At 34.4% G+C, this 60,948-nt stretch overlaps 6 protein-coding genes and 1 pseudogene across 11 annotated transcripts in view; 4 read left to right on the forward strand and 3 right to left on the reverse strand.

The window, feature by feature from the left end:
- The window catches only part of LOC120345861 (uncharacterized), a 3,867-nt pseudogene extending 986 nt beyond the window's left edge, over nt 1-2,881 (reverse strand). Inside the window, exons 1-4 of the transcript XR_013477648.1 lie at nt 2,410-2,881; nt 1,934-2,097; nt 1,114-1,278; nt 8-108 (exon numbers count right to left, since the gene is read on the reverse strand). The product of XR_013477648.1 is annotated as an uncharacterized LOC120345861 (transcript). The remainder of the gene's footprint in view (nt 1-7; nt 109-1,113; nt 1,279-1,933; nt 2,098-2,409) is intronic.
- Nucleotides 2,882-5,455: 2,574 nt separating this feature from the next.
- On the forward strand, nt 5,456-8,986 carry LOC120346707 (adiponectin receptor protein 1-like). The gene is made up of 8 exons (XM_039416513.2): nt 5,456-5,536; nt 5,771-5,931; nt 6,271-6,457; nt 6,726-6,813; nt 7,157-7,256; nt 7,609-7,737; nt 8,144-8,205; nt 8,538-8,986. The coding sequence occupies exons 1-8, from the start codon at nt 5,481-5,483 to the stop codon at nt 8,655-8,657; spliced, it is 903 nt and encodes a 300-aa protein (XP_039272447.1). The 5' UTR covers nt 5,456-5,480; the 3' UTR covers nt 8,658-8,986.
- Nucleotides 8,987-16,726: 7,740 nt separating this feature from the next.
- On the reverse strand, nt 16,727-19,410 carry LOC120346021 (transmembrane reductase CYB561D2-like). Of its 2 annotated transcripts, none has more exons than XM_039415654.2 (2): nt 19,081-19,410; nt 16,727-18,532 (listed from the first exon to the last, which is right to left on the reverse strand). In XM_039415654.2, exons 1-2 carry the CDS (start codon nt 19,364-19,366, stop codon nt 17,988-17,990), a joined length of 831 nt encoding a protein of 276 aa, XP_039271588.2. In that variant the 5' UTR covers nt 19,367-19,410; the 3' UTR covers nt 16,727-17,987. The 2 variants fall into 2 exon arrangements, with proteins under 2 accessions (XP_039271588.2, XP_077971506.1); XM_078115380.1 differs by lacking the exon at nt 19,081-19,410 and adding an exon at nt 18,874-19,014.
- Nucleotides 19,411-22,203: 2,793 nt separating this feature from the next.
- LOC120345832 (uncharacterized) lies at nt 22,204-25,016 on the forward strand. The gene is made up of 5 exons (XM_039415392.2): nt 22,204-22,389; nt 22,971-23,105; nt 23,498-23,591; nt 23,951-24,150; nt 24,556-25,016. Exons 1-5 carry the CDS (start codon nt 22,279-22,281, stop codon nt 24,703-24,705), a joined length of 690 nt encoding a protein of 229 aa, XP_039271326.2. The 5' UTR covers nt 22,204-22,278; the 3' UTR covers nt 24,706-25,016.
- Nucleotides 25,017-26,289: 1,273 nt separating this feature from the next.
- Nucleotides 26,290-29,057, forward strand: LOC120346578 (uncharacterized). Its single transcript, XM_039416341.2, has 5 exons — nt 26,290-26,686; nt 26,990-27,124; nt 27,212-27,305; nt 28,281-28,486; nt 28,783-29,057. The coding sequence occupies exons 1-5, from the start codon at nt 26,300-26,302 to the stop codon at nt 28,933-28,935; spliced, it is 975 nt and encodes a 324-aa protein (XP_039272275.2). The 5' UTR covers nt 26,290-26,299; the 3' UTR covers nt 28,936-29,057.
- A 4,674-nt stretch (nt 29,058-33,731) lies between these two features.
- Nucleotides 33,732-38,254, forward strand: LOC120346143 (peptidyl-prolyl cis-trans isomerase B-like). Its single transcript, XM_078115309.1, has 6 exons — nt 33,732-33,974; nt 34,370-34,483; nt 35,096-35,189; nt 35,468-35,554; nt 35,904-36,001; nt 37,916-38,254. Exons 1-6 carry the CDS (start codon nt 33,846-33,848, stop codon nt 38,042-38,044), a joined length of 651 nt encoding a protein of 216 aa, XP_077971435.1. The 5' UTR covers nt 33,732-33,845; the 3' UTR covers nt 38,045-38,254.
- A 1,802-nt stretch (nt 38,255-40,056) lies between these two features.
- LOC120346349 (coiled-coil domain-containing protein 87-like) lies at nt 40,057-57,776 on the reverse strand. Of its 4 annotated transcripts, none has more exons than XM_078115477.1 (26): nt 57,420-57,776; nt 56,629-56,811; nt 55,856-55,966; nt 55,113-55,252; nt 54,616-54,742; nt 53,772-53,906; nt 53,207-53,373; nt 52,669-52,747; nt 52,067-52,196; nt 51,336-51,501; nt 50,704-50,848; nt 49,890-50,019; nt 48,285-48,415; nt 47,684-47,815; nt 46,977-47,207; nt 46,314-46,411; nt 45,832-45,947; nt 45,342-45,456; nt 43,489-44,270; nt 43,000-43,101; nt 42,522-42,657; nt 42,174-42,234; nt 41,714-41,845; nt 41,422-41,536; nt 40,739-40,916; nt 40,057-40,310 (listed from the first exon to the last, which is right to left on the reverse strand). In XM_078115477.1, exons 1-26 carry the CDS (start codon nt 57,567-57,569, stop codon nt 40,127-40,129), a joined length of 4,176 nt encoding a protein of 1,391 aa, XP_077971603.1. In that variant the 5' UTR covers nt 57,570-57,776; the 3' UTR covers nt 40,057-40,126. The 4 variants fall into 4 exon arrangements, with proteins under 4 accessions (XP_077971603.1, XP_039271994.2, XP_077971605.1 ...); XM_039416060.2 differs by having other exon boundaries at nt 42,522-42,660; XM_078115479.1 differs by lacking the exons at nt 42,522-42,657; nt 43,000-43,101; nt 43,489-44,270 and having other exon boundaries at nt 45,348-45,456.
- Nucleotides 57,777-60,948: the final 3,172 nt, after the last annotated feature.

A 60,948-nucleotide genomic window follows, 5' to 3' on the forward strand; every position in this document is an offset into this window, starting at 1 on the left:
AACTTACCAAATTTCGTCCTTCTTCCCCGTCAGTTCTCTTTTTCTTAACGGCTAACGGCTGTGTCGCCATAATGTCAATTTTATCTCTGTATTCGTACGCTGCGGCCACTATGGAAAATAAAAATATAACAGTTCTAACAGAGAATGATTTGTACAGTTAAACGCAAAGAAAATTCTTCAGCAATATTAACATTGGGATCGAAATATTATTTTTTCTAGAATAAATAGTGGTGTTGATGGCGTGATATGCATATACGGCGAACTGTAGGCATATGCAGTCAATTCACCTGTCCATACACATATATAATATAATATATATATACATTTATAAGCAATGTCATATCTGTATTCGGCTAACTAATAATACATATGTATATATATAGCCATTCAGGTGATATATATATATATAATAGAGATGTACCGGTATCGCTTTTTTCGCGGACACCGATACTGTCGAAAAAGTGACGATACCAATAGGCAGATATTTCATTTTGCCGATGCTTCGATAATATATCATTTTCATCAACGTATATATATATATATATATATAATGTTCTTGACCGCACGTGACGGACGGTATAAAAATTTGGAGGAACATTCATTTCCTGACAGGAGAACGCGCAACCTCAGATCCGTATTCGTGATTCAATGTATAAGTGGTGTTTCACTACATAAGGGGTGAGCAAAGTTTTATTTTTCGAATGCAGCATTCAGGAAATCTTCATAAAAAGGGTTGCATGTGACGTCACAGTTGCTATTCCCATCTTCTGAATGATACTAGTGTCGAATTTCATGGCGGCAAATAATGTTGAACCGGAGATGAAAATAACATTGACATTATATTAACAGTTCATAGTTTAAATAAAGTTAAAATTACATGTATTATATATTACGTTACCGACCTCAGTGCCTGACTATAACAGTTAAATAATTGTTTAGATAGATATTGATTGTAAAAAGTAAATACCGTGTGCTTTCCCATTCCAGTCTACCATCTTAAACAGTTAAATCATTTTTGAGAGACACGAACACAAAAATCATATCTTTGAGCATTAGCTAGGCGTTGAAGGGATAAAAATTATTTATAGATTATTCAGAGTCACAAGAACTCACTTGTAAACTGCGTAATAAATGCTTTTGATCCCGACGACACTGCCATCCCCGGAATTGCTCTCGCTGCTAATGTTGATGATTGCACTTCGATGAAATCTCTGGACAAGTCTCGGAAGAAATTGTTGACACAATAACACGCAACCGAACGTATTTACAACAAGACACCTGGAAATATATTGGCAAACCTATTAAGTCCTGTTATTTGCATTCTTCACATGTTGTAGCTACAAAACGGTAAAACCTAAATAAAAGCGAACACTGACAAATTATCAAAATATAATAATTCTGCGCATCTTAAAAAATGGTGGGATATTATTAAATACTATACATACCACATTCGAAAAGTCATAAAAGGTATTTTTTTCGGTTTTGATACCTCATGATTGGTTAATAGCAATGCAAACTTATGAAGCCTTCGGCACGTAGTATTAGTATTTAGTACCAGTCGATTACACATACAGCAATTACCGTTTAATTACTGAACCACACAACCATTCTCTCCCTAATATATTAATATATCATCTATGATGTTATTATTATTCAACATTCCAGTCAGAAAGAATATACACCATGGAAATGTCATTACCACCTTCCACGTTATGTGCTGGTGATATATTGTAAGTACGAGGTCACAATCTACAAAACGACTAATGTTTGCTATGCTGGCGGTTATTATAGAAGCTTTTACGAAGCTATCAAAATAATATAATAAAACAATTTTTGTTTAAAATAGTAAAATTGTAGCGCTCTCCGGCGTGTTTTTAGAAAAAAATAAAATAAAATTGGAGCCCAATTTAACTCGTCGGCGTCTTTAACTCACTCTCTTATTTTTTCTGCTGACATTTGATGAAATTTTTCTGACAATCCGGCGCATCCGACCGCATTGACAACGATAGAAACATCTAAATCTTCAACTTGTCGCAATATGTCGTTGTAAAAGGGTAGAGAAAATGCTTTGCGGAAATCAGCCACAATTGTTCGGACCTATAAATATAGATACAATGTCGGATGTTGCTCATTTTATTAGACTTATGTAGATTAATTCAGAAACTTATAACTAATTCTGAAAACGTTTAGGATTTGTGCTTTTAATAGGCGTTCCAAGCCAAGGAAACAATTTATATTAGTGTCGATGGCTACCGGTATATATATTTTTTAGCAAATTCCCAATGTATATATATATATATCTAACAATATTTAATATTTTTATTCTCAGAATTATATTTTATGATGCATATATCGATCTATGGTATTGTTGTACTAAAATGAGAGAGCGGGTATATGTTTTTACTTCACCTTCACCATATGTTTCAACACTATTAAATCTCTCAGTCTGTGCATTTTTTCAATGTCTCTACCAACAAGAACAATATGAAAACCCCGTTTTGCGAGTTGCAGTGCAAATCCACTCCCTGTGGTGGACGTTGGTGCGGTAATTAGGGCCCATGTGTGTTGTCCATATCTCAGACCATGATCATAGCTTTCTCGTACAAAAAATTTTCGTAGAAATCCAACCAGTTTCAACGCTAAAATTGTAATTGCGATTGCTCCAACTGTGGATACAATCGAACTCAGTATAGTTTCAGCTTTGCTCATTATCACCCTTCAAATAAGAATAACGCAGTCTGTTGAGAAAAGAGGTAGGTTTTGAATTCATTTCCTATAGTGTTTTATTGAAAATAACATAATATAACATATATTCATTGAATAACAGAATCAATCGATGAAATAAAGAGAATTTGAGAGGTTTTGAATGACAATCACCGGATCCTTTAAATCACTAGATCGAATTCGAACAAGAATAAGATTGATTACTTTTTTCAAGAACTTCAGTCGTGTTAGATTCATTGCCTCTAAGGTCTATTTAAGCTATATCCCTGATCACGCTGACTGTTCTATCTTCTTGGTTAGCCCGCATATATTGGCGAGTGATGCACCACTACAATTGTTACCGTAATTCTTTCGGTACCTCTTGGAACTTCAATGGTTGCCGGTGCCTTTATTTCAAAACAAATATCGTTGATATTTAATTCAATAGTCTTGCTGCACACTTACACAAATATATTTCTGTAACGTTTCATCTGACCGATGTATCTTTGACTTATGAAATTGCAAATGACTTTGCTTTGAAATCACTTAGCATTCACCGTACTTAGAAAAAATGACATACGCTATGATAAAATTCTAAACCCATATTTTAAGCCTAGCTTGAAGTTGCCCGTTTGAATTATTCTATATGCTTGACTGGTACGACGACTCAAAAGGCATCAGCGAAAAGGCTGTTTAGAAAGCGAAGTATCTCTATTCCTACAAAGTTTCTAGGTAAATTTTATTTTTTCCAAAACCTATCATCATTTGTTGTACCTTGACTGAATACTCAGCATACAACTACGAAACTACGACCTCATACATAAAATGCTCTGAAAAGAAGTGAATATCGCAAACTGTAAACCCTCATTGTCAATATTTACATTACTCCATATTATATTGTCACCGCACCGCGTAACTCGATCGTAAATTCATATGATCGGGAAATGTGTAGTAAAACTGATAGCGCTATCGCGAGTTAATCATTCAGGATTAAGTTCGACTTTCGGTAAACTTCACCATTGACAAAATAAGTAATTCGATGTTATATGTATATCATAATTAATAATAATATTTATATTAAGATTTGCATTGAGGGGCTTATTTCATGTTTATAAGCAAATCCCTTCTTTGGTCTCATAACAACGGAGTATCACATGTCTGTAAAATGTGTGTTTAATTAATCTTATAGTTACAAGTATACTTCACTGTTCACGCTGAATGCATAAACTAGGTTTTAATGTATGTAACGCTATGTATATATGAAGGTTACTTTACTATGCCGCGTAACAATTTAGTGAATTTGCTTTTTAAAGCCAGCTAAAACGATGAGTTATCGGATAATATATACATCGGAATATCGTTTCGTCAACGTAATCCGTAAAATTTTCAAGTTTTTCCTATTCAGCAAAAACCCATGTTCATTTCGTACATATGTTGTTTGTTTTATTAGAACAATCATTGTTCCAGAAACATATACTGGTATATCAAGTTACTGTTAATATGTACATCTAGCATAAAGGATGTATAGTGTAGTCCATTTTATGCCACCCATACAATATTTTTGACTGCGATTTGGGTAATGTTCTATAACCACCACCACCTTAACTTCATTAGTATCAAACATTTTTAAAAATTTGAGTCGAAGATTTCGACAGCTCGAGAAGTAACTATACGCGTCCATTATATGTATATATAAGTATACCAATGAATATTTCAGTCTCTGGCCTCAAAGACATGAGCCAATGCACTGATATAATCACGACCACAGCATGTTCAAATGAAGTAGTTCGATTGCTTTAGTGTTTGTAAAAACATGCAGATCACAGATAGGGATAAACAAAGGGCTAACGATATGTTTGTTACTGACTCCTTAAGATTTCACAAGTGCATGTTTGCCTGCTCCTCTTTGACACTGCAACCCATACGGTAACTTGTATTTTCGAACTCAGTACTCTGGTCTGAATACAAAGATTTACATGAAATATGAATACGTTTTAATAAAAAACAGTTCTATGGAAGAGTTGGCTTCACTGCCATTTAAACTGTTGATAGCAATAAAGAAAAGACTGTTTCGATTTAAAAGTGCGACTTTCAAAATAAATTGATTTAACATAACTTCATATTGATATCTTGCAAGGATTACGTTAACAGGAAGATTTCAGATCGTCAATCTATGAGAAAAAATTCATAGTGCTCGATTAGAATGAATGATACCCGATGCAACCGTAATTTTGAAACAATTTCATTAAAGCAGTATTTCATAAATCAGCAGTTTGTCATCAACGCGGCCTGTTCAAGCCGCCCATCTGAGTTTCCGGTAACAAAATCATCATTGACGCTATTTCCCTGGATGTATGCGTAATTTTGTATTTAGTGTGAGGTAGATTGGCTACAATTCAGTTGACCATATGAGGTATGTTTTGAAAATGGCGTTGATTTGCTCGTGCTGAATTCTGATGAACTTGGTCATATCGGTATTCGATATCGGTATCGGTGTGTCAGTACCTTTTATCCAGGTATTCAGCTATTAACTTTTTGCATAGTTAGAGAAGGTTTTCGTTAAAAGTATACATGTTATATGTCACTAACAGAATCACCTAACAAGGGGAAATAGATGGACTGGGTTCCAAGAGTTGTAACTCGACAGGAATCTATAACAAGAATGATTATTGGTTGTTTCTACACAGAACTCCGATCATATTTTTTTTATCTAGAACACAGATGTGTATTTTACTATTTTATGTTTTTCATTGATAAAAATTGCTTTTGTCGTCATCATGACTGCAGACGAGAGAAATGTAACAACTAGTTACAGTGTGAATCTTCAGAAAAGGTACAAACCCAAAATCTTAAATATCAAACAAAGCAATTTGTCCTACAGCATTGTATAGAGAGTCTGATATCATGTTAGTTATTTTAAGACATTTGTTTTGCAATCTGTTAAGCTTCGTTTAAAGCATTTTGTTTCTGTACAGGAACTCGATTAACTGTAAAATTAAATATACAATAAAATAGGAATTCCTTACACAATTTCTTGCAAACCATTTTAATACTCTTTTGTTTTAAGAAAATATGAGCGTCAAAATCTCAAATACTATCCGAAATGGTTTCCAATAAACAATCACTTTCTGATACACCAGAGGCAACCGACTCCATCTATATGGGGATGTTTGAAATCCACCTGTGAAAGAAACTCGGAAATGGCCTGTGTTTGGTCACATTTAGTAGGTTAGAAAAAAAAATGTGATTAACTTCTTGCCGCTAAATGTATGTACAAGCGACCATCACACTGCATGTAAATTTTACCGGAGAAGCTATTTAGATGCTCTGAATTAATATGACTAGAAAGAAATGAGCAAAATCCTTCCAACTAGGTATATATATCATTTCCTTATAATGGTCGTGCAGAATTGTACTCGACTTTTGTATATAGATTTTGCTCGCTAATATTTGAAAATGAAAAGAGGAATTTCAAGCGACTACTACAGGAATGGGTCTACTTTACATTTTGTATGTCATTTTGAATGGCATGGCTAACATAATTTTGTTTTGAATGATGTTTTGCAGCTTTTGTGATAACTGCAACAGCGTTCCACTGTTTTCTAAAACTTCCCGAGGAGTATTTTCTGCACGAATTGGAAGAGAAGTTCGTCATTAGTTTTTCTTTCATTGGAACGTGTACTTGCTGTCTTCTTTCTACATTGTTTCACACTTTTTATCATCATTCCGAACCTGCTTTTGAATGGTCTCTGAAGTGAGTAGTTTTTGGTTATTTGAAAAATTGAGCCGTAATTGAACTGAAAATAAGAGAATAATGCTTAAATATATTGACATAGAGGTCCAATGACTACACAGTACTGGTAGCCTATATGCGACTTACACCAAAATTTGTTATCGATAATTTTCTTAACCCAAATCAAAGTTTTGATAAACAGTATAATTTAAAAGTGAACTGAATAATTAACTTTACTGATATTTTATAGCATTGTAAGACTGGTGCTTTACACGCATTTATAATACAGGATTGACCTTTGTGGGATTGTTGCTGGAGTCAAAGGTCCATGGATTGCTTGGTTATATTATTCTTTCTACTGCGAACCGCTGTTCAGGGTTAGTATTTTTTTAAACGTGAGATTCATACATAACTTAGGTATTTAAATGATATTTATTATACTGATTAGCAGATGTACAAGTAAAATGGTCCACAGATGAAATACCTGAAACGTTCCATCTATGCCCCTAACGTGCCATCAGTAGAGTAGAGTTCATAACGAGTGGTAATAATTTCATGTACATCCGCAATATTGCAATTGTCTTCACAGCATATATATTGTGCACAGCTCCATTGGCCAATGTAAATGTTATGAACGACTGGTACCTTTTTTTCTTCAAATTGTTCTTAAAATACTGTATTTCTGTAAACGAAAAATACGCATGTTCCCTTTTTATTCAGGATTTCTACATGGTCATTGTGTTATTAAATGCGGTATGTGGCGTTTGGTTCGTCACACGAAGTCATTTGTTAAGAGAAGGAAAAACTAAAGACAGGTTAAGTGAGTTTTGGCGTTCAAATAATTTGAAAAGTAAATCTAAGTCTGGTTCAAATTATTTCTAACAGCAAACCACGCATTTGTGTTTTTGAATTGCTTTCCTTTTTCCGAATTAAAGATTCTGAATTTACAAAATTGAATGATTATAAATTAAAATCAATTCTGAAGTCCTAGATCGAATCATCTAAGAATATGCTTTAATAAAAGTACAGTTCATCATAAAATATTATTTCCAAGACTAGACATTGGAAAAATCGTATATATTATGAGGTTTAACGAAATCAATATTATGTTTCGAAAAGCATTAAAAAGTCTCTGTATACGCAGGCATGTTATATATATATATGTTTTGCAGGAGTTCTTATCTCCGTGTTTTCTCTTTGTCTACCTGGATATTTAAGAATATTTTATCGAGATGGACTGTTATCGGCAATGAATAGTGGACATGGGTGGGCCCTTCTTGGGTTCTGTTTCGCGGGAATCGGTGTGTATGACAAAAATCCTTTATAACTAATATAATTACTTTTTGTCTGGTCGTGTATCTATCTGATATGATTGATTTAAATTGTATCAAACATTATTTTAGGAAATTTCTGTCACAGTACTATTCATACGGCGCTAGTAGCTGATAAGAAATTTTAACACTTTTAGAAAATTCGGAGCGTTATTTAGCAAAGTGCTATGATTACGAAAAAAAACAATCATTCACAAAAGAGAAAAACATAAGTGTTGGATGGTCATTGTGATAATATCAGTGTCACCGTCACAAATGATCTGCATGACGTAAAGACGTTCATAGCATGAATCAGTATATAACATTAATATCATAATTATATTTGAGTGAGCCGATGAATTGTATTTCATGATTCCATTTGCTTCTTCCTCTTCAGGAATTTATGTATTTGCCACGAAGATTCCAGAAAGTTGGTATTCTGAAAAGTATGACAATGTGGTAAGTCAGAATTGTTTTATCGCCCAAAAATTGAGAAAAATACGAATCAGAGTTTTGGGCTTGATAAACAAAAAATGCTAAAACAATTGCCTCTAGACCTAGAGTGCCTCTTCACTGAAATTCTTTCCATGGCGTTACGCTGCGATTTTAAGATACGTTTTTGATTTCAACTTTTTGTTCCTGTGGGCTAAAACTTTTGTTAAAAAGTCAAAACTTGTGTCATGAATGACTTCAATTTTAAGAAATTAGTGAGAATACTGGATTTAACAAATATTGTGGCCTGTTGGTTATGTTTGTAGTTCTCGCAGAAACATAACTTATTTTACTTACAGATCAACAGTCACGTAATATTCCACATTGCCGCGACAATGTGTATGTGGTCGGTGACAATGATGCTTTGGTCATTACGAGAGCAAAGGCTAATTATTGGAGACACTTGTCCCAGATCATAATGGTGCGATAAAAGAAATATAAAGACTGGCCATATAGAAATTAATATACTTGTAAAATTCACCTAGTTTGGTATCGCTTCTCCGTATTATTTAATGTAAATATTTTATTCATTTCAATTGCATAAGTCTACAACGAAGGTCTAACAATTCATTATTGATAATTTAATATTATACCTGATCTTCTGCTGATTACGTATGCGTTGTAAGTTGTAATTAACGTGATTTCTATGAATTCTATAAAGCAAAATGTTTGTGGTTTGTCAACGCAGTTCAGCACAACTAATTGTTGCAAATTTGTCAGATTGAAATTTTATTTCAGATTTCATATATTAAAAGAGACACGTTTTTCGCGAATAATAGTTTTTTACTCCAGCTGTCTACTTGTTTCCCGGTGTAAAATGAAGTTTTTTCGTTTTCATTATGAACTATGAACTACAAATCTATTTATATTTATGCGTTTGAGCTGAAGGAGAAGCTGTACAATGCGTATGCTTAGGTATAGAAGTATTTTTATTGAAGGATTCTGTACTATATATTTTTACATAAAGGATTCGCTGAGCAAAGGCGCAGAGTTTGGACGGGATCAATAGTATCGCAAAAAACAACGTTGTTGGTTGTTCAACAATGTCATATAAGTGTGTCGTCATGAAGGGCGTCAAAGTTACAAACAGTTGATTTAAGGCCCATTCAGAAGTTTACAATCTATGTTAATTAAGTATTAACATATAGAATCTTGTTCGTTTTATACATTTTTTTCGTTACTTTGTCCAATATTGTTGATTTAAGATGAAAAAAAGTTAATGAATGAAAAAACTTTTTCCCATGCGCGCTAAATTATCAAGAAAAAATTCGCTGAACTCTTACACGAAAAAAAACCTTGCTTCAAATAAACTCTTGTGATCGTTAATGTGTACTTCATGCTTTTGGAAGCTCGCGAAATTGAAGAAAGTAGTGTCTACCTCCATTGTTATGTAACAGTTACGTAACAATTGAGGTATTCCCTATACTTAACAGAAAGTAAACGACATAGAAATGTAAAATGAATCAAATGATTCATATACACAGCACTTAAAATCAGGAACAATTAAACATTTATAATAAATGCAATATGTAAAATATTCAATCATATATATATCAGTTATGTTAAACACAGTTCTGATCATTTTCGGGGCGCACATAGCAAATCGCCACGGTGCACTTATTTTTATAAACATCAAAGTGAATCAGCGATTTCATTTTTTCTATCCACTGATATACGCTGTGAATCGTAGGGTTTGTATGAATTGGTTGGGACGGATTCGGCCCGCGGAGTGAAATAATCCGTCCCGTGACGCTTCACTGAATGTGAACTGCTGTTTTGACGATTAGGTATGTTTTTTACGTAACAGAATTTACTGTGAGACACGTGTAGACTGAATTATATTATAACTCAACAAGTATTTAATTCACAATTACTCGTTTTATTATCCTATGATTTAATTACAGTTAGACAAATAGTAACAAAACGCAGAAAAGTTTGAGGCTAAGTGCAAAAGGTTTAATGGCGGAGAAAATATTCAAATGGAATTTTTTGGATGCAATGCAATGAGAAGATATAACTATATTCTATTCGAGAGATGTGTCACCGCTGGATTTTTATGAAAAGTATCTTCTTGAAGGAAATCTCTATCCAAATTTGACAAACCAGGCGAATCAAATTTACATCGATTTTTGGAAGTTCATATGCCTGTTAACAAATATTTTCAAAAATGAACATTAAAAAAGAACAAGCTGAGAACACGAATTTCCATTTAAAAGGGTTTTAATCTTGGCTTTTCACTAGTGTCCTATTTAGAAAATGTATCCCATTTAGTCGAAAATGTATCACGCGTGTTGCAACAAATACAGCCACCTTAAATGTCATTTGTAAATTCTTTTCTATAAGTAAGAAGACTAAGTCGAGTACACGAGTTGTCGCCGTTTTCGCGCGCTGCTTAAAATTTAAACCCTTGATTTGTGTGAAAAAATTGTGATTTATCGGCCATCCGTTCGGTTTTTATTTTATTTTTTAAATATGTGCGGTCCGCCAAGCCTTGCAACCCTTAATTTTGACCCGCGAGCGACAAAAGGTACCAACCCCTGCTGTAGATAATAGGTGTAGTAAAATCAAAAATCATCTAGTTCTAGATGAACCGAAATAGATGATATCATTTTACATGGTATGATTTTTATTTCATGACATAAAATCTCGTAGCTCCGGGTGAGAGCGTGTGTTGTCTTCATTACAATTATAGCGACACCCAGGTTCGATTTTCGTCGACCGTTGATTGTTCGAGTGACGCGTTTTGATTTCGAATAAAGACGGTTATACTATGGTACGTTATGTGTTTTTTTGATAAGAATTTGAATAAATACTTGTTATGGACACCGCGATGATACAATTTAAAATAGGCTAGTGTGGAAAAAAAAAAAGTATGTGACAAACAGGGCAAATGTGATACAAGCAGGGCGAGTGTGGGACAAGTCGGACAAATGTGAGATATGCGGTACAATTGCGGTACAAGCATGACGAGTGTGATGAAAGTAGGACAAGTTTAGGACAAGCAGGTCAGGTGTGAGACAATCAGGATATCAGTGAGTCATTAACAAGTATTTATTCAAATTTTAATTAGGAATGCACCATAGACTAACTGAATTTAGGCTGTTCGTCAAAAACCTTGTAAGTACTAAACCAAAATAATTAATTGGATGAAAATAATCAAATTGCACAAATCATTATTATGGTTTGCAAAAAAGAAAAGCCTACGACACACGGTATTCCCAGTCGGTCACCCATGCAAGTCCGAGCCTGAGGTCGCCTAATCTTCTAGATCAGACGAGATCGGTGCAATCAACATGGCTTGGTCCTATTTATTATCAAGGAGCAGCGTCCAAAAGTAGAGACTGACGAAGCGTAAATTTGTAAACAAAGTTCATTCAAAAGAAATTCTCGAATAAATCTCAAAGTGGAAATATTAGATAAGTTATCCACCTTTGGTATATTTTCGTTGGGTTTTAAGAACAATGTAAGTTCTAGGAGGCGAACAAACATCTGCCTGTGTTATAACTTCACTGTTTGTATTTTACTGCTCCTGCGTATGCATTTATTATCATAATGCTCACAAATTTGATAAAATTTATGCTATGAAAACTATATAAATAGGGTAAATCCCGGGGAAGCCTCCCAACTATTCTCCATTCAGATAATTAAGTTTTTTTTTTCTGGTCAGCAATTACAAGAATTGAGGCTTCTAAATATCTCACGTTCTATTATGCGAGATTTTAGTAAAGAGGCATTCCTCATAACATTCATCGCATCCAAGGCAATAGCCGGACTTACGACACAAATGCACCTCATTGCGATCTACACTGAACGCTAATTCTTTGATTCCCACAAGCATTGCACCATTTCGTTTCAATTGTCGTTATAAATGACTCGTTTTATTGCTAGCATCTTATGATGTGACTTCTAATTACTTTTGTTGTGTTGTTAAAGCTAATATTGGCAAAACAAAGCAGCTGGCTGTTAAGGCGAATTACTGCGTTTGACTATTTTCATTGTGAATATAATAGGCATAGTCTATATTTCTATAATCACAGCATTGTATGGAATGTCAAAATTCATATACAGGTATGTATAATCGGCAAGAGTATTGTTGTAAATAGAGAATAAGCTGGCACTAGATATAATAATGAGTTACAAATACATTTCATTAACAAACTTATGGATATAACATGAGAGCAACGCTCAAATATATGGACACGTGGACTAGAGCGAAGCAGGGTTTACCTTTGACGTTACCGGTACCGTACCCTCAAAAAGTTCCGGGTTTTCAGTCGCAAGAATTTTCACAGTCAGCCGTCACGCTTGGCGGATTAAAAACCGTGTTCCCGTAATTAAAAATTAATACAGCGCAATATTGGATGAAATATTAGATCTTATAAGATTCATAGAAAATTCAGGAATAAATGAAAGTAATAGCCTTCTGGCAAAAAATCCAATCTTGAACCACTGAAAATTCCAAAGCAATTGGTCCAGTATTCGAAGAGAAAAGCGATTTTTTAATGATAATAATGACGGAAGAAAATAACTACAACAAAATTTTGAAACGATCGTTATGGCCACTAAACGTGTCCAATAAATGGATGGTTAGGGGAACAAATACAACGGCGACGGTTCAAACGAAGGTACCTTGAGTCATTGGGAGCTTGACCCTGTGTATAATCCTTCAAATATATATATATATATATATATATAATGTGATTGAGTCAACTCACCGCATTTCACGTAGGGTCGTTGGCTGATAATATTTTTAGTATCAATCCAGTCGATTTATTAGTATTGTGTTACTAATTATTAGTATTTAGATATGATACGAAAATAGCTTGCCAGGCGTTATTGCTGACAGAAAACAGACGGAGTTACCGTTGCTACTATAGGCAGGGTTACCATATTTTTGTAACAAAGACAACGACCTCTTAGCTGTGATTTTGTGAGTTCACATTTTCCAATTTTACTACATAGGCTTACATTTCTACATTTAATTTATTGCCCATATTGTTATCGAAATTTCATGCGCATATTCTCTGTCCAAATATCAGGTTCAGTTCAAAAAATAAAAGGGAATTAACGTTAACGATACCGGTACAAATAATTCGAACTTAGACTAATTGAATAAAAATAACATTATCTCTTTCCACAAAATATCAAGTATATTTATGAGTAGGGATGTAAGTTTCGAATATTTTTTTTTTCGAATCGAATACCGAATATTTTTTTTCGAATCGAATATTTCCGAATCGATTCTGATTAATACAACATCACTTTTTCTTCGACTTTATTCAACACACACAAGGTTATTTTTCAGTAAATACGCATATCATGCAAAAATGGCTCTAATGTTTAATTGAGGTGAACAATAAACCAGCAATCATTCACTGCTGCATCAAACTTCGGTTGCAGTGCAAGAAGTTCAACTCATTTACGTGTGTGCCACTGAGTCTGGTTCTCAATCTGGAAACTGTCAGACCAGCAGAAGAGAAGGCTCTCTCTGCTGGTGCTGATGTACACGGTATAGCCAAGTACCGAATGGCCATTTTGTGTAAGGATGGAGAATCAGTTTTTCGGGCATGCCACCACAATAATGGGTCTAGCTGCTCTGTATTTCTGTCCAATTTCTCTTTTAAATACTGTGAAATATCCTCTGAGACTTTAGATGCATTTTCCTCCGATTCAGAGGAGCTTGACTGTTCAATGCCTATCGAAAATAGTCCTTGGAGAGGGTTTTGTTCCACGTTTGGAGCAGTAACCACAGAAGGTTCAACATGTATTTCATCTTGTATTTCTGGCATTGAGGCTTCAGTGGCTTCCATTTCTAGAGAAACTCTGACCTTGAAACACAAAAAAAAATATTAGATGGGTTGTACAAGTCTATAAATGATATGAAAAGGATAATGTTAGTTGAACCACTTATAAAACTCACATAATGAACAACAGAATCCTCCCAACACACGGAAAAGAAAAAACTACAGTTGTAAATTAGGAACATCACAGCCTATGCGTTTGAAAGAGTAGTTTTGACCTGACTTTACAAATGTAAATAATACGGTGGTATACCAGATTGTAAGTGAATATTAACTGGACCCTGAAAGAACGATCAAAAACTTTCCCTTTATGACAGGGATGGAGCCACGTTGCTTTTTGGAACAAGTTGACCTCTTCTTGACTGGGTGTTTCCAGTATGGAACGAAATCGAAGTTTAAGAGAATTTATGAGAGTGTTGCAAAATTCATTCGTAACAGCTGATAGTGTCCCACCCTCATTTCTCCTTTCCTCACAATGGCCCAACAGCCCTTTTGCGAGAGGAATCAAAGAAGAAACTGTTACATAGTCACCTTCAAGGTGGTCAGAGGCAGACTGTACCGTGTTCAAGTGTTTTCCCCGCCAATAACATTGTTGTGACGTGTTTGACGAGTGCTGGTTTAAAATGCTAAACAGAATGTTCATCACTCAGCGTGACAAGCTTATTTCACTTATTGGAAAAAGATTAGACGTACCTGTGTCGCTGAGGCTTATTCCTTCTGCACCATTGAGCGCACAGTATTTAGCAATCCCTTTTCAAAATTTATGGTAATACACATTGTGACAGTCTTTTACGTCATGCTCATCCACGCATTTATAGACATAGGCAAGGAGGCACAAATCACTATTTACAGGAATTCCTTCTAGTCAGAGAATTTCAAAAACGAAATATCATTTTTACCGCAAATATTCGAGAGTACAAATTCACATGGGTGGTAATATATACGAGTATAGGTGTAATTTGTATACAATTGTTAAATAAATGAGTGCAAAATCATACTATATCTGATGTATGTGGATGAAAAGCAGGCTCGACCATGGGACATATTTTTCTGTCACATCACATGGCAATTTATGACCGTCCCATTCAATCCTATTGGATTCTCATTGTAATACAGTTCAATGAAGATTTGGTTTTGGTCTCTACTACACAGAAGTACATGTACAAAGATACTTACAAAACTACAAATATTATTGACCTTGTTAACTTCAAAATTTAGAAGTACACCAAAATTTAGAAGTACCACGAACCTACCCAAAAATTTCTACGTGGTCGGACATAAGCTTTCCCATCCTGAAAACAACGCTAAACGGTCTTTGGGCCACAAAATTAATTTCAGAGTGACTTGATAGACAAGTATGCGCCTCCAATCACGAAAAATTTCTAGGCCCGACCAAAATATAAAATTCCAAGAATATGTGGATTGTGGACACCATTGCAGACCTACATGCCAAGTTTCGTCAGAATCGGCCCGCATTTTCAACCGCGGCGCGTAGATTCGCACGCAGTGCTCACCTTTTCTTCCTGCGGCTCTCATTATCCTTCAAAAATTGATCATTTATTGAAAATTAATCAATGACTTTGAGTGCAACTTTTGATTATGATGTGATGCTTTTCCGACAACGTTCTGCCTCCGTTGCAGTTCAGTTTTTACAGAGATTTTTTTAATTCTTTTCAGTTCGGTTAAAAATTCTAGATTATAAGATCGAAATTCCCCTGCACACTTTCTGCTCCCCACCCAACTCTTCCCTCCCACACTCTTACCTCCCCTCACCTTCAACACTCTCCCCCTCTCTCCCATTTTTTCACGCCGAACTGAAGCTCAATGTAGACGAGAAAGTGGGTAGAAGAAGGAAAGGTGTGAGAGAGAAAATTCGCGTCTGAAGTTAGAGTTCTAAATACTTTGCTTCACGAATTTTTATCAAAAGATCGGTCGGTCGTTGGAAGGTAACGCTATGTCGTGTCACATAAATTTTAAGGTCGTCAGGGTTAGGGTTAAGACAGTCGCTCACTTGATTACGTCGCTATTACGAAGTCGCCATTATGACAGTCGCTATTTGGAACCCAAGCCCAACAAGGTAGGAGATTGTGGAACGGTATTTTGCTACATAGCCTTATTGCCCATCCCTCGGAGTAAAAACAATCCTATAAAACTGGGGGGCGCGGGAGCTCACAAGATGCCTATTTGAAATTCCATGCAACCCTCATTTTTGTTGCTTTGTGACAATGTAATTTGTCTATAAGCATGCACAATAACTTTTTTCACAATGTCACATTAACGCGTCAGTTGTGAATTAAATAACTTAATTGTCATTATGTCTTTCGAAGACCTTCAGTTTAGTTGCAACAATGAAAATTGATACTGCAAATGCTGCGATAGACTAGTCGAAAATTATCTCTCATTACCTGTAAGCGGCACGCGGTTTAGCGTTCTCAATAAAAATGATAGTTTTGATGATGTGAGCCAGTTTGTAAAGGAAATGGATTTTTGCATAGCTCAGTGGTGATAGGATTTACATATTTATCCGGGGGAGCGGAAAGCCGATAATACGACTTAATCATATTGCGAACCACGGCCTCTCGCCCAGTTACCATTCCATGTTGGGTATGGGTAGTAAACAATTGATTTTACGTATGTTATGTAGAAGTTTCAGCCGAAAATACATTGAAGCGCAAAAAAAGCATACGTTTATTGTGTTTAGTTTTATTCCAGTTTGTCTTTACCAGATATTGCAAAATGAACGAAAAAACGAGAATGTATGATGACGATTATCGTAAGTAAGGCTTCGTCATAAGACAGTGAATAAGAACAAGTCGTGCTCTGATGCATTTTATGCCTGAAAGATCCGAGCAATTACGCTACGAGAAGAACTCGCTTACAGTGCCATCTTTAAACAAAGCAATCTGCCCATCACAAAAACATTTGGCTTTTTTTCAAATCAAATAAGGGGAAGTTTTTAAAGTTTTCCAAAAAGGGGCGTGGCTCAGAAAGTTTAAGAACAACTGCTATAAAACCTTGATAAACTTTTATTTGCATCATTTTAATGGCAAAGGTCGGTATTCAATAAAGTCAGCTGAAAGTTAACCAAATGGACTACAAGTGAAATAATTTACGACTCCAAAACTCTTGTCAGTTCAGTATTGAAATTCAACAGAAACAATGGGTATTCAAATTCATTTACCAGTATATTTAAACTGCAGCATTCAAATCATCTACCAATATATTAAACTATCCCTAAAATCAAACATTTGAAAGCCAGGTATCGAAATCTTCAAGTGAAACAAATAAAGGTTTGGAAACAAAGGTAATGAATATTTTACCACAAAGTTGAATTTAAAAGTTTAATATTTTGCCACATTGTATTCACATCATAAAAATTTAAATACATGAATATACTAAAAATTTGTTTATCAAATCAATCACAAACACCTGGCCCATGTGTCCAGTTTCATTTTTTCATAGAATCTTTATGTAAAGAATTTAGCCATGAATTTGTTGAATATCACACTAAAACTTTAGAAAGGAGAGCCCTGAAACATGTGTGGAAAAGAATGTGTTCCATTTGGATGATAGAATGCAATATTTACACCATAGCGAATGAGCATTTCACATTTTCCAACAAGTCTATGCTTATTTTCAGAATCAAAACTCAATGGGGAACATTGATATTTACATTAAGCCATTGCACATGCTCTTAATTGTGATATGCGATTGGTTGAATGGTAGCATATGATATCATTTGTACATTATAGAGTTTATAATTACAACAATTATCAATAACGAAGTTCAAACCATAAGTTGGGAATATTTGAAGATGTCATTAATTAAAATTCATTTGAATTTAGTTCAAATAAGCTAAAAATATGAAACAAAACAATGGCACATGATACAAGTTTCTGTTTCTGCAATATCTACTTTTGATTAAAAACAAATTAAAAGTATAAAAAATCAAATGGCAGGCTTCCTGGTTTTAGGTAAATATGCAGTTGTAACCTGATTCATAATCACAAGTGTGAGCCAACCAACACAAAACATGCTGAGATACCAAGTAAACCCAGATACATTGCCAGTGAACCAATTTGAAAATAATCCAAGTGCAATAGTGCAGCATGCGAGAGTGAAACCCAGTAGACCAAATGTGGCATGGTATGTCTTCAGTTGCACAAGTTTCCAATTCTTAACTAAACTTGGATAAAGTAAAAATATACCACATGATGCCTGCACAACAATGTATATAACGGTGATTAATCCAAATATTCCATGCCATGATGTAAAATGTGATTTAGAACGTTCGTATTTGTTGTAAAATATAACAACAAATCCAATCAATGCACACAGTACACAGCTGCACTGAAGAATCCAATGAACAGTGACTTTTGTTTTTCTTGATGCACGAAAAAGCAAGCTACTTTCTGGAGAGAAAACCAATATGGCTTCCACCATTAAAGTTGTAAAAGCGATTGTCATCAAGGTAGGATGCCACGAAAACAAGCCTGTAAGGTTTCAGAAATATACTTATTAATCATTGTACGCATAAATATAACATGGGGATTGGTATCATCAGGCTTGGCGAATACAACTGATAACTGTGAGAGTAGCCTATAGACTTGAAAACATGAAATGATTATTTTCAAGTAGACTATGCAATTTTATTACCACAAGGACAGTCAGAAATGGAACACCATACTTGATTTGTGAATGACACGTTATATCAATATAGAACTTTATATAACAAATTTTGAAAATTGAATACATATATCATCATATTTCCAGAAATAACCTAAAACATAAATGTTGCCACTGCCAGATAACCACTACTGCACTATAAACTTACTTGCAAGACCTTCTATCATATATTTCGTTACATATGATCACATTGCTGATTATGAAAAAACTGATATTTATTACCGTACCTACTATCTTACATTGCCGTACGCCATAACATCCTATAACTGTATAACGGTACAATCACTGAATCATCTTTGACCATAAAATACAAAATGACAAGACTGCGATAACAGTCCACTGTTACGGTACTTACTTGATCCTGGGCTGGCCAGATATATTATAAATGCTGGGAAAGCAATTGCAATCAAATGAGCAACCATTGCACTTATAATTCGTAAGGTCCTTAAAACTTTTTCGCTTTTGCTTCTTTGATTAGTCTTCTTTGACGCATTTGCACCACGAATAAGTGGTTGGTTCATTGATGAAAAATCGGACTTTTTAATAGATAACATAAAAGTTGTCCACAGTGTTCCAAGTCTGTCACTCCGGTTAACACTGTAAAATAAACTCCAGAATAACAGAAAAGTAAATGCTAACATCGCCCACTAGAGCTAACCATATATATAGCCATACAACCCGCCAGGTGGTTCCGAGGGAATTCGCAACCTCAATCGCGACTGAATTTTATTGTGCACATGAGTTCTCAACAAAGCATGCCCTCCCTCAATACGGTATTAAATGCCAATGTGGAAATGGTTGAGAGGGTTGTTCTTCCGTGACAACGTGAGTTTTTGGACACGTTTAGTGGACGTAACGATCGTTTTGTTGTCATGTTGTTCTTGTTCTTGTTGGACACGTTTAGAGGACATAACGATCGTTTTGTTGTTATGTTGTTCTTGTTCTTGTTGTTGTTTGACACTTTTTGGACACCTAGTGGAAATATTAAAAAAGCGCTTTTCTCTTTGATCGCTAGACCACTTGCTTTGAAATTTTTAGTGGTAAAGATGAAATTTTTCTCCAGAAGGCTACTTTTATTTATTTCAAATATTTCTGTTAGCTCTGTGAGATTTGTTTTTGTTTGCCATGACGTCACCGAACGTTCTGCGGACATCGGACGCCATTTTGTTTCCTACTGTACTGCTTCGCTTGGTGTGAATATATTTGTAGACTGTGATCTTACGGTACGGTAAACCGTATACTGTACTGCGAACAGACGTGTCCATATATTTGGGCGTAGCTCTCTTGTTTCTTTCTAATGATGGTTTATTGAAAGCAAGTCATTCAAAACATTTAATTAAGTATGGGAGAAAAACAGGTACTACAATTAAGTTAGTATGAAACAAATAGATCCAACCTAGATACCGGTGTTCCAATATTATTATTTATTTATGGCAATTTTCAAGATTTTGTTTTGAGATCAACATCATTTGTGAATATTATTTTATTTACGCTTGCATGTTGCATTCAAGTTTTATTCATAAAATATGTGGCATATATAAAAATGCGGATCACTTCCAAATATTGATATATAAACACTATTCGAAAACACTTGTTTTTATGCGTCATAGAATCTACAATCTCTACGCAAATTTGAACCACACTTTGAACGCATTTATAATATCTCTGAATGTTAAGATTCCTATTTCACTATTCATTCACGAGAATGGTACCGTAATGAGATAAATAAATTCTCTGACTAACTTGAAGTTTTGTATGAATGATTTTGATGTTAAACGCGATAAAGGATACGCCAAGCGTTATCGGCACCAAACTGTAATCTACTGCCTCGCTAATTCAGGATGATGTTATTAATGAATACGCGGAACAATATCGCCGTCTTAGATATTCACGAGGACTGGCAAATGTTTTTTTATTAGTGGATGTAAGTCGGTGAGAGATTGAACCACTTCTATAGCCTATTGCGTGAATCAGATCGCGGTAAAACGTTCTTTATTTCTCAATATATTATGCTCGATTTTTATCAGTTTTTTTTGCAATATAATAGCATACTGTATTTTTTTCCGAATAGAAAAATATTCAATAAAGAAGCAGTATATCGGTAAATATATGTCAAAAATGCCTGTATGAATGACAATGCAGCAGTACGATTTGACAATTAAATATGCTCGCCAAGCCACACAAAAGATTCCGCAGCCAAATAACAAAAGTAAAGAACTAAATAATGCATCAGAAGACAAAGAGTGGTGGTGCGTAATACGTTTTTACATCCTGTGGGCCTACCTGCCATCATAACTGGTCTAAATCTAAACTAAGACGTACATAGCCTTTTTACGATCACGTGCCACTTAACCACCCTATATTCTAAACACGTACCTATTCTTCCGGAGAACGATTAACTTAATAACGAGAATATCTGTCAGATACCGAAGACTTATCGATCGAAAGTTAGGGGATCTCCTACGTTACGCAACTCTATCAATTAGATTAGGCAATCAAGCATATTGACTAGTTGTGGCAACAATATACGTTTCACGCAGTCATCACGAATTGCCATCAAAGCATCCTTTCTGTCACATGACGAATGATATGGATATTAAGCTTGTGTTGTATACTTTTGTAGCTTTGTATATTGGATTATCAGAAACCGCTTCCACGAAAAACATCAGAATCAACGCGACATTTGCGGTAGGTCTTTAATTTTTTATTTATAAAAAATTTATTTATTAAAATCGATAAGTAATAACAGAATCAAATTTTATTCGGGACATGATATATATATATAAATCCACATCCAAATTGCGTCTGATCACGCCGTTTTTTCCCCGCGATTGGCAATGCTTTCCAGTAAGCAAATGCCATTGCTTGGATTTAATAGTCCTCATTTAACAAAAAAGCGTTTCTCTAAAATGAGCATCACTGAACCTTAAGATGAAAAAAACTTAGTAGGCTATATTGCGACATCGGCCGTTCGACCGAAAATTGAACGCTTCGAGAGTTTCAACTTACGACTAAGAAATTGTGCCGTTCGCGCATCAGCCTGGATTAACAAGGCATCGAAAAAGACGAAAAGTTTCGTCACCCCCGGCCCAAAACAAAATTGGTTGATGAGAAGCAAACGAAGACTTGAAAACGAGATTATTTTACGGCGGAAGAGCTGTGGTTTACAAAAATGACTTGGTCTATTAACCCGTGATGTGGCAATTCGTGACTTAGGATCTTACCGACGAAGTATTTTACTGTGTACGTTCGTAAATATTTGAATAAATTAGTCTTGATGAAATTTACTCCCCCAAAGAATCTCTTTTACTCGTTAATGTGTTATTACCACTGAATTTTTCTCTTTGTTTTTTTTAGCTGTTTTTTGCGAATCAAATACGAATGCTAGTTTTAACTGTGTTGAAGTGTTTGGTTTGCATTATTGTAACAACAATTCGTATGTTACGCAACTCTATCAATTAGATAGGGTAACCACGCATAATGACTAGTTGTGGCAACAATATACGTTTCACGCAGTCATCACGAATTGCTATCAAAGCATCCTTTCTGTCACATGACGAATGATATGGAGATTAAGCTTGTGTTGTATACTTTTGTAGCTTTGTATATTGGATTATCAGAAACCGCTTCCACGAAAAACATCAGAATCAACGCGACATCTGCGGTAGGTTTTTAATTTTTCATTTATAATTGACTTCTTCCAATGTGAGTTGATTAAAGCGTGGAACGGCTGGTAGTTCCAATCAAAAATGTTTCCGACGCATTTTTCCGAATTGAATTAATTGAAATCATCGTGTCAACAACCAATTCCTGTATATACTCTACACAGACACGACGTTAAATGATAAAATACTTTGTTTAACAAATAGCAGTCGTTTATAGTGGGATATGCTTTTGAGTCGGTTCATTCCACTGTTTGCTTGTGAATTAGTACATATGGACCCAACATTTGTAGTTTATATATAAGAACGAGAGAGATGTCTGGTTCAGGGGTTTACCTGAAGATGTCATTTGAACCAATGTTTACGTGTCAGATTTAAATCATTAATAATCCCCGGTTTGAGGTATGATTCACCATCATAATTCGAGCCATCAAGTTTGTGGAGCTGATCACAACGATGCCGGATGCATCCTTCAGATCAAATTCAGGTCGTCGAATGAATAGAATACTGATTCATATACTTTGATAGCCATGGCTTTGTGCTGTGATTACTGAATGAGATTTAAAAACTATTTATATTATAGGTGTTTTTTGACATTACAAAACCAACAAAATCTAGTAATTATACACAAAATGAAACAGTGAAAATCGTTATCGGACTCTTTGATGAAGAAGTGCCTAAAACAACAAAAAACTTTCGCACATTATGCACTGGGGAGGTTAGTACACACAATAAATTGGTATACTCCTAACCCATTTGCCTAAATTGTAATGTGTATAAATTACAACAACTTGTGTTCATTTCGATATTCAAAAAAGACGAAGCTGCAAACTGTAAATTTTTGTTCATTTCTCATACTATTTTATTTCCACTATATCTACCGAGCGTTTCAATGGATACGCAGAGAGGCAGACGAATATAAATTAGCATTTATTTTTTAAATATATAAGAAATACATAATTGTAACATTTATTAGAATATAGTACCTAGATTTTGATTATTGTCACTGACTCATCGTTGGTGCCAACTGCCAAAAGCATTGTCAAGGTAATTTATTTTATCTGATTTTCTTCCCTCGTCCTAGATTCTCATTACATTTTTTATTTTTAGCTCGGTATAGGTTACAAGGGATCAACGTTTCACAGGGTTATCGATGGATTTATGATACAAGGAGGAGATTATGAATTCGGAGATGGAACTGGAGGTAATACACAGGATAACCGGGAACAAAGAACGTATCCTCCCCTTTTTTCGAGTTTAAAGTAACAATGGTTCATGCAAAAGTTGCATTATATTTCGTGATAATAGTGGGCTTTTTGGCCATGTACATCATTTGCGAAGCTTTCAACAAAAAAATCTTGAGAGCGATAATTTTTCGTTTGCAGTAACACTATGTCTAAAATTAAAAGAATAATGGATGGAAAGTGTATGACATATTTCCGCATACAGCATCGAGTGTGGTGATCATATTCAATATTACAAGTTAAATCTTCTATTCATAAAACGTAATATTCCCTTCTTTATATGGCTTTACCTTATTTTTCGTGATTGTTTTAACTTCAGGTAAAAGTATTTACAAGGAGCTTGGAGATTTTGGATTTTTTGACGACGAAAATTTTAAAATTGACCACTCCGCTCCTGAGTTCGTAAGTATGGCCAACGCCGGTCCAAACACGAATGGTGCTCAATTTTTCATTCTTCTCGAACCTGCGCTTTGGCTCGACAATCGACATGTTGTTTTCGGTAAAGTACTGGAAGGAGAGGTAAGACCTTCTTTAAACATTGAAGTTAGAATCTATGGTGGGCAAATATTGTACAAGTTGGCCAAATGCTCGTGATTTTACGTGATGAAGCATACGACAGATTCTTAACACAAATGAAGAGTTGGCTCACATGAATTACAGTATATACTGAAATATACATCGATGATAAAATATAGTATAAAACATAACTGTATTCAAAATCTGATGTTTCAAATAAATTCCACCTTGCAAGTTTCAACTAAATAATTCATTTGTTTTTGCTTTATTTGAGTTATCAAATATTCAACCCATAAGATCATACGCTGTAATGCGAGTCATTAATCATTTCAAAACTTCGTATATTTTTATCCCTAAAAATTATTCATTTATTTATATACATAAAATTGACATATTGATATGTTTCAGAAATACGTTAAAGAAATCGGCAAGATTCCGGTGGGCAAAGAAGACAGGCCTAAATATCCCATTGTAATATCAAAATGTGGAACGTACGACTTGAAGAGGCCAATACCCATTGATGGATCTAGTACAACTTTTGTACATGGCGAACTTTGAGTTCAATCGCAAAGACAATAATAAATGTGAATATTGACGTATACATTACGTGTGCCAATCACTGAATAAATAGTTAGAGCATTTAATGCGGTTGTGTGTAGAAATATTAGTCTTACGGGCGATTGACTCGTGACCATTTTGTGGCCTATACTACAAGAATTTATTATATTTGAAAATGGTTTCGTCAAATTTATAAATATGTCTTGCAAGATCGTGTAAAATCTTGTTATTATTTTGTTCGCTTTATCATTTAGTATGTTATGGTATATTGCAAAAACACGAGTTATTGACGCTTCGAGCTTATAAATTCATTATTTATTCTTCTTCGTCGTGTTTCGCCATGGAAAAGGAGCAAGTGCGAGATGTATCAAAGGGTGCATATCAGTCTGAAAATTTAAAATCCGGGGGCGGGAGGGAGGTGTTAATAGCAGTAGTGTTATTCATCGTATTTGCGCGAACATGTTCCTTTGATGTCGTGATAAACAGCAACCCCCGTCTTGTTGTTTTTGTCTTATTAGACGTTAGAAGAACCAAAGCTGGTTATCGAGCATCGACACCCAAGATTCTAATATATACATATATTACTAATATCGCTTTTCGAACCTTGCTTTGCTTTAGTATGAGACTTCAAGATACGCATTCACTTGCGCAGCAGTTGAATATTGGGCCGAGGATTACATATACGGAGTAACGGAGAGCCATCCATCTTTTGCTTTTGGCTAAAGATGTACCAGAACAATATGCAAAAATCATACGCCAGAAAAATGACATTTCTGGCTAATATGGGATTGAGCGTGTTGGCATGCTTTCATGTTGTCACAATATGTGTATATTAATTCTGTAGGCTGTTTATTCATAAGTTTAGAAAGAAAAAATTTCTGTTGATGCGACATTTATCTAATACTCGTATTCTGTGACGGGCCACCCTGGCCGAATGAAAATATATGGTCGCAAATATGGTGTATTTATATAACCGCAAATTGGTGCATTTCACAGATAATCCAATGAAGTTGAAAATAATCCAATAAAGTTGGTCTACTGAATTTTTCCATTGAGAGTTTCCGACCACCGCACTCGGGTTGTCTGTGAGCTCTCATATATATACAGTTTGCGTAACTTGGAAAAAAATAATTTTTGCTGCCAAAATTTTTTAATTAAACGGTTGAATTCACCATCACCTGAATGCTTCTGGTATTTTTGTGATTTTACGATGTAATGATTCCTACACTTCCGAGTGTGCATCGCCTTGGCAAGAAAAAAAAAATTCTCATGCTTGAATTCATTCTTTTAAAAATGCATTACAAACGAATTGTGACACGTATCCAAAAACTCAAATATTACTTGATTTTAAAAATTCGCTCGCTCTCTGAAGAGGTTATTATTGCAACAATGTATTGATGCTTTGCATTGTCAACTGGTACGTAGTGAGTTGAATAGTCGACGTCGTTGGGTTTGAGTAAACTACTTGGCGAGTCCCCAAAGATGACACGTTATAATGACACGTCATCGAAACACATTATTTCGAATTCAGAAGATAATTTCAAGGCTATCTTCACTCAGTACTGACCTACAACCATAGAAGAAGTCGGATAAAATGAAGTGGTATTTTTTAGTCGTATTTTTGTTTGTTGTATCAATATGTTTGGTGTCTGGAGCAGATAAGCCTAAAGATGATCATCATAAGGACGACCATGAACATCATAAAGATGACCACGAACATCATAAAGATGACCACGAACATCATACAGATGACCACGAACATCATAAGGATGATCACGAACATCACGACGACCACCATGATGAACATCATGACGATAAGCATAATGCTGAACAAAAAGATGGTCACGGTAAAAACGACGATAAAGAATCTAAATCTCTTACAGAAGAAGAACTGGATGAGCATGAGAAAAATAAAGGAAAGGAAAAGGACATGTCAGAAGAAATTCAAACAGAGAATGTTACATATAAAGCCACTTCGGCGGTAAATTTATTCATTTTAATGCATTTTTATGTAATGTAAATCCCAGATCTGTAGATTTTATCGAAAGCGTTAAATAAATTTCAAATTGTTCCGATTCGCTAAAAAATCTGTTTTAATACGTTGTCATTAAGCGCAAGGTCATACAAATTGAACAACCCGATTTTGACAGGTACATCGAAACGTTTTTTTTTTTCGAAAACAAAAAAATGTTTCAAAAAACACGATCGGATTGAAAATCTATGCTAAGGGTAAGAATACAATTCAATGCGAAAATAATTGGGTTGTTTCTTTTCATACTGGTAGGTGTATATGGACATATTGAAACCGGTAGAACACGAAGAAGGTCATAAAAATGAAACAGTAAGACTTATAATTGGATTGTTTGATCAAGATGTTCCCAAGACAGTACAGAATTTCCGAGATCTCTGCACTGGTGCGGTAAGCAGAATTTTTACTCACTTTTAATTTGAAACCAACAGTTTGCTTTAAAATCAGTTGAGATTAAATAAAAATTTATTTCCACAGAAAGGATTTGGATACAAGGATACCCCAATTCATTGTATATACGCATCATTCTTCATACAGGGTGGAGATTGGGAATTTAAGAATGGAACCGGAGGTTATTTTCAATTTGGTCCCGACATTTATTTCTTTTATTATATTTTATTTATTCGTTTCAAAGTTAGTACCATTTGATAAGAATGATCTTGTCAATATGGGGTTTGAGAATTGAAATACGCAGAACCAAATAGATATATGAAAATGTTAAAACATGTTTTGAATTGTTTCACTTTTGCGTTGTTGGATTTTTTTTCAGTATTTTGTTGTAGTTTGAGTATTGTATATATAAATGCACATTTCGCGTGCGAGTTATCACAAATTTCTAATGGATGGATTGTTACCGTGAATAATTTGCACAGAGATAGAACAGATCGTTTTATTCAAACTTTATCGCACTAATGATGTCTCGTGATCAATGAGTAGAGCGTACAGGTGCAAATCGTGTGATGTTGATTTAGGCAACACCTGTGCTGTTGTTACTATCTGAGAGCTTTAGCCATTAATAACTGTCTTCCCACTAAACATAACCAGTAAAACTCTCAATCATTTGAGTGTGTTAATACAAAATACCATTTTCATAGCTAGCAGTCGTCGCGTTTTTTGGAACCTGATAACTGTCAGTCATTTTACATGGCACAGGTTTGTTAACACCTAACCCGAATATGCTCTAACTAAACAGTAAAATAATATTAAAACAATTTAACAAATTGGCGTATTGAAAACTTTTTGCGAATATTTTTTTTTTCTGATAACTTATTTTATTTCATATTGAACCCATCATTTCATTATTTTCTTACTGATGTTCAATATTTTGTCTAAAAAAGTTATCACAAGAAAATATCTTGAATAATGATGTACAAACCACTCCTGCCTAAGAATTACAGAGAAACTCCTTCGCTTAAGTGTGCTGAACTAAATATCAAATTTGATCAGATAGTGTAGAATTTCAAACTAACCATTTCATTTAATAATAACTATGTAACATAAAAAAAATATTTCAAACTTTCTAAGTTTGGCATCTATATGTTTAAAGGAAGAAGTACTTTTAAAAATGAAACAACAGGACAATACTCTTACTTCGAAGCTGAAAACTATAAAATTGAACACAGTGATGCGGGATTTGTGACAACAGCTCCCAGGAAGGAAAACGAACACGGGTCGCAGTTCATCATTACTTGCGAAGAATCCAACTGGATGAATGAACATCACGTCGTGTTTGGAAAAGTGCTTGAGGGACAGGTCGCATATTTTTTTCTACTTTAATAAAAAAGATAAACATGCGCACTCGTAAAATGCAGTAACTGATATTTCAAATACAAATTTTAACAAAAATAAACAAATTTATTCTTGATGTTTCCGAATTTGTACACTGATTAATTTCTGCTTGTACAAACATTTAATATAGTTCGACTGATAAAAAATCAGTTTACTTCCTATTTTGGGGTTCAGGATTATACTTGATTTTGCTAAAACATATTTTTTAAAAACTCCAAAATATTTTGGTCTTGTTTAAAGAAAACTGTTTATTTTTTTAGAAACACATTAACGAGATCTCTTTCATTCACACCGAAGATAATAAGCATGCACCAAAATATCCTGTGATAATTACCGAATGCGGGATTCATAATCTGAAGGAACCCGTACTGGTGACATCGACTAGAACTACCCATTCACATTCTGAGTTATAAAATTTTTCTACGTTACGCAACAATGTGTGTGATGATGAATTGCTCTTGTTTTCAAGAAACTTGTGACATTTTTCTAATGTGTACTGAAGGATGTGGCAAATTTTCATCTTTAGAAAATATAGTAAAATGAAACAAAATTTTTATATGTGTAAGATAATAGTCAAATAGCGAAATGACGAGCTAAAAATATTCATGTTGCTTCGTAAAAGATAATGACTCGAAGAAATATCGGGCTAAGTTTCACATAAACGAGCATGCCAGTCAAGCTAGTAAATAGTCTATGATTTTACAGAGTCCAGTGAATAAGGTCTCAGATTCAGTTGAGAACACTCTCATTCCAAGATAGCCTGTCTCAAACCTCTGTCTCAACCGTGCTTGAGGTTGACCATGCGATACAATCGGGTTGAAAACCTTGTTGATACGCGTATCGACTCGACTAACTATGCCAAGTGTCAGACCAACACAATTCATATTTTCGACTCACTTCAACCTTAACTGGGTTGTGTGGTGTCCTAACTTTAAACTAGTTCATCCATTTATTTATCTGAAGCGAGTAGAACGCCGTGGAGACAGATTAACTTCTCGATTAACATCACGGCAGGGCACATCATAGTAATCGGTGAACGCTCATAACTGTTAAGTTAATGCCCAAATCCCAGTCAATACTGTGTTCACATGAAAAAAAAACTAGCCTGAATTTAAAAATGATTCTATAATAAGCTCTCCTTTTAAAATAAGACCTAGTATATGTATATATTATTTTTTTGAATGAAATTAAAATAATAAGACCCCGTGTTATTTTTGGGGGAACCCGGTATATAGGGTAAGTGAATATGAGGTTGAAATATGATTTTGAGGAGATGAGTTCAGCAACCATTTGGTACACCATTATCCTCCATGGAATTCGAACCTGCACTACACTTTTTTGAAATAAAAATGCGTTATTTATAAGTCAAAGAATATCGGCTTCCACATTTTGTATAAATATTCGAAAATCTCGTAATTCTCTGCTTTATATTTTTTTTTTGATAAATGAAAATAAAAGACATTCCCCCTAAAATAAGTCTTAGTTGAAATAAGACCCTGTCTTATTTTTGAGGGAACACGGTATGTTCTACAAGGTTGGAGTATAGGGGTATCTTCGCGTTCGCAGTCCCGTGTTATTGAATTGACACACGTTACAGAAGTGCAACTCAGATATGAACTCCTCAGAAGTCAATAAGCACGCAATATGTTGCAATGCCAAATGTTCATATGTATTTATTGTGAAGTTACACGGTCGAATTGAATCCAAATAACAGATATATTAAAATATTCACTTGAGCATTAATACAGTTATACCAGAGTGGTTCAAACCAAGGCCCGTGGACACATTTCTTGCGGCCCGGAGAATAACTTTGGAGTATTTTAAAACTATTCCAAATGGGAATAGCTCTTTTCCTAACCCCGACGTCGTGATTGATGTCTGTTAAAATCCCAGAATTTCAATGTTGTATCCATAAACATTAAGACGGTGCCAATATGGGAACAACGACTTGTGATCAGTACAAAGAGAATGAATTGTCTTGTGCAGAGTGCAGACAGGATCAAATCGATGAGATGAGTTGCGCTTTTTATTGTGACGACCCTTGTTTTATCTGTTAGATGCTGTCATGTGATATTATTGCCTTATTTGGTATTGGCGACACTGGGGGCGCTGTGACACTGTCGGTCCTGTTCTTTTGGTTGTAATTATTTCAGCGTCGTATTTTTGGTTGTTATCAGGGAATTAGCTATCAGCACTGTTCAAAGTGTTTTTATTGTGTATATTCTTCTGTTTTCTTGCATTGTGCTGCCTGGTACTTGTCGCTTTGTTGTATGCTTGTCGTTTTGTTTGGAGTATTTGGTTGTGTTGAGATTGTTAATTAATAAATAAAACAAAATATTATAGATTCAGGTGAATATTGAGAGGAAACTTGACGTCATATTGGAAGATATTCTGAACTTGGATTATTATTTCATAGACTGCCGGTACGCTACATTATCTAAACTTCATACCATAAGCTCTCGTCAAGTAACTCTTTATTTGGAGAGACCCTTTGTACCTGTATTTAGTAAACTCCTTTATTTTCAAGCGTTGGCCATGTGACAGCAGTGACGAACCGCGGAGTTGACTCAGCACCGCGCTATTCAGTTTTTTTTTAGCTGCACACGTAGTCTCAACTTAGACGGACTTGTTTGTTTTTCGACGATAGCACCACCCTGTCTTCTCACGCTACAAGTAATAAAATTAGTCAAATATAACCATTCATCATATAATGAGTGTTAAAAAAGGTGACCGAGATAAATTGGGAGGAAACGTATCTTTTTACCCAAAACAACATTTAAACCACAGTGCCTGGTGTGTTTTCGAGCAGGCCTAATATCTGTTACGAAAAAATAAAATTTTCAGGCCACATAACAAAACCAAACACCAGAAAAGATATCGAAGATACCACGGTATTTCTCGAAGAGTAATTTTTAAAATAGCTAAAGGTGTGTTTTTACACCGATGAATTGAATATATAGAAATTGTATTACTGTTATGTTTATAATTAATATCTCAGTCTATGGTTCTCTTCACACAACACATTATTGTCACTTATAGAACTTTTAATTTCCCTGTGATCTTATATTTTATCGTCTGTAAGCACAAAAGAAGATTCAGAACAGATTGAAAGCGTAAATTAATATACTAAATAATAATATATTTGGTATGGAATTCTTATTTTTTCCTTTTCTCTATTTAAAATTTATTTAAATAACTTTCAAATCCCGATTAGAAATTTATCCCTAATCAGATATATATCATTTTTTTTACATAGTGTATATATATATATTTTCATATGTGTATCCTGAGAGTGTAATATTACAGAACCTGTGTTATTAATTTATTTACTTATGTGCTTGCTTTGGGTGGTAACCGACTCAGATGACTGTTAATGGTCGTACCTTTACCACCCAGTCATCTACCAAAACCTATTTTTTTTTTCATTTTGCTATCATATATATATTGTACGTGTTTTCTGGTTTGACGAAACAATAAATTCTCTCTCTCTCTCTTTATATATCCCCCATATAAAACTGATTGGAACGGTAAACTCTCATTCTTAAATATTTTTAAAGTGAGTAAACTCGCGATGTTTTGATCACTCTGGGGGTTTTCTCCGACTGCGGCCCGCGAGACATCCTCAAAAGTTTTTGCAGCCCTCCAACCTCGTAATCTTGGACAAACCTGGGTAATACGATTGAATCCCAGTAGTAAGATTCACAAGAACATAAAAAATCCCATATTTCAACGCTCGGGTAAAATCCGGAAACAGACGTCATCAAATAGGTCGATACAAAAAAAACGCTATGCACAAAGAAAGCTAGTGCTTGTAGCTGTCCCAATAAATCATTATCAGTGAAATAGCAAAAATGACTTATTTTCATTGAATTCAACATGAGGAAACACGCTAAAACCACTAGTAATTCTGCATAACAAAGTAGTTCGCTGCATGCTATCTGCAGAATCACAGCACGTTCCAAACTCACTTTTATACAAGCGGTGTGGAGTATTACAACTGAAAGATATCTATCCTTCTGAAATTGCCAATTTATGTATCGCTTCGAAAATCATATGCTACCCCCGATATTTCATAACTTTTTTCTAAAATTTCAACCATCTATATAGCCATGCCACAAGGAGGGTTACAAAAAGGACTTATTTTATGCCTCGATGCTCATTCCCGTTAACGAAAAAATCGCTCAAAACAGAAAACATTCTGATTTGGGAAAAAATTTCCGTCTAATATTAAAGAAAACTCACTTGCAACATTCAGTAAGCGATTAAAAATCCATATACTTGATGGTTATGGTTAGACGAAAAAAAGACTAGGTTTATTTTCTTACGTATTCAAGTTATATTATTATTGTATTGCTGCTTTGTTCATGCTTTATAATTTTTGCCTAAATCCTAATTAACTTTAATAATAATTAAAAACAGCCCTCTAGCATTTGAAATATAAAAAGAATTTCCCCCACCCCCTGTAAACAATTGCTTAACGTATTTGTTTTTAATGTTCACCTTATTCATTGTTCATCCAATAATAACAGTGACTTCGGGTGTCGCTGCTCGATAATCATTTTTGGTTCCCCGCGACTTCCCTTCCCCAGTAAAACTGTGTACTTTATTATTTTCTTGTAATTCGTGCTTGTGTTATTTATTTAATATTTTACTGGTTGGAAAAAATAAACTCGATTGATTGAGTAGTAACTTGTACTACTCTCTGTCGTGTTATATAATATAGATGGTTGTGAATTGTGATATAGTTCAATAACGTTTATCTGAAACAAATAACTACCTAACTAATCCTATACCCGATTCGGCTCGGCGGTGTGGCGCATCGTGCTAAGCGTTAGGAATACGCTCGCCACCACAACTCTGATTACCCTTCGTGGGTCCGCAGGTTCGAAACTCATGCGGTGATGATCATGTGCGAGAGGATTGCTGGACTCCTCGTCGTCGTAGGGTGGTTAACGTAACCGCTGGTCGGTTACGGCTTCCCCTATCATCAAGTCCATGCTTCCGAAAACAAATAACTGTAACCGGACGAGAGGCCGTGGTTTGCCTTATGATTAAGCCGTCTTTATGCAATTCAAGACGTCCTATATTTATTTATTCCAAAGTATTTGACTATTCGTAAGGACACGCGTTTGCCCACTAAGAATATGCCACGCGATATTTTTAATCTTAGCCGATTCGGCACAAACAGCTGATCGACCAATCACATTCGACTATAATACTGGAGTACGTGTCCAACATTTCCTTTCGGGAGGATTTCAGTTTGTACAATTCTTTGCGTTAGATTTTATACCGTAATTTGGGACAGGTAGCTAGAGCGTCGTTTATGATTAGTTGGATTAGAAGAAACAAAATGAAGGTGTTCGTAGGTTTTGCATGTGTTGCTGTGTTAATCGTTTTTTTCATGTTCCCTAATGAAATTGATGCGAAAAAAGGACCTGTCATCACGGACAAGGTCGGTGTAGTAGACTATTCTTATTTTGTACTGTACTACTGAAATACCGGTATATTGTTTGTCATTTTGTTGTTGGTTTATTGACAGTTTAATATAGTACCATATCTGCATATGGTACACTCTATTCCAGTATTCTGCTACCGGACTGTATTACCGTATTCTGGTATTGTAGTCATTGTTAACATGATACCGGTACCCATCTTGTTTTGCACTTTTTTAAAGGTTTTGCTTGCTCTCCAGAATTCTCCATTTTTAATTTGTTTCTATTATCAAATTGTGGAGTTTTCAACATAAACTATCTATTCATTAATAAACTATCTTACTGTGTTATCTTGAAAAGGACTGAAGGGTTAGATCATTTATTTTTTATTTCTAGTCTACTGCTATCTTTTTAGGTCACCTTCAAAATTTCTATTGGAGGTAAGGAACAAGGTGAAATCGTCATTGGATTATTCGGAAAGACTGTACCAAAAACTACAGAAAACTTTGTGGAATTAGCTAAAAGAGAGGTAATTTTCTTATTATTTTTTTCAGTTTTACATGTTTCAATTGTTGGAAGTACTTGACTACATTTTCATTTTTAACCTAAGGGTGGGGTGGCAACATGGTAAGGGTGGTAATGTGAAACAATGAAGCCATTATGATTAATTTTGATTAATAATATTTCTAATAGTTTAAAGTATAGCAACAATTTTATCTTCATTTGTATGAAAACTGAAACCACTGATGACTGGATGAGTTTAATTTTTGGAGAAAACGTTTTTAATTTTCAAAAAGGTTATATTATAATTAGATATAGAAGGCATCATAAATAAAAAAGAGTGGGCGGGGATATCAGAACCAATATTTGAATTCATTCTGTAGGCTTATTAATTAGATAATTTCTCAATTTAAATAAATCATCAATATTTGTAGTATGATATGACCAATCAAATCATTCCTTATTTTAACAATTCAACATATGTGAATATGCATCTATATTCTTTATACCAAATATTTTCAATATTTTGTTATTAGAGTACCGGTACTTCAAAAAATTTCACAAATAGTAGAATATTTCATAATAGTCATCCTTGATTGTGGGAAATGTATAGGGCCTAGATGTATTTTAATTGTTGCAGAAAGGAGAAGGGTACAAAGGATCGAAATTTCACAGAGTAATCAAAGATTTTATGATACAAGGAGGTGATTTTACAAAGGGTGATGGCACTGGAGGTATCAATTTATATTATTATGTGTATTAATCAGATGAATTATGTTGAAAGAGTTGTGCCATAAAGCAAAATGTAATTCAATTTTGTGTGTGGGATGGTCATCAATAATTACTATTGTTTCACTTTTTGATGTTTCATATTCTGTTACATTGACCACCTAAGCTTGCCTTTAACAAATAATAAGTTTATATCTGCAATACCAGGATATCATGTGTGATTTTTTATTCGCTAAATTTGATATTGATTGTTTTGGTACATAGCAAGTTCTCTATTTTAAAGGTAAAAGTATTTATGGAGATAAGTTTGAGGATGAAAACTTCAAATTGAAACATTATGGACCTGGATGGTTGAGCATGGCTAATGCAGGTAGATTCTATATTCTTTTAAATGCGTTTTATACATTTTTGGATTTGGTCTTTGTACTTTCTGGACATTTACTAACATGTACAGTACAATACATGTACCTTGGAAACATTCTTTTTCAATGCAGGGAATGTCAGCTGATTTGGGGATATTTTTTCTTGACGATATGTGAAGTCATCGCAGTCAAATTTCAATACCTTATTTTCTGTAGATACTAGATATTATCTATTTTAAACAAAAATTATTATTGTCATAACCTCATAGTATTGGGTTGTTCATACAATTCACATTTTTCATTTGAAGCTTGAAATTACGTTTTCACAAGAGTGAATCCTCTTTTTTTGGTTTTCAGGACCTGATACAAACGGGTCTCAGTTCTTCCTCACTACAGTGAAAACGTCCTGGCTTGATGGAAAGCATGTTGTCTTTGGTAAAGTTATTTCTGGAATGGTATGTATGTTTGTTTCAGTGTTAAAAATGGTTTTATAGAGTTATTGCTTGGAGCTAACAATAGGCAACCACTGACCACTATGTAGCCTAAAGGTTACAAAGTACAAACCATTACTGCTACTAATTTATCACACCAAATTACTTCTTGTGCCCTTCCGTGGGCTTGCATTGATTTCATGGTAAAGTCTAACCTAATTTCCCTGTACCATATGTTAAATGTGGCGATGTTGGATCTTTGAAACAAGTAGGGATGGGCAATATAGAATACCGAATCCGGAGGATTCGAATCCCAAGGTATTCGAATCCAACGGGATCTGATAACAGAATCGGATGATCCGACAACGGGATCCTTTCCGGCGCCATGCGTCAATTTTTGTATTTCGGGTTTCTAATTTATCAATTATAGACGAGCATTTTTCTCGCGTGGAAATCTCTCTCGTTAAAATAAACTTGCGTCTGCTCGCAAAGAACCCGGTAAACATCAAACACTGTAATTTCAATCGGCATATTCAAGGACAAGAAGTCGGCAATATAACCTCACGGCGAAGACTCGTTATTGCACCATTTTTGCGTTTTCCTTCTTTGCTATCTAGCTAGCGTTATTTGTGCCGACTCACTGGTGATATTCCGATAATCTGAATGCAACAATCTTTATTTGTTTACAGACGTGCCTTGCTTCATTTTAAATTAAATGATTTTTCGCGACCTACGAGTTTTCCAAAAAAATGTTATAACATTACTTGCGATCAAATATTATTTACTAATAATTTTATTATACCATTTTCCGAAATACAAAGTTATATCGCAAAACGCGAACATTTGTCACATTTAAATTTCACTCTCAAAAGATTACATATTTTTCGGTCCGTTTCTATCGTTCAAGATAGACGCACGTTTGATCGAGTGTCTGTAGTATTTTAGTCGCCGATAAATTTTGAAAAAAGTTGCCGCATCTGGCGAAGATAGTGACGTATTGAATTTGAGTAGGGCTAAGTCTGGGTAGATAATGATTAATGATAACATTTCTATCGTTCAAGATAGACGCACGTTTGATCGAAAGTCTGTAGTATTTTAGACGGCGATGAATTTTGTAAAAAGTTGCCGCATCTGGCGAAGATAGTGACGTATTGAAATTTAGTAGGGCCAAGTCTGGGTAGATAATGATATGTAACGATAATCATAGAAAATGAGTTCGTCTTTAGATGTTATTACCTAACTTGGTTTTACGTGTCTTGCTCGCACAGAATAAAAAGTTGATTTTAATTGATAGTGGTTAAATTTAATATTTTACAACGGCGCATAGGTTGCAGTGGCCACACGCTGGTTCTGCATCTAATTAATTCTCAGCGGGTATGTTATAGTACACTCGACAGACTTACATTAATAATGATTCAACGTCGTTTCATGTCTATTTTGTATTTAACCGCTTACTATTAAAGTGTGTAAAGCGTGTCTTAGTTTAGCATATCAGTATTTTTTAGTATTTAGGGATTACATACATTTGGAACAATTGAGGGCAAAAAATATTGTAATATTCCTAAATTTTATTGTCCTGGGAACTGCCTGTTTAGTATCAAATGAAATCCAATGTTCAGGACATTTCCAAATAAATAATACATTTATAGTAAGTAATACATTGCAATTTTTTAACATCTAAATCCAGCAATGTGGAAATTCCCACTATTTGAATAAGTATGAAAATAGAATAGGATTCGGTATTCTGGATTCGATTTAACTATTCTAGAATAGTAAATTATTCTACATTGCCCATCCCTAGAAACAAGCATTAAATGACTGATAAATTTTCTGGCTTCATTTATGAATGGCAAGGATAAATCTATTCAGAGCTCTATGCTTCAGTTTTTAGTTAGATTTGTGTTTCAAACAATCCTACATGTTTTTTTCACACCTCAGGATGTTGTCAAGGCAATTGAGCGTGTAAAAACTGATAGAGATCGACCCGTAGACGATTGTGAGATTGTTGATGCTAGTCATGAAGAAGTCAAGGAGCCATTTGCTGTTGCTAAAGAAGGATCAAAGTAGGGGGGTAGTTTTCACACTTCCTTCTATAAAGAAGCATGAACTAACTTTTTTGACATAAAAATGGTCATTGAAAGGTTGTTCCATGGATCTATCAGTTCAATATTTCTGTTGCTTAAAAGGTACTTTTTCCTGATTGATGAATCACATTTGAAGCATAGTGCTATTCCAGTTAATTCAGTTTTGCTATTAAAATATAATTATGACCATCGATTGGTTTGGTGTTTGACTTCCTACATGTCGTTTGGTATGGGCGACAAATTTGGACGACTTCCTACATGTATCGAAAATTTGAAGGGATGTAGTATGGCATATAATCTCAGCAAAGCAAGTGAACAGTTGACTGTACAGTTGGCAGACTGCTATGGGAGTTCGGCGCAATGTTGTGCCTTTCGGCAATGTCGCTTTAAGATCGTTTGAATGTTACTTTTTGGGATGTCAACAAGGCAGAAGGCCTTGATCGTTTGAATGTTACTTTTTGGGATATCAACAAGGCAGAAGGCCTTGTTGCCGAATCGCAATGAACCCAAGCAGTCATGTATTAATAATCGCTCTAATCCCAATATCAAAATTGTCTTAGAGGATTTTTGAAGCAAGCTTAGGTATATATTTTCACCTCCATTTTGGACACTGGATACTATGGTTTTAAAATATTTTAATAAGGTATCTAGTCTAGACTTCCGTACGTGATTGTCCGATGACGCAATATTCCACCCATTACACGCCAAGCTATGAAATTAAACCAGTTCATGATGAAAAGATCAAATTGTGATATGAGTTCTGTTTTACTATGGCTACATGTAGTTGACTATCTTGTAACCTCCAGCCTGTATCAGCATAGTTGATATTGATAGCATGAACTAGCTCTAGATCAGGTTTTGTTTTGTCATAAAAATAACCAGAAGAATCATTTGACATATTGTTAGATTACCAACATATTTGGATGCCCATAATAACTGGGTATAAGCAGGTTTGGTTCTAAAAGCCAAACCCAACAAAGTCACAAGGCCATACTAGCTGTAACCAAAATTAAACGGCGTTCCAGAAGTATGTGTACCAGTGTGGAGGTAAACAATTTTGTTGGCCTATTTTACATCAAGTTTTGTAATGGGACTGTGGGCAGGGGGGTATTGACTTGGCTAATACAGACAGTTCCTGAATTCGTAATAGAACTAAAATCGGGAAAAAAAATTATGGCCTAACCTGGTACACATAATACGGGATTGCCAATTAAACAGTTATATATTTGAAACCCAGGACAAAAGATGGCCCCTGGCACAGTACCAGTAAAAGGGATGAAATAAAATATATCAGCCCATTATAATAAAATAGTTGCACAAGATATGTGCAATATAATACTTGTTTCATTTCTTTATTTTAATAAGTCACCCATATTTTGGTAAAAAATCCAGTGAATTCAATATGTTAGGCAGGTTTCTATGTCAACATCCAATATCATTATTCAAAACGTTATAGGCAGTACAAAAACAAAGGGGTGCAAACTTGTTGGGAGGTAATCGATAAAAGGATAAGTCCCTATTAGATAGGAGAAGCTTGTTCGCGCACCTCAAGTTGCACACATTGGAGTCCGACAGAGGATATCTATGTGGGGGACTAGATCATGTGAACTAGTTAATGGGATGATCGATTAAATCAGTTTTCTGCTCACCACCAAGATTTAAATTCCTGTCCAGATTTCAAAACTACCACACAAAAACATAGATATCACAAACATTTTGAAAACCTATTTGGAATTTGCCTGCCTATTTTTTACCCTGGATTGCTTCTGGCCTACATGTTGAATAAATAAAACTTCCTTCTCTGTTGATAAAATCTATGACTTCGGAGTGGACCCATGATATCAGCTGCAAAGGCTCTTTGAGTGGGTGGCCGTGGTTTTGACTTATCTAACTTACTCATCACCTTTTTGCATGAAAGCAAATAATCAATATGAAGTTGTTTAGGATGGATTCATCAAGATTTTGACTATAAAGCACATTTATAACACAACTACATTACACATATGGTTTTTATTAAAATATATATTTTAAAATCATGGTATTGGATGCACTATTATATCGAACACTAAGGGCCGGTTAATTTAACACTTTTCAAAGGTAGCTTGATATATCTCCGACCAGATGGTGGTAATATATTGGGAGTTGTCTGTTGATTTACATGGAGGAATAAATCGAGTTGCTCTGGATGTCCGTGGTCTTTCAACATTGTGCATCTTCTTTCTTGTTGCAAGAAATATAACATTTCTATTCTGTAGCAATAAAAGTATTCTAATGTAAAAATCTTAACCCTGTCATGACTCGGGAATTTATTTTATTTTGACATAATCAGCATACATCATAAAGTGTGCTTACATTATCTGACACACAATTCATGCATCTCGTCGTACGGGTCTTTGTAATTTATGGTAATGATTTAGTAAACTAGAGAAATAGTACCACATCTTTGTTAGCATCAATTGTATTTCATGTGTCCACCATGAAAACTTAATTCCATAATCTAATGGGAAAATTGATATATATATATATACATGAACCTATGCATATGTTAGACACATCAAGAGCGATATATTTGGATACACATTGTGTTTGTTAAAGTATGAATGATAAACCTTGTATAACAAAGTTATTAAACTGATCACAAACTATTCATCTACAATGTACACTTGTCATTACATACTTATCCCATCCCATCTTTTCTAGGTATGGCCGACCATTGTATGTCACAGTGTCAGAAAATCTACTTTTCAGTGAAATCAGGCAAGACTTGATAGTGGATTCAACTGCTTCTAATTTTCTGTGCAAATTTGCTCGCATTTTAGCTTCATCAAGTCTCATTGCTGATGAACCACGATGACCTGTCAACATGACAAAATGTCATGGTCAGTGCATGGTCTCATCAATACCATAACACAACATAATTAATTTGGATGACTGCTTCACTACTATAAAAGTATAAAATAAAATCAGCATTTGTGAAACTAATGTGTGATTGGGTCAAATAATAAAAGCAGATGAAAAAAATTCACATTAGAAATGCATCGATAACAAGAAACATCAACACTGAATGGGTGAGGGATATTGTGCTGCATCTTAAATAGGAGTTCACAGTTTTCTAAAACTTCTGTCAATACAATTAATAATTCATGAAGTACATGAAAAATTTGGCAAACCCTGCATCAAATCCTAGTTAAACAATTTCAAACTTTAGAAGAGTTCAAATTGATAATTCAACTCCCAGTATCAACAACAAAAATTCAACTCAATGTGCAATTCACTACTGCTTCTGCAGATAAAAGTAACAAAATGAAATTTGTTTACTTAAGTGGTTTTCCATCAAATGACAGCATTAAATAAAGCTACCTCTTTCAAAAAATCTGTTTGGATCGGAGGCTTCTTTCTCAAAAACTTCAAGATTGGTCATCAGTTTTTCTCGTTGAAGAATAAAATCAGTGACCCGCTCCCATGACCTCACAATCTGTATAAATAACGACAAAGATTACATCTTCGGTTGTACAGTTTATATTACTGTTGAGCGTTAACAATGCAAAAGTATAACAAAATTAGTCTGTAATACCACATTATATATTTATAGCTGTAACAAATTAGTATTCAAGTATATAGATAAAGAAACTCGATAAAATGGGCAACTTACTTCTGGAAGCTTTTTTATGTATTTATCAGAGCTGTATTTCAAAGCAAAATTCAGTTTTTGGGAGTCAGGCATTTTTAACTTTTGCCAGACTATTTCCAGTCTTTCTTGTATTGTAAGGCTGGGTGTGGATACCTGAGAATAAATCAAGTAGTTGCAGTTGATAATATTATCCTGGTGTAAATGACCTCAAAGTTAATATAATATTTCAACAACCAGTTAACGAAGTCATCCTGCAGAACAGATTATTTCAGAAATGCAGTGTATTAAAAATGTCATATTGGCTGGTAAAGACAGAGCAAGACTCCATTTAATCATGTTAAAATATTAGGACACTCCATTCATTGGCATGTTTTTATATGTGATATTAATCTTATTACATTGTCGATCAGATTTTGCAGCAATGAAAAAAAATTCTTAATGTATTTATGAAGGAGTATAAATTAATTATTTTATGACTTACTTCTCTAGAATCTGCATGACTTTTAGATGATACTGTTGTTCCCTTGTGCATTGATTCAGACCTGGAGATGTAAAAGCAAAAGCATTATTCCCTAGAATCACATCCTTACTTCTTTCAAAGTTTAGCTTAAAAAGAAATAAATGAAAATGTGTGAGCTTGATCGATCCTTGAAAACGCTGCTTAGAGGATAGATACAAACTGTACACATACAATAATAAAATAATAACACCTTTACAACAGTTCAATGCAACCATCATATAAACAATGATTCCAGCTCCGTATTACACAAACTAAATTTTTTAAACAATTTTCTCAGAAGAATTACGCTCAAACTCAAATAAAATCTACCTGTTCTGGCAATTTTCTGCAATCAGCTTTGTCATATGTGAATAGGCATTTAATCGAGTGAGAAATTCTGTAGTTGTGACTGGTTTTTCTGTTCTTAATAAACTTCTATTCAATGTTTTCTTTCTTTTATAGCCTTCTTCTGGAATATCACATGCAAATGCATTTCATATCGTGAATATTTGTTTGTATGCAGTAAAAGGTTGAATAAAAATATAAACACTGCAGAGAATGCACATTTTTATTGCTAAAAAGGAATTTCCAGCCTATACATCACAACAGTACTGAATGAAAATCTATATAACACTCAATATCTAAATCTGAAATAATAACTCTTCTGCACTGGGATCAAACTAAACTTCCTCCTTTATACCTCATATATTAGCTGTTCACACTAGTACCGCAACCTATTAAACATATGCTACATAGTTTAGTATAATAATATCTGAATTATCATCCACACTTTTAAAATATACCAGACCTGTGTGTGTTTCATAACCCATGTCAAGTATTTCACATTTTTTCTGATTTTCATTATCTTTTATGTCATCCTCACTACAACTTTCCTTGCTCATGATATCTTCTGTTTAGTAAAATATTATAATTTTTTTATGAACAACAAATTTGATCCAATATTGACAGTGCTAGGATCAGTTTTTAAATTTCATAATTTTAAATGGCAAAATATTAAAATGCTTTTAGATAAATCATATTTTGAATTCCTTTTTATATGCATAATGATGCATATTTATGATAACAGGAATTTTCCCATTGAATGTGGGTATTTTTCTAACCCTGAAATTTCTAATAGTAGTTTTGCATTCGCAAACATTTGACACATTTTATGGAATATCAGTGCTGGCCAAACTTTTAGAAGCTGATAGGACTGTTTAAAAAGATATAATCATTATTTAACAAATTACAAACATATTGAATGGTCATAGTTCTTTCTAACAAAACTCCAACATACCCTCTGTCTCAAGTTGTTCCTCAATCAATTCCTCAACTATATTATTCATATGTCCTCCACTAGTAGAAAAATATCCAGAAGTGGATTCCTCTCCTGTTGTAGAAGTACCGCTTTGAGGCAAACCTGAGCTATCTCCAATAATTTTATCATTATCTATCTCTTTGTCATATTCACATTGCTGCAATTCATCACATTTATCGACTAAGTCATTTGAAGAAGAACTGATGCTTTCAGAGACACAGTCTATTGTAGTTTCTGTTGTATCAGTTTCATTACCCAAGCTCATATCTGAAAATTTGATATTTCCCGAGCCATATGCAGCAAACTTATCATGAAGCTGAATAGGTAATATTTTAAGCAAGTTTTCAAACATTGCACTCCTAGCAGGAGGCATCTGATGTTTTTTCTTTGTTTTTCTGACTCCTGTAGAAGGTACCAAAGTTGAATCAGAGTCCGTCAGATCAGATCCATCATGAAGCTCTTTTAGTGTAGTGTACAGGGATTCTGCAGTTTCTAATGTGCCGCAGGAAACGGATGAATTCGATGTGGAATAATCGAAATTTGAATCAGATGACGCTTGATCGCTACCAATGCCAAACTTTCGTGGAAATCCAAAACTGGCAGATTCTGTTGATAATGTTTCTCCGAAGCTGCTACTACTTGATGCTTGTAATGCATTAGAATTAGTGTGTTGTGGAAATGCAGTCTTTCTTGAATATTCATTTTTAAGTTGATTGGCAAACATTACTTTGGAAATTAACTTCTCATCTCTTGTTCTCGCTCTTTCGGAAGGCAGATATAAAATGTTTCGAAAACAATGTTTCAGAACTTTTTGTGCTCTTTGGAAAATACTGTCAAACAACCATTACCCCTCTTGATTCCAATAATAGCAATACACAACTATCTTGTTGCTAAAATGGTATTCTTATTCATATTTGCATATTGCATTAAAAATTACAGTAAAATTTATTTATCTATTCTGATATAACCCCATAATGCTACATCCTTTTCTTGAAACCTCTTCTGAGCTAAATAGAGGGAATGGGTTATAAAAACTGTGACTTCGCAATTTCAAAAGGAAATATTTGATGAGGTTTTATTACGAAATGCGCCAACAATAGTCATTGTCTTCTATATAATAAATATGAGTTACCAATGCAATAGATTAATTAGAAAATTCTGCAGTTGCAATGAAAGCAATATTACTAGAATTCATTAGATACACTGCAGTGGTTGCTTTAGAAATTTGGAGTACCTTATATATCACAATCAAGCTGAAAACGTGGATAAAAAAAAAGGCCTGAAATACAGGATATAAAAAATTTTTCAATCCCATTTATGACTCTTTTTTGAAGAAGCCCTTTCTGTTGGGAAAATTTCACATATATAAATGATCTTTACCACGCTAAAAACACAATGAAGTTCCTGACATGTTGTGTTTTATGCATTACATCGAGGCCTAGATAACCATTTGTGGACAGTAAGGTCCAAGGCGTTGGCCAATGAAAATTGTGTAAAAGAATAGCCTAAGCATTAATGTGCATTCATGATCATTAAAACAAAATTATTAGAGAAGTTAAATTGAAATCAAGTATCTCAAATGTAGTTAGTCTTGTTCATGTTTATCATCCTATCTTGCCACATTGTCACTCTAAAGTGTTTTGTTTATTTTGAATATTTTTCAGAATCAAGAAAATATTTCAATCCAAAGTATTTAATCTGGTTAAAATGAGTTATGTAGATTATAATTTAGTTGTAATTTAAATTTCAAATTCCACTTAATCTTCTGAAAATGCGAAACATGTAAATAGTCTGGAACTGAGTGACTTAACAACAATGATACATAAACACACCTTGACCTTGTTGATCTTGGGGTTCCTGAATCTCTCATACTTCTTGACCCTAGTTGTGAAATTGACTGACTTCTGTCAGAAAGTCTAGGAGTCCCAAAATCTGAAAACTCTTCTTCTGTGAAAATAGGATAAAATGTAAACACCTTATGGAATTCTAATATCATTTATAAAACTCACAATCTAGCTGGAAGCTATTTTTTGCCCGATTTTGAATCTGTTTGATCATTCGTCTCGGTCGAAGTTCAATGCTGATCAAGCAATATCAATTTGGGATACAATGTTTAAAATACATTCATCATTAAATTTATCAATGCCATTCTAATTTTTAGCATTATCATGATATTTCTCAAAATTTGAGGTATGATAATTTTCAGAAGCAGAATGATTCAAATTTTCAATACAGGATATTTGAATACAAAAAAAAAAGATTCAGATTTAACTCAAGTAAGAGCTATATGGTAATATTAGTTGGATCTATCTATTTCCAAACCTTCCATTTCTGGATCTTTTCCCAATCCTCCTAATGTTACAGCTTTTACATTCCACAGTCCAGCTACAAATTCCTCTTTCTCTTTCTTCAGAGCAGTTAGTTTTTTATCTCTCTCTCTAAAATTTTAAAAATAGACTAGGATAAAAAGAACTGGGCAACTTGTTCTAGGTCATGAAACAATTGAGAGATTCAGTTTGAATGAAATGCATTAGAATAAGAGATCTTCAAGTATTTTGATCTCACATTGCATACCGTAGGAATATTGTATCAGGATTTTACTGATAACTAGATCAATTCAGATTTACAAAATGAAAAAAAAATTACAAAGCTGAATAATAAAACACTCATATATTCTTCATATGTGCATTTCTGCAGCCATTCCTACATAGTCTTATCTTCAATCAAAATGGTTTGATTGTACGAATGTTATGATATAATTAGGTAGCTTCATTGTTTGAAAACAATGAATAAAGTTTACTGACTTCTGGGCATCCATCTTGGCAGTTCTCATAGATTCAGTTTCCGAATCTGCTGCATCACTATCATAAAAATGGAAAAGCACACTGAGGAAATCTGTGTCCTAGGATAGAAAGAAACAGATGTTATATCATATGAGGGATGCATTCACAACTAATCGAATGTATGAATGGAATCTAATTTTGCTTCCTAATAATACTTGATTGCAACAAAATAAAATCTATCAATCTCGAAAATGTAGAAGGTAAGAAGTTAAAAAAGAATGAAAAATTTCAAACCACCTGATAGCGGCTTGGCGGTGTGGCGCATCATACTAAACGTTAGGGATACGCTCGCCACCACACCTTTGATTACCCTGCGTGGGTTCGCAGGTTCGAATCTCATGCGGGATGGTTATGTGTGAGAAGATCGCTGGACTCCTCACAGCCGTAAGGTGGTTTACGTAACCGCTGTTCATTTACGGCTTCGTCCACCATCAAGTTCATGCTTCCGAAAACAAATTACTGGCTAACTAATTCCATATCCGACATGGACTGGTAACCAGACGAAAGGCCGTGGTTCCCCATATGATTGAGCCGTCTTATTGACTTTCCTCTCCCCAGGGATGATTATGTAAATACTATCCCATCATTTAAAAGAGTAGGTTGAAAAAAAATTTCAAAACAAACCTGAGTTGATAAATACTTGAAGAAGTCATCAGTGTTTATTGTGTTTTTCCACCACTGAAGCCAAGAAGCATATGCTCTAGATCCCTTTTCCACCCCTGGGTGGTTGAGTTGACTTGGAGTAAATCTATGAAAAGGCATCACACATTCTCCATGTGCTTGTGTCATGGAACTTGCATCGCTTTCTGGATAACCGGACTGTGGGTGGGTGGTCGATTTCATCCACATCATTTGCTGTAGGTTTGAAATTTTATTTATAAGTAGATTATATTTGATAACAACAACATGATGTCATACTAGCATAAAGTTGAAAATTTGGCGCTCCATAAGTGTGTGTACCAATATGGAGGTAACTAATTTTGTTCGCCTACTTTCCATCAAGTTGTGTGAAGGGACAGAAGCCTATGGGCAGGGGGGATATTCACTGAGCTAACACAGATAGTCCCCGAACTTGTAATAGAACTAAAATAAGGAAATCTGAATAAAATTATGGCCTAACCCTAACCTGGTACACACACTACGGGAGTACCAAAATTTTTTCTAGTGTAATATATTAGCTCTATTAGAGTTATCAAATTATTTAGAGATTTTAACTGAAAATGATAAAATCAAGTTGGCAAAATTGGATTCAGTGTTAAAGAATGTTTAGTTGTATGTGAAATAAACCCATGTCAAACTTTACACAAGTTTTGAAGTGCTATATTTCATACCTGTCCTTGCCAAGGCATATCAAATTCATATCTTCTGAGTTTAGGATTAATTACTTGTTGTGAGCTTGGTCTTACTAGCGTACTTGATGCCAAAATTTGACTGAGATCAACATTTGTTCCAGGTGTAACAATCTAAATTCACAAAAAATTATATGATTATACTAGAGAACAAAAATGGGCATTTATTAACTTTGCAAATTTAAGAGAACATTAAGCTTAATATGAGACATTAAATAAAAATTTATTTTTTGATATTTGTATACATGCAATGAAGCTAGCTTTAAGACAAGAGAGCAATGCTCGGATATTTGAATACGGAGGTTGCACATCAGTATCGCTAAGGGCTTAGAGCAAAGAGTTTGCTGAAAAGGGGGGGACAGAGGCAGTCAAACGATATAAAAAAAAGTTTCCCCATTTAATTGAAATAAAAGGAATAAACACCAACATTTTTTTTCAAATCAAAAAGCAATCACCCCAACAAGCAGACAACAAGATTAACCACAACAAAACAATGAATAGATTAACTTCATGTGCAATAATATGCGAGTGTCACTAAAGAAAACTGTCATTGTTAATCATAAGAATGTAAATTAACACTTACTAGAGGATCATTATCATAATGTTGATGAATGTTAGGAACGGTTTTCATTATTTCTGAATAAACTTCTTTTAATTCCCCGCCTTGGAATAAATTTGCATCAAGTTCTTTAACAGTGGCTTGAGATATATCACCTGCAAAAATATACAATACAATACATTAATCAAATTGAAAACAAAATATTAAACTCAATCATATCTGGCTGATCAAATACAGTAAGTGAAAGAGTGCTGCTTCTAATCAGTAAAAATGTTGAAACGTTGAATGTACATTCATATCAAGTTCTGTGATCTGCAAATACTGAATGTTAAGCTTTTATACTTTATACAGGCTTTTAAATTTTTTTATAGCTTGTTGAATTAAAAAAAAATGCATATCACGCTGGTAGGGCTGTCCAAGCGAACCGGATATTCGAAATCGAATCAAAAGTTATTCGAATCCTTTTTCGGCTGATTTGCGAATCGCCAAAATGCGGTACATCAAGCGAGAAAAAGCCTCATGAACACCTTTGCACGGCGCTTTTCATCGAGCAAGTGAAACTCTCGCTTTTTTTTGCTGTAAAATGGTGTCTCTCCTAATGCTAGGTGGTATGTAATTTTCCATTTCATGCATGGTCATAATCGGAAGGTTATTATTAATAATGACGTTTTTGAGAGAGTACACAAGGGGAAAACGGCAATTTAGTTTCGGTACGAAATGCTAGTTCTATAAATAGAATCGATTCAAAACTGTTGAGTCAGTAATCATAGGAATGTGGTAGGGGTAACTTGAAGCTGAAACACATGCTGGAGGATCCTTATGATGGCAATACCTGCTTCCAATGAAATTTATAATTCCCTATGATGGCAATACTTGGTATTATATGTCTATTACTATGAACAAGCATTGCACTTTTGCCTTTTGATGGCTGTTGTAACGCTTGTACAGTAACTATACAATCATCAAATAATAATGTCATCCCTAGCTCTGAATACGAGATCTCGCTAAATGCAATTTAAAATTTCTTGGGCAACAGTTTTATCAATATTAATGGTTGTTAATCATTTTGCTGAAAATTACTAAGTTAAGACTAATTATAATGAGATTAAAATAGCTTTGCATGCCTTATTAAAACTGAATTCATCTGAATTGAGTAAATAAAGTATTGAGAGTGTGTGCAATTTTTAACTCACAACACTCAACAGTTTTCGAAATCCCAAATTTAGGGACTTCTAAATTTTCTGACAAGTTAATGGAACCATGATCTCCTTTTATAACCCCGAAAACATAATTATGCAAAATATCAGCAGTAATTTAGATGTAAATGCACATATGTCATCACAAAATCGCATGAGGAGTTTTTATTGTACGATAGAGACAGAATTAGGATTGTGCAATAATATTTGATTATTCGGTTCGATTAGGGAAAAATCTTCGATTCGAATCAAAAAAATATTCGATTTTGAACACCCCTACACGCCGATATGAAAAAAAGAACTGGCTAACTATTCCCATACCTGACATGGACTGTTAACTGGATGAAAGGTTGTAGTATGCCATATCATTAAGCCACCATATCGAACACCGCCCTCCCTTCTCTCCAGGATAATTATAAAAATTCTATTCTACCTTTGAGATCATTGTAAACTGGTTGATAAGATCCAAGAGTTACAGTTGATAAATCAACATGATCATTTAATTTTACATCAGATGCTCGGATTGTGATTGCAGTTCTGTCAACCGGATTACTAACACCAGGCTAAAAAGTATACAGTAATGTTATGGCATCTGGAGATATAACTTTCAAATTTAAGAATATGGATATCTGGAATGGATTATTTGTGTACTGTATTCAAAATCTGAATTAAGGAAAACTTTATTTTATTTCTAGTTATCTAAACATGACAATTTCCAAATTTGTCCAGGTAGAGAAAAAAAGATGCCTTAATTACAACGTGAATCCTAATAAAGGCAAGTAGCAAATGACATAATTTACAATAACATGTCAAACCCTGTCAAGTCACACTTCAAGTTACTTTGCCATTTCAGGCACATTGATATGTCTATAAATACCCAACAATCTTTTGGCAGCTATCATCCCAAGAACAATTCGGTGGTATGATGACAAACATATTCAAATAAATACATCAAGTCACATAAAGGATGCGAGCCATGTGGCCAACCAAGAGTTTGCAAAATAAAAGTATCAGATACAACAATATATAAAAAAGCGAATCCAATCTACAATATTGTGTGAATAATGTCCAGTGGATTCAATGAATAGCATCCATAGTTATGTCAAACTCGCCAACTATGATAGCAACTATGTAATAAAGTGTGCAGGCAGTCTGCTATAAAATGATATACAAGTGTCATTGACTGTTAATGATTCTATCTAGTAATATGTTACTACAAATTAAAAACTACAAATTGGTAATCTCACCAGCTTAGTTTGTACAACAGCTGGTTGAGGATACTGAGGTTCAGGCAGTGGCTTCATTTTTTCCTCCAATTCCTCTTTGTATTTCATATCTAACTCTTTCTCTTTGATCTTTAACTTTCGAACTTTTTCATCTTGGGCCTCTCGTCTGCCAAAGAAAGCAATAGTTTCATATTTGGTAATTCAAATTATGCTCAAGTGTGCTGTATTTTTGAATATATGTTTCAGAACTTTACTGCACGGTTCATAGTGATGTTTCATTGGACAATTTTCTAATTGTCATGCATGCATTTGGGCATATCATATGCATGACATGCATCTGAAACAAATAATTGGATAAGTAATTCTATATTCAACATGGGCTGGTAACTAGACAAGAGGCCGCAGTACTCCACATGATTAAGCCATCAGCTCACTGGTCCATGTCAGGTATGGGAATAGTTAACCAGTTATTTGTTTCAAATGCATGGATTTAATGGAGAACGCCGTAACCAACCAGCAGTTATGCGAACCACCTAATACTTAGCACGATGTGCCAACTGCCAATCAATAATATCCATTATGAAACACTATATATGAATATGAAAGATTCTCGCGTGAAAGTGAACAAATTCATCATCAATCGAAGATGTCACCTTGTTAATGCTTGAATTAATGGTGGAATATGAGTTGATGGGTCAGTTGGCGTTCTTTCTTGACTTTCTCTTTCTTTCTTACGCTCTCTTTCTTGTCGTTCCATGAGCAACCTGAGATCCTCCTTTGGATCCAGTGAATCAACATCTCTGGAGTCATCATGTAATACTGATAATATATTATGTTATTTTAGTGAGTAGTACTTGCTTTTCGCAAGGGTCACATTCCCTTTTTTGCGAGGGGCCATATTGAATAAAGTAATTAATTTTTTCTAAAGACTGTATCATGTAGCTTTGACTAAAATTTAATATGTAAAATATCCCAAAATAAAGACTTACGGTAGGCAATGTAAAAACATCAACTGACACAAATCTATTTGCCAAACAATGTAACTCATTCCTAGTTAATGTTAATGAAAAAATGTCAATGCGACTGATGCATTTGATGTCGGTCATCATATGTTAGATTAGATAATAGTTCATATGAAGTTAAAAAACAAATCTAAATTTTGTATGCAGTCTTTTTCCAGCAGGGGGCTGCAAAAAATGCTTGGCGGCCTTGCTTTTGAGAAAAATTCCTATTTGCTAAGTATTGATTGAATTATGTTCAGTACTTGACAACTAAATAACCCGCTACAAGATAAAATTTCACACATCAAAAATACTGAAATAGTACAATCATAACAGCCAGGTTAAAAACGAAATAATAATTGTTATATCCACATAGTTCAAACCTCTTTCAAGTCCGAGTGAGGTCCTGCACTTTTGCTGATGTTCCAGTGGTACAATAGGTGTTACTGAATGTATTCTCTGCCTACTAGGAAGTATGGTAGAAGGACTTTTCATGATGATTTCATCCTCTTCCTTAAGCGCAAGAAAAAAATTGATATATTTTCAATGACTATTGATATTTTTCATATTTATCCAAGGGAAAGAAAAGATGGCTCAAGCTTATGGTGTACCATAGCCTTTGTCCAGTTATTAGTTCATGTCGAGTCTGGGATTAGTTAGCCAGGTATTTGTTCCAGATGTTGTAACCAGCCAGCAGTTGAGACAAGGAATCCAGCAATTCTCTTGACATAAACATCCACAATGGGATACATACAAACCATGATCGATGGCAAACATATTCCTAAGCTTAGCACAAAGCGTCAACCACCTGGCTGTTAAAATCTCACAGTGAAACAATTAACTGTTTGTTACTATCCATGGAAATAGGATTTGTAGTCTTCCAATATATAGAATGTGAAATTTAAAATATCATATTTAAACAGTTACAATAACAAGTTATACCTATTTTGATACAAATAAAATGCCTCGTAGTAAAGATGCTTACTTCTTGTCTTTGACGTAATTCTTCGATTAAAAGAGTGTGCTGACCAAGAGGTTCTGATGGACATCTATGTTCCAGAATTCTAAAGGTGCAATTCAATTCCCTCATTGAGAAATTTTTAAGTAACCCAACAAAAATATTATCGATTCATAGCGGATTAGGAATTTAATAAAAACAGGTTTTTAATGAAAGATCACTCCTTAATTACAGACGTAAAAATGCCATTCTCTCAAAACCGTAAAATGTGACATGAGCTAAATCTGTTTTAATGCGGCGATATATATAGTCAATATCTTATGTCCTTCAGCCTGTAACAGAAAGTAATTATAGATAAATTACTTTTGCTCAAAAACGAGACTTATGTTAGTTTGGTTCTAACAGCCCACCCCAAAATTGGACACAAGGCACTACCATACATCATAATAGAACAAGTACAGTCATGGAACCCAGACCAAAACATCTATCCCCAGGTCCATAATGACAAAAGATCTAAAAAAAGTAAGATAGTTTCTTTCATCACAAATAAATAAAAAGAACAAACATTGGATACGATGAAACCGAAATGTGGTCATCATCAATCTCTAAATCTTTTTCTTCTCTTCTGGCGCTCTCAATCATATCACTGTCATCTTCCATATTGGATTCATCCTCCTGTTCATCGGCATAAATAAAGGGCTCTTGCTTCGCTAATGGTTGAAGCTGATGAATCTAGGATATAAAAGGGAATGCATGAAAGCAGTGAGGAAAATTTGAAATTGATTTCTACTCTCACTCTGCTAAAGTTTACTACAATTGCATAAGTTGATTGATTAGAATCGAATATAATAAATTTTGAATATATATTCGAATTTTTTATTCGTTTTGGACATCCCTGATTGAGGTTTATAAAAATTAAGCACAGATAAATATACATTATAACAATTAAAAAATTCCAGAACAATTGATATCAAAAAATGTCGAATATGGATAAAAATAGAATCCAAATGACTTTGTTAAGTATATCAATCTTAGTTGCAGAAAAATTTAACTTAGCAACCCAGGCATGAAGACCATATCACCATTACCATGTTTGAGTTAATGTTCCTTCTACATACTATCAAACTAACCTTAGAGCGACTAATAGTTGGCATCTGTGACTGCATACTGTTAATTTCAGCTTTTAAATTGAACTGATATTTCATTTTTCTCCTTGGTCTGCTTGATTTCACAAGATCACGAAACGACAGTTCCTGTTTCGGACTCTAAAATTAACAAAAACTTATTTACTCTTAACCAGATACATTACTACAGATGTCATAACAAGCTAAATTTTATGCCTTATTCTATTCAACATAAAAATAACCAGATACTCAGTTTCAAATTTAGATATAGTATGTGTGATTGGACGTTTTATAATTAGACTTCATTCTCTTATTCAGTTATGAGACAATGTCAGGTATGGGTACCGATATAGTAGAGACAACTTTTTTATTTGTTCTTTTCCAGCATACAATGTCCTTCAGAAATTTTTTAGATTTAAAATTTTATAGATTTAATTTAATTACAGAAATCTGCAACAATAATGGAGGTGGATGGTTGTAACTTTATTAATGCAGTTGAAACCGATCGAATAGCATTATAAAAGTTTTTCAACATTCATATGTATGCATATATACATGTTTCGGACATGAATTTTACAAAATCGAGTACCAGAAATTGCCTCAGCTCTGATATAAATGCTAGAAGTTCACAACACAAGGAGGTTTACTACACAAAATCAAACAAAGATTACAAGCGAAAAAGATTGAAATTTTTTATTGATTGAATTTAATAAGCCTGAGAGAGGAGGACATAAATCAGTATATATTCAACATCGGGAATCAAACCTCAATACTGATGAGAGTTTAACAGAGGTATCTAGACAGTTTCTTATGCTTGATACAACAAGAAAAGAGCACAAAAACATCTCACTTCTGTTGTCATGGGTGTGACTGGTGAAGGAGCTATAACTTCATCTCTGTTATAAGTTATAACTTCTTTTGTTGATGGTTTCTTGAGATCTGATATTATATGTCGACGTATTGATAAAATATTCAAGCTGGTAAATTAATATTCAGATTTATCCATTGCATTCTGTGTCATTTTCCCACAAAAAAACTGGTAGGAAAGGTAGGCCTACATAGGAAAATTTTAGACAAAAGGAGAAAAAATTTTCATATTTTAGCTGGATCTCATTTATCAAATTATTAAACTATTTTAAATATTTGAAAACTATAATATGAAATTTTATATCATCGACACTTGAAAAATGTCCCAGGCACTAGAGCTGGATATTTCCATTCCTTTGAATCATAAACCTCATATTCTTTGATTACACATTACATTCTAGCATACAGAAATATTGGTAATACTGGCCCCCATTATTAATGATTTTGAAGATGGAGGATCTGCACATATTTTGTACTTACTATTTTCCGGCATCTAGTGCAAGTTGTGCTCTAATTCTTGATAAATTTGCAGGATTGCTAAAAACACCTCTGCTGTTGAGAATTTTCACTTTGTCAGCATAATGTATAAATAACTGCTCACAAACTGTGACACAATGAACCTGTTAAAAATATAAAATATAGAAAAATTAGTTTAAAATAGAATCATAGGTTAACAGAGTGGATCAATTTAAACCTTATGAAGTTATGTTATCATTAAATTGTGATTATAACAGTATTGCATTTGGTTGTTGAAAATCACGTTTTCAAACAAGAAAGTCTGATGTAAATTTCAGTTACTTGCTGTTCGATAACAACTCAAGATATTGTTTAATCAAAAGCATAAACCTGAAAATTTGTTTGGCAAATTCCCTTACACTGGGAACCTTTACGATAGAAGTATCATAATATTTCATCGAAGGGGAAACAAAATAAGGTGTGCCAAATACTCATATGGCAAACCACAGCCTCTCGTCCTCAGTGCCGTTAATCAGCCAGCATGAACTTTGATGATGGAGAAAGTCAAACTAATCAAAGATAACATGAACAGCATTTAAACTCGCACTTGAATATTTCACACAGGATTTGAAGCCAGAGTAATCAGCATTACAACGGCAAGTATGATCATAATGCTTAGCACGATGTGTCATTGAGCATCCACATTCAATTTGAAGCTTAAAAATACTTCAATATGGGGAATCAAATTTACAAACTACTATTCTTACGGTTATTCTTCTCTGTAGTTCTTTATTTTGCTGATGCGTTAGAAATGGATCAGAAACTTGTCTTCGAAGTACTGGCCAAATAGCATTCACTTCACCCATGATTACTGCTCCCTGAAAATGGGAAATTTGCACAGCACATCCACAATAACGGGCTTAATAAGCTTCTTAAAAACCATTATACATAAGGAATGTACATAGATTTAAAATGCCACCTCTAAACTTTTTGTAATGAAATTGAGTGATCACTAACAATCAAAAACAACAATCGAAAGCTGATTTTTTATTATTTCTTCAACACCGAAATTTTCATGTGAGGTTTACATAGAAAATAGAAGAGAGCTATGCTCAAATATATGGACACGTAGCGCCACCTAATGGCAATAATTTTGATGACGTCATAGCAAAAAAAAAGTAATAGCCTTCTGAAGAAATTTTTTATCTTCAACCACTGAGAATTTCAAAGCAATTGGTCCAGTAATCAAAAGCGACTTTAAAAATGTGTCAAAGAACAAGAACAACAACATAATATTGAAACGATCGCTATGTCCACTACGTGTCCAATTGGTTTTTTTTGATACCCCTGATATAAGACCAAACATTTATCATTTTCATTTTGTGACATATATTGCATTGACATTTTTCATGAACAAATGATACTTGTTCGAGTGATAAAATCCAGAAAATTAATTTGCTGAATTAATACTTTTGATATTTATCAATGAATTTGAGCAGCACAGCCATTTAATTGTAGTGATATTCAAAATAGTACTTACAAGACTGCTCTGATCCTCTTTAGAGATATGATTCCATTCTGGACGAGGGTTTATTCTGCGATAAATCAACTTGGAAAAACTTGGATATGTTTTGGGAGCTGATTTTATACTATCGTTGATGGGTGTTATTGGTCTTACTGAATCAAATTGTAGTTTAGGTGTTTTTTCTTCAACAGCATCTTCCTGTTAAATATTAAAACATTTTAAAAATAAATGAAAATCAAGACAAAAAAAATTCATTACTTGTTCACTTAATTAAAATGTAGACAAGAATAAAAAGGGAGCAATGCTCAAATGTATGGGCGCTGAAGTCATTGTGTCAAAAATTGCTTCCATGAATTAAAAAGGGAAATGTTTCCAGATATTATGTTAGTCCCAAATATGAGCATGTCTAGCATGACAACAGAATCTCATGATCATGCAATGTTTGGCGCAATAATAATATAAATCATGTGTCACTTGTGGCAGTGTGGTGGCCGTCACACATGGCGATATGGAGAGACAGTGCAACAAGACTGTCTTTTAAAGAAACATGTTTGTATTTATTGTTATAATTGATATACTAAAATATTGAGCATGTCTTGGTGTTTTTAAAGTGTATCACACTGTCACACTGATTAGACCATGTCAGTATGTGTATTTGATATATAAATGTTCTCATTCTATAAACTTAATTTTATTTAACAGTACTCTTGTAGTAATGAATAACAAAATAATTTTACTTTGCGATAATGGTATTGACTGACAAAACTAACCAATATGCCACCAAAATGGAGTCCCCATCAGCTTACCTGTTGGGTAAACAGTGAAAGTGCACCAAGACTGTTCAGTTGTTGTCTCCTTGCTTCCCATTGCTCGTTTTCTGCATCTGCTATGTCATACAATCCTCGCGTTTTTGTTAATCCATGAGAATATCGTTCTGCAACTAGTTTGCTAACCATTTTGATGGAACTTCGGCATGCATATACAAGCGGCCAGACAAGCTTTAGATTTCAGAGAGACTAACTCAGTTCATACCAAAGTGACTATAAAATAACACTTTGTTTCTAGTCTCCTTGGTTCATAGGATACGTGAAATATACCACATTAAAAATTGAACCAGGAAAATTTTTGACTAGAACAATGCCTAGAAATATAAAATCATCAAAACTAAAATAAAAGAATAGAACTTGGAACAATAAATTTGTTTAAATATCATAAAATGAAAAAACAATTTTTAAAATGATCAAAATAATTTAGGATTAAGCCCGTAACAATACTCAGGCCAATCTGGCATGAGAAGTGTTCTTGGGTTGTCAAGACGACACCACTGAACCATAGAATGTATGGGTGAACAATGAGCATATATATTGGGGCCACTGAACTGGAAATATATGGAACGATCTTCTCTCTCGTTTTGCGTTGTCGCTGCGCGGGACAATTTGATCGCCGCCATCTTGGCACTTATGCTTCCAAACTTTCTTCCTGCTGGTAGGGTAGTTCGCTGGTTTTGGCTTGTTTTTCGTGTTTAAAAGCTGCTAGTTTCATAATTGGGTATTTACGTTCAAACTTCCCTAAGTATAGGTGGCTAGGTTAGTATTTGTCACTAGCTAGTTAGTATTTTTTTTTTATATTTTAGGCTGACAGTACGATATAGTTACGGAATAGTTTAACTAAAGGTACGGTATGGCATTGCCAAAAAAATCTGAGGCGGAGAAAATGATTGGAAAAAGTAGCGGTATTGGTACTCAGTGCTCCGCATATGGTTGCAGAAAACGTTTTAAAAGGAAGGACTTTCGAAGTGATAGCGAGGGAGATGATGACGAGGAAAGTGTGCTGAAACGAAAATATCCAAGGACATTTCATAAGTAAGAAAAATAGCCCAGCAGTTTGTGTTAACAATATCAGTTTTCAGTTGTCTGCCAGTGTGTGTTTTAGCAATTTGTTCATAGCCTGCTAAACATTGTAAAAGATAAAGCTAGTTTTATTATCATGATAAACAGATATATGTTAGAGTAAATGCATACAGGTATAGCTGTCTCGGTACAGTATTGAGGCTCGTCTTCTGTAACTATAAGGTCAGAAGTCAGTTTGTAGTAAAGTTGTAATTTAGTCAAAGTTGTTGGAAAAATTGTATAAGCATTTAAATCATTTGGGCTGAAGGCGACAGCAAGTTTATAACATACAAAGTGGTCAACAATTTAGCGCATAAAACTATTATTGACTAGAAAAGAGCGTTTTTGACTATACAGATAGACTATGTTAAATCCAAATTCTGGTTCTGGCCTGCTTCAATTCAAGTAGCTCAAATCCGAATAAATTGTGCACTTACTGCATGAAATGATTATCAGTTCTTTTTTGCTCATACATAATTAACAATATTTTTCTCAGATTTCCTTTGAATAAGGCACTTTGCGAGAAGTGGGTAACTGCTTTGCGGAGGGCGAATTGGATTCCAACTAGTTCTTCACGTTTATGCTCTGACCATTTTAAAGAGAGCGATATTAAGAGAACCGGGCAACGCACAAGAATTAAGGACAATGCTGTTCCGACCCGATTCAAAGCATTTCCAAAATATTTAAGAAAGGTATGCATAAGATAAACAACAAATGGAATCCTCCATAACTTTAAATGTTGTACCCAAAGCGACAAAAAATTCTGTCACATATTTTAATGGGTGTTTTTTTCATATATCAGGCAATTAAGATCACTATAGCATGCATATACCTAGTATTTTAGCTTATGGTAATAGACTTGATCTGTTATGTATTTTAATTTTTAGTTTATCGGAATAACTATATAAAATCATCTGTTTATGTGATGTGTGAGATTTTTTTTTACGACAAATGCCTTCTTAATTTTCAAAATTCTCGTTTTTTGCCACATGCTTCAGTTTAACGCATCTAAAGTGGGACATGCTCATGATCATCAAAATTTCTTGCAGGTCAACGAACAGCGAAAGTCACCGACAAAAAGAAAATTTCATTCATGTGTAAAGCAGAAGTGGTCAGTGCAGGAGAAATTTAACAATGTGCTCCATGACCACTCATATTCACAGGTCATTGCTTCACCTACAAAGTTAAAAAAATTAAATCTCAGCTTACAACATTTAAAAGCAGTAAGAAAACGACTCCGGCTTTGTCAAAAAAAAACATATCGATTGCAAAAACATGTAAAATCTCTTGAAACGGTGCTAAAGTCCCTGAGAAAGAAAAACTTGGTGAGTGCTTCATGTGAAGAAAGTCTACAGCGATCTATACCTTCATCAATCTTCAATAGAATTTTAATGAATTTACAAACTGGAAAAGGCGTCAAATATCCCAAGGAGCTAAAAACTTTTGCCATGACTTTACAGTTCTATTCAAATAAAGCGTATCAATATGTGCGGAAAGTCTTAAATCTGGCTTTACCACATCCAAGCGTAATAAGAAAATGGTACCAGAAACTTCCAGCTGAGCCTGGTTTCACAAAAATTGCATTTGATGCGATCCGGCTGAAGGTGAGTGCTGCATCGCACCCATTGATTTGTGCTATGATGATTGATGAAATGGCAATTAGGAAACATGTTGCTTGGGATGGAGAAAGGTATCGGGGCTTTGTTGACCTGGGAAATGCTGAAAATCAGGATGATTCTGCCCCACTTGCCAAGGAAGCTCTTGTTTTGATGGCTGTTTGTGTGAATGGGTCCTGGAAAGTACCTTTGGGATATTTTCTCATTAATGGATTGACCGGAGAAGAAAGAGCAAACATCATAAAGATTGGGATTCAAAGATTGAGTGAAACTGGAGCCAAGGTGGTATCCTTAACTTGTGACGGGCCATCTTGTCATTTTTCAATGCTCTCTCAATTAGGAGTTGTTGCCTCGCATGTAAGCATGCAATCATATTTTACTCATCCTTCGTGCCCATCTGAGCGGATTTATGTTTTCATGGACGTTTGTCACATGCTTAAATTAGTCCGAAACACCCTTGCAGAGTGGGGTGTTTTGCGTGATGGCAATGGGAACAAAATTTTGTGGGAATATTTTGTGCAGTTGCAAAAACTCCAATCAACTGAAGGTCTTAGGCTTGCAAACAAGTTGAAGCAAAGACATATACACTGGTATCAACAAAAGATGAAAGTTGATATTGCTGCTCAAACCCTGAGCAGCAGTGTTGCAGATGCGATCGAATACTCTAATACGGTGCTGAAATTCAAGCAGTTTAGTGGAAGTCAAGCAACTGTAAAATTTATCAGAATTTTTGACCAGCTTTTTGATGTGCTAAATTCCAGAAATCCCTTCGCTAAACGATTTAAGGAGCCACTAAGACCTTCAAATAAGCATATTTGGGAACCATTCAT

The sequence above is a fragment of the Styela clava genome, chromosome 8 (genome assembly GCF_964204865.1).
Source record: "Styela clava chromosome 8, kaStyClav1.hap1.2, whole genome shotgun sequence".
NCBI classification, from domain to species: domain Eukaryota; kingdom Metazoa; phylum Chordata; class Ascidiacea; order Stolidobranchia; family Styelidae; genus Styela; species Styela clava.

Coding starts and splice junctions, on each gene's coding strand:
- LOC120346143 (XM_078115309.1), top strand. CDS start 33,846: ATGATTAGTTGGATTAGAAGAAACAAAATGAAGGTGTTCGTAGGTTTT. Junction 34,484..35,095: donor TGGAATTAGCTAAAAGAGAG/GTAATTTTCTTA, acceptor TAATTGTTGCAG/AAAGGAGAAGGGTACAAAGG. Junction 36,002..37,915: donor GTAAAGTTATTTCTGGAATG/GTATGTATGTTT, acceptor TTCACACCTCAG/GATGTTGTCAAGGCAATTGA.
- LOC120346707 (XM_039416513.2), top strand. CDS start 5,481: ATGACTGCAGACGAGAGAAATGTAACAACTAGTTACAGTGTGAATCTT. Junction 7,738..8,143: donor GTTCTGTTTCGCGGGAATCG/GTGTGTATGACA, acceptor CTTCCTCTTCAG/GAATTTATGTATTTGCCACG. Junction 8,206..8,537: donor CTGAAAAGTATGACAATGTG/GTAAGTCAGAAT, acceptor TTTTACTTACAG/ATCAACAGTCACGTAATATT.
- LOC120345832 (XM_039415392.2), top strand. CDS start 22,279: ATGACGAATGATATGGAGATTAAGCTTGTGTTGTATACTTTTGTAGCT. Junction 22,390..22,970: donor GAATCAACGCGACATCTGCG/GTAGGTTTTTAA, acceptor TTTATATTATAG/GTGTTTTTTGACATTACAAA. Junction 24,151..24,555: donor GTAAAGTACTGGAAGGAGAG/GTAAGACCTTCT, acceptor GATATGTTTCAG/AAATACGTTAAAGAAATCGG.
- LOC120346349 (XM_039416060.2), bottom strand. CDS start 57,569: ATGGTTAGCAAACTAGTTGCAGAACGATATTCTCATGGATTAACAAAA. Junction 48,416..49,889: donor AGTTTACAATGATCTCAAAG/GTAGAATAGAAT, acceptor ATATTTTTGCAG/GTGATATATCTCAAGCCACT. Junction 42,235..42,521: donor GCAGAAAATTGCCAGAACAG/GTAGATTTTATT, acceptor TTACATCTCCAG/GTCTGAATCAATGCACAAGG.
- LOC120346021 (XM_039415654.2), bottom strand. CDS start 19,366: ATGTTAGCATTTACTTTTCTGTTATTCTGGAGTTTATTTTACAGTGTT. Junction 18,533..19,080: donor TCTGGCCAGCCCAGGATCAA/GTAAGTACCGTA, acceptor GAAACCTTACAG/GCTTGTTTTCGTGGCATCCT.
- LOC120346578 (XM_039416341.2), top strand. CDS start 26,300: ATGAAGTGGTATTTTTTAGTCGTATTTTTGTTTGTTGTATCAATATGT. Junction 27,125..27,211: donor GAGATCTCTGCACTGGTGCG/GTAAGCAGAATT, acceptor TTATTTCCACAG/AAAGGATTTGGATACAAGGA. Junction 28,487..28,782: donor GAAAAGTGCTTGAGGGACAG/GTCGCATATTTT, acceptor TTATTTTTTTAG/AAACACATTAACGAGATCTC.